Source organism: Saccostrea cucullata, unplaced genomic scaffold (assembly GCF_032062105.1).
Source record: "Saccostrea cucullata isolate Sc308-1 unplaced genomic scaffold, CSIRO_AGI_Scuc_v1 ctg2828, whole genome shotgun sequence".
Lineage (NCBI taxonomy): Eukaryota > Metazoa > Mollusca > Bivalvia > Ostreida > Ostreidae > Saccostrea > Saccostrea cuccullata.
The window spans coordinates 138-62,848 of record NW_026935391.1 but is presented as its reverse complement, the minus strand read 5'-3'; the positions used below and the strand labels follow the sequence as shown (position 1 = coordinate 62,848).

At 33.0% G+C, this 62,711-nt stretch overlaps 2 protein-coding genes and 2 long non-coding RNA genes across 5 annotated transcripts in view; 3 read left to right on the top strand and 1 right to left on the bottom strand.

Annotated features, from left to right (window-relative positions):
- Positions 1-2,912: 2,912 nt before the first annotated feature.
- LOC134242668 (uncharacterized) lies at positions 2,913-27,639 on the bottom strand (the record flags this gene model as incomplete). The annotated part of the gene is made up of 6 exons (XM_062724766.1): positions 27,552-27,639; positions 25,557-25,625; positions 16,726-16,942; positions 16,464-16,580; positions 10,837-10,933; positions 2,913-2,965 (listed from the first exon to the last, which is right to left on the bottom strand). Coding segments are annotated over exons 2-6 (544 nt in total), but the record flags the coding sequence as incomplete, so codon positions are not given.
- A 4,618-nt stretch (positions 27,640-32,257) lies between these two features.
- On the top strand, positions 32,258-34,420 carry LOC134242667 (uncharacterized). 2 transcript variants are annotated; one of them, XR_009986896.1, is made up of 3 exons: positions 32,258-32,354; positions 33,868-34,104; positions 34,325-34,420. It is a non-coding gene; the product is annotated as an uncharacterized LOC134242667 (long non-coding RNA). The 2 variants fall into 2 exon arrangements; XR_009986897.1 differs by lacking the exon at positions 32,258-32,354 and adding an exon at positions 32,763-32,954.
- Positions 34,421-40,027: 5,607 nt separating this feature from the next.
- LOC134242666 (uncharacterized) lies at positions 40,028-43,183 on the top strand. Its single transcript, XR_009986895.1, has 2 exons — positions 40,028-40,095; positions 42,516-43,183. It is a non-coding gene; the product is annotated as an uncharacterized LOC134242666 (long non-coding RNA).
- Positions 43,184-51,683: 8,500 nt separating this feature from the next.
- The window catches only part of LOC134242664 (solute carrier family 23 member 2-like), a gene marked incomplete at its 3' end in the record, with an annotated part of 11,159 nt that continues 131 nt past the window's right edge, over positions 51,684-62,711 (top strand). The window contains exons 1-8 of the mRNA XM_062724765.1: positions 51,684-51,972; positions 52,380-52,537; positions 52,957-53,060; positions 53,521-53,594; positions 59,484-59,665; positions 59,788-59,908; positions 60,035-60,179; positions 62,656-62,711. The exon at positions 62,656-62,711 is cut by the window's right edge and continues 131 nt beyond it. Coding sequence (XP_062580749.1) covers positions 51,766-51,972; positions 52,380-52,537; positions 52,957-53,060; positions 53,521-53,594; positions 59,484-59,665; positions 59,788-59,908; positions 60,035-60,179; positions 62,656-62,711 — 1,047 coding nt within the window. The remainder of the gene's footprint in view (positions 51,973-52,379; positions 52,538-52,956; positions 53,061-53,520; positions 53,595-59,483; positions 59,666-59,787; positions 59,909-60,034; positions 60,180-62,655) is intronic.

Here is a 62,711-nt window from a genome sequence, read left to right as displayed (position 1 = left end):
ATCTCCCTTTGGCAATCTATTTGAAGACTCATATGCTCTTTATGTTTCAATTTTGGTATGGATATGTAGAGTACTTCCGGTTTTATAAGTACCTTAAAATTGCCTATGGAGATTTCCATGTTAAATTTGAAATCATACAATGTCCATTATTTTCAAAGGGAAGCAAGGAAGTCTCATAATATTTCACATGAAAAACTACTTTAGCATTGTCTTTCAGTGCTTAGGTCATGAAAATAAAATTTCTTAAAATAAAAGGGATTTTAGGGGTCAGTGCAGAAAACAGTTTTTTGTTTATTACTTTTTTATTTGTCCATAGATCTTCAAACTGATTTCGGTTTTGAGTTAAGCGTAACAAGGGCAATTTAAAAATAATAGTCCGTGGGGTCATTTTTTGAACCCTTATGGGTGTTTTAGAGACCTGAATTTATGTATTTTAAAGTAATTTTAAACATAATGATGCAAGAGTTATCTCTCTTTGTCAACCTATTTGCTGTCTAATATGCTCTCTATGTTTTAATTTTGATATGCATATAAAGAGTACTTCCGGTTTTATGAGGCCCTTAAAATTCTCTATGGAGATTTCTATGTTGAATATGAAATCATAGAATGTCTCATATATCAAAAAGGAAGCAAGCGATTCTCGTGGTATTTAACATGAATAATGACTCAGTCATTGTCTCCAGTTGGTAATGTCAGGGAAAGAAAAATCCCTTAAATAGAAGGGACTTTAGGGTTCAATTCAGAAAACAGCCTCTTCTCCATACCTTTTTTTTAAGCATTCTTTATACTTATTTAAGTTTTGCATTAAGCATAAAGAGTGCAGTTTAAAAAATATTACCCGTGGGGTCACTTTTTGACCCCTTATATGAGTTTTAGTGAATTGAAAAAAAAAACATTTTCATAAGTTTTAAATATTGATGAAAGGGTTATTTCTCTTTGAGTAGAAAATGATGGACAAAAAAAATCGTTATGTTTTCAGTTCAATATTTGTGTTAAAAGAACTTTTGTGAAATTGAACCTTATGAGTTTTATATCATGTAAGTTTTTAAAGCTGTTGATTTTTAGGCGTCGAAAAGCCCTCTGTTTTTGTTGAACGACAAAAATAAGCTCTAGTTATTATTATTATTATTTTGCATATAAACTCCCATACGTAGCCTCAACTCACCGCAAAATGTTCCAACCGATTAACCGGTTAACTATATAAAATTACGCATCTTCTTGATACTGACGTATCACAGGCCGGGTTAATCATTTGAAATGTTCATCCTTCCATTTTTGTAAAAATACTACCAATTGAACACGTTTGTCCTTTGTACATGTAGGCAATTTCCAGCAGCATCGTGAAACATTGTAGTCAATTTTTAGACATTTTCCTGTATAAAACTTAGCTGCTCGGTACTCTATGAGTTCCTTACGTTCACAATCTTTGCATTGGTTTTATTTGTTGATCATAAATAAATTGCTATAAAACGGCCATTTACCCTACATTTCAATTCAAGATTTCGCCAAGTGACATTTCTCATGAATACAGTAGCGACAGGTATAATATCATATAATTATCTTTTTGCGCTACAACTGGGTAATTTCTAAATACGTTAAAAAATCTATGTAATGCAAACATGCAAAAAAGTACCTTGCTCCTTGAAGCATGTTTTATCAATATAACATAGCTGTGTATTTTTTAAGATCAGCGGAAAACACGAATTCAAAATTTTGTATATCTATTGGTCCGTATTTCAAAGTAGGTAAAGTATTTATGTGGAAAGTTTATCCGGTTTCATGGAATATTCTAAACTCACGTTGATTCATCTATGTGTTGTGACACAATTATTCCATAAAATATGAAATTTTTGCTTGATTGTGAACGTTCTGTGAAATTATATCGTAAATTTTACAAGGAGTGTCCGAAACAAATAAGGCTTTGAAAATGACATCAAAAAGGGGAGGGTTTCCTTTGCCAATATTCTATAATTTTTTGTCCCTCAAAAACCTTGTATAGACCTAAGAAATGTTTAAATTTGCTTCAGAGAAATACTATGCATCCAGAATACTTGTTTTTTAGGATTCGAGGGTGACATACCAAAATATTTGCCCCGAGGTGACAGGAGAACCCTGGAGTTTATGTCACCCGATGCTGGACATATTTGTCACCGAAGGGCAAATATTCTGGTATATTTGCCAGAGAAGCCATTTTGTGTATGTTATATGACAATTAAAAAAAAATAATAAAATCATTTAAAATCGTTAAAATGCACACAAATAATCCAAAAATGCTTTCTCGACGTTAAGAATTATGATCCATTGTTAACATTTGCTTAGCAACCGACGTCATAAAATGACAAACCCGAGTTAAAATGCGTAACGTAAAAAAACGTGTACGTGATCGAATGGGTGACATAACTTCTTCCGTCGGGTGACTTCACTGTTTCCGGTGTATGACATAACTGTTTCCGGTGTAATTCAGCAATTTTCAGGGTTTAAAGCTAAACTTATTTCATTTGTGACATAATAGGAAAACTTATGTAAAAATATTTTAAAATACATTGTCTCTGGTCAATTTTATTGATTGCATGTTTGTTTATTGTTTGTCATTTATTTTGCTTGTTCTGAATAAATGACCATTCCTATTCCTTTGCCTATGTGTTACTGTTATGTTTTCTAGGAGTTTGTCAAACAACATAAAATCACTATAAGGTCTTCCTTGAAAACACAAGACTATAATTTTAATAAGATAATAAAAAAGGAAGCATAAAATAATAGAAGGGTCTTCCACTGAAGACGGAATCTCTAATAAGACGTAACAGAGCTAAACATCATGTTAAAAAACTCCGGAGTAAAAATATGCAGTGAGACATGCTTATTTAGACCGTATACTCGTACTACATAAATTTCATAATTTAAATCTTACTTACCTTTATAGCAAACAACGCAAATAACTATCAAACATACGAAGAAGAGCGACAGTCTACAAAAATAAAGATAGTTGCGATAATTATATGTTAGATCTCTATAATGTTTTATGGTTTTATGTTTTCTAGAAATATATATGGCTACAATTCGATTGCATCTCCATAATGGTGCAAATTGTTAATTTACCAGAATTTTCGACTGCAGAAAAAAATAGTTCGTCTTTGTATTAAACTTAATTCTAATTAACTCTAATAATACGATTTTTTCATTCATTGTAAACACCATCGCTGTTTAGCTTTATATGTTAACGTACGGAAAAGTTATTCTGCATGTTTACCGGTTCTTCTCTACAGCAATCATAGCAGTTTTCGCGTTATATACTGAAAACTGCGCTGGAGTGATTTATCGATTGTATGTTGTTTTTCTTTATATCATTTTCTTTTCTTTAAGAACAAATGATACAAACAAATTTTATCTTTGGAGGAGACTTAATATCATGTCACAAGTTTAGAAAAGTGGATAATTCTTAGAAAGTTTTCTAATAAGAAGCGGAAAATGGAATGAACTTGTAAAATATAACTAATATTTCAATAAAAAACAAATATTGACAAATCACACTCAGTAAAGGTTTACAGGTGAAAACAAATTTCAGAACATGTTAGCTTGGTTATAAAAATGTAATATAAACTTTAGAAATAGATACCGAGCCTGGTTATTATGTTCCCCAAACGAAGTTGGTGAACATATTGTTTTTACTCTGTTTCTTATTATTAAGGTCTTCCGTCTTCAGCGGAAGACCTTCTTGTTATTCTTAGGTTTCTTTTTCACTTTTATTAAGGTCTTCCGTCTTCAGAGGAAGACCTTCTTGTTATTCTTAGGTTTCTTTTTCACTTTTATTATTATTGTTTTTTTTTCTTACCGATTTTGTGCACGCGATTTCTCGAAAACGGCTCGATGGATTTCCATGAAACTTTCAGGACTTATGTTACATCACTTGAACCTTATGCGTTTTTTTCCGTTTTGATGACGTCACTTCCGGTCCGGAGTTATCGTCACTAAAATGGCTTTTTGAGGGTCGTTTTGTCCGCACGATTTCTCCTAAACGGCTTTTGATAGACACATGATACTTTCAGGTCTGGTAGATCTATGTCTGTAAATTTGCGGAATTATTTCATTTTTATCGGAAGTGCCGCACGTCGGCGCTCGCTATGGCCCGAAAAAAGTCCTATCGCGAATTTCAAAATTTTTGACACCTTTTCTACGATATCTTTTTACCTGGAAATATTTTGTTAAAATATATTGAACAAAAGAATTGTAGAATCCCAAGATCTTTCAAATGATATCTCGAAAAAAGGGCTGGCCCCTAAAATTAAGGGCCCAGAGGGGCCGAAAGATTTTCTTTATATCTCAAAAAGTATTGAGAATTTGTAATACATCAAAGAAGCAAAAATGTTTAAAATGTCAAGCTTAATCTATTGGCGTCGTCAAAAAACGTCCGGCGTCGTCACTTCCGGTCATACCGGAAGTAGTCAAAAAATGCATATTTTTGCCGTTCTTGACAAGTTTTTGGGTAACATCTGTCACTGGGAGCATAAAAATTAATTTTCAAGTCCGTCGTCGTCACTTCCGGTTACACCGGAAGTAGCAAAAAATGGCTTAGTTTTGCAATAATTAACATAGATTAGGAGGGTTAAACCATTTTTGGACTTTATTACTCATTTTTTTTAAAATCAAAGTTACATCCGGTCAAATAGGACGGAAGACCTACTCGTTGCTTTGCAACGAGCTCGGCTCTAGTTATTATTATTTTTCTTCTTCCTGGGTACTTATTTGTCCGGGAGTGATCTTGTAAACTACACATCCGACTTAGGTAAAACCTTTTTAGGGTTAGTAGGCATGTTTTAAGGATTTGCGGAACGAAGGTCATTTTGCGCACACGTGCTTGCAAGAGCGTGCACGTGCAACATGTGAAATGACCGATTTAATCGATATCGGCGTAACATTTTACCTTTTTGATGAAATGCTTTGAAACTCATAATATAAGGATATATCAGTAGCATAGACAATATGACATGGTCAAAATCGCAAGATCCCCCGCGCATGCACGTGCACTTCGCTCTAATTGGCTGAAACTAAAGTCTCTATATCTTTCTTGTTTTTTGACGAAATCCCTTGAAATTTTTAATATAGCCATACATTAGGATATCCTACAACATACTATATAGCAGTTAAAATGAAAACACGTGCATGCACGTGCGCTGCAATCTGATTGGCTTAAACTTTAAATAGCTATAACTCCCTTGATTTTCAACCAAACAAGATGGAATTTGGAACATCGATAGATATAATGGACCTCTACAAGAAGGTATGGTCACCATGCATATGCATACACGTGCATGTACATGTGCTGCAATCTGATTGGCTGAAACTTTATACAGCTATAACTCCGTTGGTTTTCAACCAAACGGGGTGGGATTTTGAATATAGATAGATGTAATGGACTTCTACAAGAAGGTATAGTCACCATCCTCATATATGCACGTGCGTGCACGTGAAATGAGTAAAATAAAAAAAAAACACTTGAATGAGTGTATTTTCAATACTTTTGGATCATATACTTTAATATTTAGTATATTAAAATATATAGATTCTGTAGACAATATGATATGGTCATAACGCACCTTCATTCACATGCACACGCGTGCAATGCTAAAATTTGAATGAACTTGGTACACTTCTGGGTAAACGTTGTTAAAGTCTCAAATGCATAGAGTTTGTCATATTTAATGAAGTTTACAGGGGATATGGCACCAAAAGGGAGTTGGGGAGCGTTTGGGGAACATCTGTAACGGTCCCCGTTACAATTAGCACTAGTTTTTATTAAGAAAAGCAAATAGCATAAATCACCCAATATTATATGGACTGATTTTTACAGTTTTGCATGTCCTCATAAAATTCACCTGGCTTGGTATATTTTTCTAAGGTTTAAATTACACTTTTAACACCAAGTTATCATATTCAGAAATTTATTCTCATCTGTAAACCTTTACTGAGTGTGTTTTATCCATTTTTATAATTTTATTGAAATATTAGTAATATTTTCCAAATTTTTTTCATTTTCCAATTCTTAGGAGAAAAAATTCTATGAATTATCCACTTTTCTAAACTTGTGACATGATATTAAATCTCCTCCAGAGTTAAAATTTGTTTGTAACATCTGTCCCTAATTTAATAATTTCGTTTCTCTTTATTTAATAATTTCGTTTCTCTTTATTTAATAATTTGGTTTTTCTTTTTTTTTTTTAATTAATTCTGTTTTTCTTTATGTATTAATTAAGTTTTCCTTTTTTAAATACTTTAGTTTTTCTTTATAATTATATTAATTTCGTATTTCTTTATTTTATAATTTCGTTTCCATTTATTTTATAATTTTGTTTTTCTTTATATATTACATGTAATATCGTTTCTCTTTATATATAATTTTCGTTTTTCTTTATTTAATAATCTCGTTTTTCTTTGTTTATTAATTTCGTTTTCCTTTCTTCATTTTTGGTTTGCACTATTGGACTTCCGTACCAGGGGCCACATCGCTCACCTGAGAAACTGGCTAAGAAAAAGTAAAAATTCATGATTGAAAAAATTAATCAAATGTAAAAATTTGTTTTGGGGAGGTCGGGGAGGTAATGGATTTTGACAAACTCAAATCTGTACTTCATAATTCCTAAGGATGATTTTGAATCAATATGACAAATAATGGTTTGTTCTTTAATGGCCTGATCCCACCTCTAATGTTTCAGGAGCCCGTGTTTGCTCTGCTTTTATTTTGTATAGTTTTATAGACTTTGAGATTGAATACTGTTCGTTATCTCCATATTCTTCTTCTTTATTAGATTAATTTTTATTGATATAGCCCCTATATTCCTTTGTATAACTATGAACCACTTTGATGACTTATCAATTCTCCTGGCCAAAAAACAATCGCATTACCTTTGCAGTACTTGGGAAGAAGAATTTTAAAGATTTTGTCTATACGAGGGTTGTCCCATAAAATCGTGGACAAAGCGTTTTTCTCGAAAAGTAATGGGCGCACTTAGCTGAAATTTTCAGTAAATGTTTATTCATCATATTTAAGTGAATCATAATGTTTTTGATAATATATATGCAAAAATAAAGATTTTATTCTGCTTGAATGTGCACAAGGTATGGTCCTACGGCGCACGGTAAAAATAGCATGTTTATATTAGAGAAGACATAAGAATTAATTCGTAATAAATGTTTTCAATACATAAGATTAGGATGAAAATTATCCTAATTCCATTCCTTAATCAATTCTGTCGTATTTTTAAAAATTTCAAGGCATTCGGTTAATTTTTGGCAGTTTCTCGAGCAATTGAAATGGGAAAGTAATAAACACAATACACGAAAAATGGCGACTTTTTATGACGTTACGGCGCACCGGAGAGCAGTTCAGATAGATTAGGATGTTGTAATGACGCCTTAAGAGACTTTAAAGGAATACGGAAGAAAGAAAATATGAAAAATATCACCAGATTTTTAGTATATAAAGGAAATGAAAGTTTTCTTAGTGAAGTCTTCGTGGTCGAGTCCCCAGATAGTACAAAACATATGGACAGACTGCCATTTGTAATAGCAAAGGATGCTGGTCACTGTCGACCGTCGATGTGAGATTCTCTTTTAGTTGAATGATGGTGAGAATACTGACTGTAACTTGCTAATAAATATTCAGAAGATTGCATGAGTGTGCCACATTGGTTTCTTAACTGGTTATAGATACTCATATATGTAAATCAATAAAATTTCTAAATTTAAGTGGGGCTTATCCAACTTTTAGTTTAGCAAAGATGAAACGTGACGCTGTTTTAGACACTTTGACGTTATCATCCGTGCGCCGTAGGGCGATACAGTACATAACATAAAATATCACAATTTGTTTACCTATGCATATATCTATTTGAAATTTGCTATGTATATTTATTATTTATCTATTAAAAAGTGGTGAAAATTTCAGAACACAGTGATGATTATTTTTCAAACTAGACAACTTGTCCACGATTTTACGGGACAACCCTCGTATAATCCTACTTCATTACTTAAAACAACACCCAATATTGCCCAACCCTTGTCCTGCGGGTCATGATTTGAAGAAACATGAATCTCCACTTCCAACGTTTGTTCCTTTATAACTAATTGCTGTTCTAGGGAAGATTATTTATATGTATTCCTTTGGTAAATTTTAAAACTCCATTATGGCCCCGTCATACACAAAGGGGTCATGAATTGAGAAACTTTGATACCTCACTGTACCCCTATTATACCCCTGGGGTCATGATTTGAACTTTAACAGATGTCAATAAGTTTTCTCAAAATTATAATTATCTTCCCTTGAAAGATGTCGTGGCCCTTCATATGAATAAACTTGAATCCAAAGGATACTTTTTTGCAAGTTTATGTGATATTGTCCCGGGGTTTTTTTAGAAGAAGATGAAAGAAGTCGGTGCACTTTATGCATAAAATGGTCCTGTAAATATACCAATTAATTGATCAACACTTGATTTTTCTTTTTTTTTTTTTTGATTTTCTATTTGAAGCATTAAAATAAAATAGAGACTTGGTGCTCTCATATCCTATTAAAAAATTCTCCTCAAAGACCAGGTCTTGGAGAACTAGCTTTATGAAATTGCAATGTTCTTGAATTTTTAGGTAAACAGGTATAATTGAGCACTTTCAGTGAAGAAAGATAATATGAGCGCACCCTCTGATGTAAAAAATAAAATATATGCATGAATTCTCAGAAACAGTTCTATCATTTACTAGTTGCATATTTTAGATCAGAGTTTGCGCTCTATATAGAATATCGAAAAATAACTTTAAAAATTGGCCGTTTTGTAGACTTCTTCGGAATATATGAAAATTGACGCATTTCTTGACGTCATAATGCATTGACTAGCCAGAAATTGACGTCATTTTTTCTAAGATCGTAGTCACTAAATATCTAAGTGGTATTTTAAAGCATTGTTAACTAAAACTATGCAGTTTCAGTTTTTCAGAAGTTCACAGGGCCAAATAAGGCAAAAGTGAACCTTATTTTTTAAAAAGTTTTCGACGACGATGGCAACGAAGACGACGACGACGAACAACGGACATATTCTGATCATAAAAGCTCACTTTAGCCTTCGGCTCATGTGAGCTTAAAATTAGAGTGAAATAAATAAATTATGGTCATAGTGTCCGGCAATAAATATTTAAAAAAAACGAAAGGAAAAAAAAAAACACAAGTTGTAAAACTTAGCACTTTCAACTTGATTCTTTAGACGTTTTACTCTGTATGAACAGTAAACTGTTGACGTTGAAATATTATGGTTATGAGGATGCAAACAATGCAGTGACGTCACAATAAATTTGGGAAACAGTTATTAATATTTTTATATTGAATTCAAACTGTATTTCACCAACAAAACATAATCATCCTTACCTACCATTTGTTGCAAAGTTCGGACTTTATAAAACTAGTTGATTAATATGTCTATACGGTGATCTTCATGATTTTTTCTGTCCATTAAGACAAAATAATAATCTAGTAAGACGTCAAATGCAGATGGAAATATTTATACATGTACATATCTTTAGACCTTGCCTTGAATCAAAAGGTGAAATAATTCGAGCTACATTTATTCTTCATTCCATGGGGAAATTAAGGGAAGAAACGATTTTATCAGCATTGATCAGCTATTGTCAACATTTCTATGCGTGTTTTTTTATATACGAGGGTCATTCAAAAAGTTTGTAGACTTTTGTCCTAGCTTTATTATTTAACGTCATATTGTATCTAAATTTGGTACAAATATTTTAACAACAGATTCAAATAATCTGAGTAAAAAAAATGGAATGTATCTTCATATTTATTAAAATTTCTAAGGATTTAGAACAGCAAAAACGGGGTCACGGAGCACAGTCAAAATTGAGTTATATACTCATTTTCACTTTACAGTATCTATAGCCATACGTCTAATAAATGAAGCTGAAACGAAATAAAATTTACAAGTTTAAATAAAGCATTGCTGTATTAATTAAAATGGAATCAGGTTATGTAATATGTTGCTCCATTTAAAAGATTTCAGTTTCTAAATACATTTGAACTTGTTAAAAAAGGCAAAAAAGCATGACGTTGGAGGACGTCACGGAGCAACAAGTATCAATAAAATTTAACATTACATTCGGGAAACCTCTTCTAGAAGCTTAAAAAATCCGTATAAACCAGGATCTGTATGAAAAATAATCCGTGTATTTGTATTAAATGGAAAATACAGTTTTTGAGTTGTAGCAAGTTTGAATCGGAAGATGGATTGTCTGCAAAGAAACAGGTTAAGGTTAAAATATTGTCGAAAGAGTTAGGAACGTCATAGAACGTGATGTGTGCTTCACTGTTGCAGAATTAATCAAGTTACATGGTAAATTAAAGAATTTGAAAACAATGACATTCTTATTCAAGCTATATTTGTACAATTGTTCGCTAACTAGGTGTTAAGTGTTATGGATATGTTTTTTAGAATGGAGAAGACGCTACAAACCTTGTCTGAAATTGAGAAAATTAGTATAATTTTGACAAACTTTCTCAACGTTGTCTTTGACGTTACAATGTTGATTAACCGTGCTCCGTGGTAACAAAACTTGTTGGTTTAAATTTTGGCTAACATGAGTCTTATTTAATCAAATGGAATTAAATTTCACACTTCGACAAAATAAATGTTTATGTTTACGAAAATGTGTTGATCTTTAATCTTGTAATAATAAAATAACGATGAGAAGCATTGTCTACGTATTTTTTGAATGACCCTCGTATAAAGGGTCCAAATTGAAATTATTTCGTCTTAATGCAAACAAGATATTGATTAAAAATAAACCTACCCAATTACTACTCCTGTGATGGCATTAAACGAACTCTCTTTAGGAATTGGCATATAATCAGTGTTGTTGGACTTTATCAGTCTGAAGCACTGTTGATCTTAAAAACCAGGTAAAAAAGTAAGACATTAAAATATATTTTAAAGTAAAGTTAAAAGTAAGAAGGCAGGGTCTATTTTGTACGGGAAATGTTTACTATGACGTCACACATAATATAAGGTCTTCAAATGAAAATTAAATATTTTGCAATTTCAAACAGTTAGATAGCTGTATAGTTCATACAAACTTACTACTGCGTGCAGTTTTGTCGTTTGTTAAACATATACATGTACCACACAACAGTATATAAACGATACAACGATCGCAATACACATGTCAATGTGAGTGTCATCTCACAAAAATGACGCAGTTTGTAGACAGTGAGAGGTTGATCAAGTCACATTTTGTACAATGAAAAATGTCTTTTGTTCTCAAATAAAATATTATTTGCAATTGAATAAAAGGCTGTTAACTTGTATGCGATGTCTACTATAGTATTTTATTCATAAATTGTCCGTACATTCTCCAGACAAGTGATATTGTCGTATGCTTTTGTTTGCAGATTCACTGAAAAGGTAATAGAAGGGCCTTAATAAATCGGTTTATTGCAAGGGCATACCCTCAATGTACATGTATCTTTTCAAGTTTTTACACATCAATTCAATAATCATTAAGATGTATGAAAAGTTCTGCGAACCTCATGAAATTTTGCAAATGAATTAATTATAGTTATATTTCACGTAGTTGACCACCAAAATAGTCAACCTGCCGTCCGACAAATTAAATTTTAGCCATTAAAAAAGGAAATCTATATAGATTCGCAGCACTTTTCATAAACTTCATATAGTGTTTAAAAGGATTATGAATTAAACTAAGATTTTTTAAATTTGGTTTTGCCATTGCAATTTTGGAATTTATCGATGACCTCTAACCTTTAAGTATAATTTCTTAAATCATTTGACGTCAACATCACGTGACAAGTCTAAATAAAACATCAAGATGTCCCCAACATGTAGATTTTAACCATGTTAGATATGTTTGGATATCAGTGAAGTCCTAAAAAGAATCGCCCATCCTAATAAAGCATGCATTTTTTATCTTAAAAAATCGCCGATATTTCTACTTGTAAACTTAACTGTGCTGCTTTAGAGTAACTATAAAATATTCAATATAAATTAAGTTAAAAGGCTTGTCATTTATATGTAGGGGAAATACTATTCTATAGTTTTTTTTTAATTCTGTACTTATTCAAACAACGGTCAAACAACAATAGGAAGTGTTTGAATTGATATACTAATAATACTTTTCAATATTATTCTATATAATTTATAAATATTTCTTACGTAGGAACCTACAGACTTTTGGTTTAGAAAAAAAAACATCATTGATATTTTAACATTCGGTGTTATATTTCCAAGATTTAATGTCTTTACATGTGTGCATGTGCATTGCATATTGTTTCCCCTAACTTAAACCAACTATTATCCTGGCACTAGTGTTAGGATTTTCACTTTTAAAATAGATAAAGACAACTTCATTTGACAAACCGATCTAATAAAGACTATTTATTATATTTCTGTTAAAATGTTTCCTATATGAAGTTTAAAAGGTAAAATAACTATCTTTTATAGTTCATGGATAACAAAGCTATACACCGGGGTATAGTTTTTGCTATCCATGGTTTAATCTACAAAAATTGAATATATTTTTATTCAAAAAAGTTTAAATTTACCAGTTATTGCCAAAAATGTATTGGTTGCAATATCATTTATATCATTGCATTTATTATATACCTAATGTGTATCACCCAATTTTATTGTTGAATTTACGCTATCACGTGACGTCGTGATCCGATTTTCCGGATCACCAACATGTTGTTTTCTGAATCCATATCACCACTCTCTGAAACTGATGACGTAGTACGCAGAAATATGACGTTATTTTTCTTGCGCGTTAAAAAGTCCCTTGTTATTATGCTTTGTTTTCTGGATAAATGTTATGCAATTGATCTCTTAAGTTTTCTTTTGCTATATTTTGCTAGTATGAGGGCCTATATGATAAATAAATTCATCATTATAACAGTAACTTGATCCGAAGGGTCGTATCACGTCTCGTTGACAGGCGCGGATCATCAGACCAAGCTCGACGCTTCGCGTCTCGTTAGATCTGATGATCCGCGCCTGTCAACTCGACGTGATACGACCCTTCGGATCAAGTTACTGTCATAATAATATATATATATATCAGAGGTAAATAAACTGATGAAGCATATGTTGACATAAACATCGTACATTTTTTGTAAACAGTATCAAAATATTATGTAAAAACTTATTCAAATGCATACTTTTGATGCTGAAAATTCCTAAATACTTGCTACTTATAAGATAATTTTGATTTGTGAAGGTAAACTATTTTACACTAGAAGTAATGCCAGAATGAAGCTACCAGAGCAGGAATTATTGCCCCTGACAACATTTTTAAAGATTGAATAATTGATTAAATTGATCAAATTAAGGAAAAATGCATTTTATTTCTTTTTACTTAACAATATTTATCATTAAACCCATGGAAATGATTCTTCCAAATATGTTGTTCTATTGGGTATGAATAAAATTCAATAACAGTTTTTGCAAAAACCTATGACATCATAAGAGGGTGGGATTACCTTAAATAATGTATTATTGAAGGGGTTATAAGAAAGCATACAGAATATTCTACCTTGAATAAATCAGTGATACATTATGACGTCATAGTACAATGTAGGCGTGATGACGTCAATTTTAGAGACAATTTTTCGTAGTATTGGTATTTAGAGATGTAATTAAAGTATAGAAAATGAGTAGAAACATTTAAAAAAAATAAAATGTATTTATTATAATCTATCTGTCATTTTGATTAAAATTAACCTGAGTGACGTCATATGTGTACATCAAGTAACTTCGGATTGATCATGTCGTGTAAAGAGAATTTGGCTTAGACAGCATGTACAAAAATGCGTAAAATAAAGTTTAAAGGTAAATATCTTGAATATTATGTGAAATTCAGCTATGTGACAGTCAGCTATATACGTATCCCGGTCAGTCTTTCCTCTGTTATTCGTTACAAAAATAATACAACAGAACAACAATAAGCTGGATATTTCAAAACCTAAGATTTGAAGAGATAGAAAGTTTGCCTTCTAAAATACTTGGAGAGTCCTGCTAGAATCCAGAGTTAAATTAGTTTTACGAAAAATCTTGGTTTATATGTATAAAAAAACAAAACATCGGGTAAGGTTTCGTGCAACAGTGTAAAATAAATCTATTTCACTGACAGAAAGTGGGATCCTAGCAGCACTTTTTAGGCGAAATAGATGTTTTTCAACTACATTATTATTTCAAAGAAATTATTAAACTCCGGGGTAGTGTTGTTTTGTAACATTTTTTTTTTACTAAGGAATATTTCGCTATTTATAGAAGTCATGTGCTGCCGTTGTGATAGTGCACGTCTTTGCGTTAAAAAATCTCTTATCTTTATGCAATATTTATTAATAGTTTACGGTTATCAGCGGTTTTGGTAAATTATCAAACTTAATTTTCTTTAAAAAGTCTAATTTACTAAAAAAAGATTTATATGCTTAACATACCCGCACGCTTTATATATAGTTCACGCCCTCTAATATGCAAGCAATCTTTGATCCATTTTACTTGTTGCAAGTAAACCTAAAAGTGTTTTCAGTACTTGGCAACCAAAAACGTAATATCTAAAACAATCAATATCTCTAAGTAAAAAATTTAATGCTATAGCTGCTTCAATACATGTTTGACACATGAAATAAGAACAATTTAAAAAAAATCAGCTGATGGCCCTTCGTCCCATTTAATGCGATGTCTTTTTGATAATCAAATTCAAAATTATGCCAAACGTTCAGGTAGCCTAGCTAATAGTAGAGCGTTCGCTTTGTGATCGGGAGGCCCGTTTTCGATTCTCGTTCGCGGCGTCGCGTCAAACCTAAAACGTAAAAACAGATAGTTAAAGTACCGTCGCCAAGCGCTAGGTATCAGAAGTGAAAGTCACGGGTCTTTCGGATATGACCTTGAAAACGTAGGTCCCGTGTCACGGTAGGCGCTGGCTCGATAAAGAACCCTCACTGCTCAATGACCTGAGTACCAAGTATAGGTCTGAATTTGAATACCTTTACCGGCATACGGTGACTTCTCCATATGAGTAAAAAAATCTTGAGAGGGACGTGAAAACAATATACAATCAATCAATTAAAATTATGTAAGAGTGAGCATCTAGTTAGGTAATACATCCATAAACGGGTTTGCATTAAAACGCATGAGCTAGGCAAAGTAAATCGATCGATTGCAAGGGTATATCCTTAATGTTTCATGGCTAGAATTAAAATATTAAATACAGTAAAACATGCTTATAACAACCTTTTCATTATGATGGGTATTCTCAATTGAAAAACAATTGTGAAAGTTAAAAGTAGGCCAATGTTTATTTTTTTGATACATTGTAAGTACGGAAATCTTCAAGTTCAAGTTCAAAGGTCAAAGAAATTGGTATTCAATGAAAGGTCTTGCCACAAAGAATATATAAGTGAAGTATTGAAGACCTTGCCCTAACACTTCAAAAATTATGGTCAGGGTTAAAAATTTTTTAAGGTAGGTCAAACTCCAAGTCCAATGTCAAAATTAATGATATCAAATGAAAGGTCTTGCCAAAAGGATTTAATATGACTAAATTGAAAGCAATAGCCTTACTCCACAAAATTTATGGTCAAGATTTGTTTTTATGTAGGTCAAACTCCAAGGTCAGTCTGAAAAGGTCAAAGTTTTCGATATCCAATGAAAGTTCTTTATAAAGGATTTCACATGTGGAGGATGAAAGAACTAGCCTTTGCTGATCAAAAATTTAGGTTATGGGTAATATTTTTTTAATAAGTACGGAAATCTATATTGTACCGGTAAAACGGTGAAGGGTATAAATATCCTGGTTTCTAATGTTCAAAAGATATGGCCAAAGTAAAAGTTTGGAATTCATGTGTAAAATTTGATCAAATTTCAAGGTCAAGACGAAAAGGTCAGATTTGGTGGTATCAAAAGAAAGTTCTTGTCACAAGAAATACACATGTGAAACATGAAAGTCATAGCTCCACTATATCAAAATTTATGGGCAAGGTTAACGTTTTTGCGGATAGACAGACAGACAGAATGACAGACGGACAAAAACTATATACCCCCGAAACTTTGTTTACGGGCGCATAAAAGATACATAACATCTCAGATTAATCTCTTGAAGTAAAGTTACATTTCCTGTAGTGCAATAATTGTTCAGGGAAAAAAAGTTTTGTCTTGATTTTTTTATTTCATCCTTTAAAGTAACATTTAAAAATAAAATAAAATAAAATAAACTTTTTGCAAGAATCAATTCAATTAAGTAGAAAAACTTTAAAAACACATGATTTACGGGTTCTCAAATAAATATAAGGACAGCCTACAGACATCAATTGACGTCATCTACCGGGGATAGTCTAAAAGCCTAAACAACGATATTTGACATTATAGCCTGTAGGTACTGAAATAGAGTGAAACAATTCTTACATTTATAAATATCAGTTGAGATGTATGGAACCGGACATGGTGTAGAAAAATTGGTACAAGGTGCATAATAATTGTCCTGAATGACTTCTCCATCCTCATTGTATTCAACACAGTAGCCTGTGAAAACAAGTTGCAATTTTAATTATATCTTTTTACTATCATTTATATATATATATATATATATATATATATGTATGTATATTCATGAAAACTACTTTATTTTTATCGATTTCTGGCGATATAACTTGAATTCACTGTTAACCTGTGCTCCTCCAAATCGGGGCGCAAACTTCAACTGTAGCATTGGAAAATGCATTTCGAACACAGTGGTACTTAAACTCACTGCTTGGAACGCATGTCTGTGAAATCAAGGAACAATTCTTTGACATGGCTGCATTTGTCCACTCTTCTAAAGATGCTGGGCATTTTTCAACTTTTATCTTTGTCATTCGTGAAAAACTGCAATTCCTACAGAAGGTCTTCAATGAAATTACTATTAATGTACAATCGAATTTTCTGAAAAATTAAATTGCTTCTTTTATCATTTGTGTGATACCAATAAATTATTAGTGTAATTATTAAGCACATTATATGATCACCCGGCATTGTCGCCATTTAGTTTCATGCCTTCAACAACGTATCTGTTTCTCAGTTCCTGCAAACTTATGTCACACACTTATGAGGATATTTCCTGGCATTATATATATATATATATTAATCTGATTTGCTTATATGAATTTAGAATTTTAATGCATATTTTTATAAATGGATCTATATAAAGTGAATGAATCGCACTTGTTTATAACAGTATTATTTACTTTTCAGAGTTTATTATCCATAATACGCATAATTTTCATCATTTTTCTAAACTGTTTTTACACTTATTCAAATCAATATTTACTTGGCATCTTTATTTTCTTTGTAATATTAGTCTGAATTTTAAACAATTACTCTGTATGAGTGCTTAACTCTGTTTGAACATTTCCTTGATGAATCACATTTTTTTCAGGATTCAAACTTAGAATGTTTGGAAAGGAAACTCCCCTCCCCGGTTTTGAGACCATTTCAGTATCTTTATTGCTTGCATATTTTATGTTCACGATAAAAATCCTTAGAACTCTGAAAATAAGATAGGGAACAATTGTGTACAATTTCACATTGGTGAAATAAAGGGATTTTTTGGATGACAAATGCTTCTATCAAAAATGAGTTTTTCTTTGTTACACACACCATCTTCAAGGTTGGACATACCATTGCTTACAAAAACATCAACAATTTATTTTAAATATATATATATATTATTTATAGTTTATCATACACATTGTAAGTTTAGATAGAAAGAATTATGCTATCTTTTTTGAAAAATCATAGATATACTTAAATTGTTATGTTTCATGGAGCTAGTCCAGAAAATCGTTTATAATAACGGGGCAACGATAATTTTGTATTGCTCTTTTGCATGCTTCAAAAAACCCTAAATTCTTTTTAAAAAAAGAAAAATAGTAGTTAAACATTTCAGAAACTCTGCTAGCACTTCTTTTAAAGAAAAAAACATTCAAGTGTACGTTGTTTGAAGGGCGACGTCGATGAAAAAAAACAAAAAAAAAACCATCGCCATTACAGTAAAAGCAGGTTTTTTAATTGCCTAAATATTGGGCGGTTAGTGCGCTGATCAAGAACTGCTGTGACGTTTTTGCAGGTCGTGAGAGCGGAAGTGATTGTCCCTGTACTACTTTATCTGTCTTAATTAACATTTTTTTATTGTTTTAGGGCCATTGTAAGTTCTTTGTGCTAAAATAATTTTGTATGGATTATTAATCGATAACGATACTTTCAGTTTAGTGATGGTGAGTGCATACAGTGAATTCGTCAAGTGTAGTCTTCGGGTAGCTTTTCAAACGCAATAGTGATGAGTAAATTCTATTTATAACTATTACATGAATTGAAAATATTTGGAGATGCGTACCACAGCACTAACACGAAAATCCTTGACGTTACCCGAGGTCAAAAAGTAAGTACATGTAACTTTCTAAATATAGTCACCGTTTACCTCAAAACAGCTCCTATGTCGCTTAACCAGTCATATAAAATGTACACAAACACTTCAGGCTTCATACGTGAAAACCATATAAAATCTAACACTTCCTTTCTCATATCTTGAAAATCATCATACCTCTTTCCGCGTAAAAACGACTTTATGTACGGAAATACGGCAAAGTCAGGTTACAATTATTCATTTTACAGCACTGCAATCTCGAAATGATGGTCTTTCTTCATGCACATCAACCCGTAAACAGTCCAAAAAATTTATATGTCCCTGTTTTACTAAAGAATGGCGTCCTAATATGATTTTTCCAACTGTTTACTAAATTTGTTACTCTGTTTGGTGTTTCTCCGATGCTTAATTTCATTATTGCTCTCTGATCCATCTTTTTCAAAAACGTTTTTTTTAACAATGCCGAACCATATTTGAACGTATATTTGGAATTGAATATTATTTTACAATTTGTTGTTCACATTTAGTAAAGGATTATAAATATGCTGATAATAAATATCAATAACACAACTTTTATTAAAATTTTAGATTATCCATGAACATTACGGACAACCCTGGTATTTTTTTTTGGTTCGATCAATTTTCAAATTTTTAATTTTTTGAAATCTTCATATAAAATTTAATAAAACTTGCAGAATAAATTCAAAATATAAGGAACAATTTTGCTACACCACACATTTGATTTTGATGATAAGTACTCATATCAAGCGATTTGCTTTAGTTACAGTGAGGTAGAAAAAAGTCAATGGTAGAGTATGGAACTCCATCACTGCCTTATAGCATAAAAATATGCATTCATTATGTCAATCTTTGATAACGTGATGTGAACATATCTACGTTATGTCAATTTTTTATGGGGTGATGTAAAGATATCTTGTCAATGCTGCAGTACATGAAGTAAACCATTCTTCCATTATGTCATTACTTTATATCTTGAAGTCCAAAGTTCTTTATGTGAAGTGAAAATATGTTTACATTGTGTTTAAACTTTATTACGTGAAATGAATGTTTCTTTATATTATTTCATTTCTTATTTATGTGATGTCAAATTGCATTTCGTCAAGTTAATTTCGTTTTACATGTGTTCTATGATTAAATTAATCACTATGTTAAGTCAAAGTCCATTCCCTTTTGTTATTTAGATTATAACAAAGCATTATTACGTGATGTTAATGTATCTTTATTTTACGCCAAGTTCATCACAATGTGAGGTGAAAACATCTTACCTTTATCATGTTTATGTCAGTGCTTTATAACGTGATTTAAAAATGGTTTATAACATAATGTGAACATATATTAGGGTGACAGTCCCGGCGTTCCATATTGTATCAACACTTTATTGCATTATGTCAAAACTCCATGCCTTTATGTGGATACTTAATAAGAATATGTCAACTCTTTCCTATGTTACTTTAAACTACCTTTACATTGTGTTAATTCTTTATGTTGATTTCAAATGTTCATTACGAGCTGTAAAAACATTTTCATTATGTCAAAGTTGATAACCGTGTTTTCACGACTGGGAAAAGAGGGGGTGTTGTCCTGATTAATTGGGACAAATTACATTATATGAGGGAGCGGGGGGTTCTGGCTTCCTCTTTTTTTCCGACATAACTTTATAGAAATTTTCATTGAAATTTCCCCCCACTTTTTGCTGAAGTATATGGGTAATGTAGTATATTTTAGTAGTAGTTAGATCAGCAGTGTTGGACTTTTCTAAATAATTCAAAATTAAAAGAAAAATATTGCTGCATGACACATACTATTTGATTTGCAATAATTATGAGATTAAACGGCCATTTAATTTCGACGTTAAAAAAATCCTCAATAAAGATTCCACGGGAACATGATATTTTTTTATAAATGTTAGCCTGATATTTATTTAAGGATTAATTAAGTCTTGTGTATAATTTAAAATTTGATATGTTTAATTTGAAATATTTGCATGATTAACATATGTTCATGTAATATTGAAAACACAAAACGAACTTTTAGGTATAACCTAAACCTTTCGTCACACAATAAAGAGTTGAAATATTCTAAGATATACTGACAAGAATCTAAGCATTTTAGACACAATGTAAAGATAAAATGGCATAACATAATAATGATTTGTCAAAAAGTTAGGGCAAACTGACATCATGTAATAGGTTCCCAGCGTCATGTAGCATATTGATGACACAATATAGTAAAGAATTGGCCATATGTGACAATTTTTTCACATCATGTAATGAAATTCTGACATCGTGTTATAGCGACTTGATATTGAATTAAAGATAAATTCACATCATGCAGTGAATTACTTAGACCAAATAGTAGAGAGTGCTCATAATGTAATAATTAGTTAAAATAATATAAAAACATCTTTACACCACGTAAAATTGTTTTGACTTAATGTTATAAAGAGCTGATATAATGCAATGGAAGATTGACGCAATGTAATTGAAGTGCGACTTAATGCCATAAAGACTTAACAACATGTATTGGAAAGTTGGCATAACGCAATTGTAGTGTGTGTAAATGTCATAAAGAGTTGACATAATGTAATGGAAAGTTGACTCAATGCAATAATACTGTAAGTAAATGTCACAAAGTGTTGACATAATGTTATGGAAAGTTGACACAATGCAATTGTAGTGTTCTGTTATAAGGCAGTGACGGCGTTCCATAGTAGAGTTTTGAACCGCCTGCACCTACCATTGCTTAAAAAACATCAACAGTCTAAACTTACATAATCTAATAGTTTAACCTATGGATAGAAAGGGTTATGCTTACTTTAATGTGTTACATGTAATAGTCATTGATACTTATGATATTCACGAACATTTTGAAAATTACTCGTATTTATGATTACTTAAATTTCAAAAATACTGCACAAAAAGTAAAATCAATTGTGTTGATCAGAGCATGAACTATACTAACATGTCACCTGTACAGATTTCGTGATCAGTGGCTGTTCCATCATTAAAACGTACTAAGACGTTCTCATCATAAATACAATAATTGATCTTTTTAACCCTACTTTAAACGATTATTTAAACAGATTTAAATATAAACAATAAAGTGCCTTTCTTTGGTTGTTAATACGCTTACTCAGATATGCATTTTTTCTGCAAATGTGGCGACATTCACTACCGCAACAACAACCAAAGAAAGCATTTTATCTTTTAAAACGACGTCAAAATGTAAACAATTGATACGGAAGGATTTGTTATATGTAACTCAGAAAAAAATAAGAACTTTATAAAAATATCTTCGACAGGATAAATACTTTATATAGACCTTTAGAGTGGTAATATTGAAATATATGGGGTCCTTGAGAAAATTAATATTGACCTCTGTTTACGCCTTGCCCATTATGCAACTTTTTAAAGCTCACGCCTCGCCAAATATGCACTTTTTAAAGGACCATCATATTTCCGTATAACCCCTATCTAAGTGTCTACAGTACCGACCGCACACGACCTATCAGAAAGGAAACCCGGAGCGCACCCCGGGTTCGCTCTCTTGGTCCGCTTCGGGTTCGCTCGGGGTCCGCTAGGGCTGACCCCGAGCGAACCTGGAGCGCACCCACAGCGAACCCGAAGCAGACCCCGAGCGAACCCGAAGCGGACCCAGAGAGCGAACCCCAAATTCAGTAGCGATCCCAGAGAGCGAACACGCGTTCGGTATTTCTTTACAAAGCTGTCAATCAGCATTAACGATTAACCAATCAGCGTGTCGACCAATCAAAATGACATATAGATTTTTCGATTGGGATAAAAGATTGAACGTCCTGATTTAATTCGATATATATCGAAACATTGTACATACGTGTAGAAGAAAAAGTGTGAATAAATCTATTATGGTAATTAAAATATTATTTCATATTTATATATTTTTATTCTCCGAGTAGTACATGTATGTTATATTTATAAAAAGCAAGATCCATCTTATGTATAAAATGGCCCTGTACTTATATCAATTAATTAACTGTCACCCTCTTTCCGATTTCAGATATCAAAATAAAGTAGTCACAAGGTGCTTTCATTTTCTGTAATAAAATTTTGTTTTGAGAATCAACATACTGGAAAACAGGCTTTGAGAAATTGCAATGTTCTTGAAATTTGCAGAAAACAGACGTATTTGACTACCTTCAGGAAAGAATTAAATTATGAGCACAGCCCACGATCCAAAAAATAAAACATGTTTTCTGATCTTCGGGAAGAAAGCTTTCATTATGTATTAATTTTGCATATTTTTGATCAGAGGTTGTGCTCTATATGAAATATTGAAAAAAAATGTCTCAACTTTGTCATTTTCAAAGGAATTTACGGGATCTGAGGAAAATGACGCATTTTAAGACGTCATAATGCATTGACCAGATGTGAAATTAAGTGATAAATACTGCATTTGCAACCTAAACTGAGCGGTTTTGATTTTTCAGAAATTATCAGGGCTAAATAAGTCCCAAAGTGGCTCATGCTCTTTATTTCTTTAAGCAATTAATAAATTGTCTTTTATAATTTTCCACGTAGAATGCTACATAAATATTTCCTTATTTATTATCTTTAGTTTTAATTTAATACCAGTATTTTAAGTCATTGGTAAATCAATTGCATCCGTCAATGTGTAAAAAGGGAAATCAATAATTGTTACATATCTATTACAATTTTACTGAAAAAAGAGCAGATAAGAAATATAACTGGTCTTTGACAATTTTTGTAAATTTTCAACATCCTAAGATACTAACAGTACAATAATATGCTCATTATTCAATTATTTTATTTCCGTTATCTCAATTTAAGTGTTCCTTAAATTTCCTCAAAATCACCATCAAAATTGTTAATCTTCTCATTTGGATCTGAAATAATTGAATGTACATCTACATCTTCCTGTATATTATTTGAAAAAAAATAGCTGCAGCAGGCTAATAGAAAACACTTCGAGTACAAGATTGGGAGGACGACTCATAGAAAATTAAGGAAAAGTATCCGCCCTTTATTATAAAAATCAAGTCTACTGATGAAGGTTCACAGTTATTCTCTCTTTCTCTCTCTCTCTCTCTCTCTCTCTCTCTCTCTCTCTCTCTCTCTCTCTCTCTCTCTCTCTCTCTCAGTTTTGATGTTTTCAATATATTTATTTAAGTTTATACAATCATATCATGTTCAATAAGTTTATTTAAAAAAAATCAAATTTTATTATTGGCTTACGCGTTTATATATAAGCATGGAAGAAAAAGTTTTTTTATGCATTTAAAATACAAAATATCCTTTGCCATATACACGTAAATATATGTAGGTAATCGACACGAGATGAACGTCTTCGATGGTGACGTAATACGGAAAATTTCAGGGCGTCATGTGATTAGCCTTTATCCAATAAGCAATCTACAGATTTGTCTGAAGTGGGACAATATTAGTTATCCAGGTTCAATCAATGGTCTACGGGGATTTACCCCGGGTTTTATTCCATACACCCTGAGGCCGTAGGCCGAAGGGTGTATGTAATACAACCCGGGGTAAATCCCTGTACACCTTTGATTGGACCTGGATAACGAATTTATTTCCTTTGTATCCATAAAAATGCTTTGTTAACATCAAAGTGTGTCTCAATCTATCGATTAGATTACTACGTACTAAAATGCATCGTGACGTCATGTTATTTGGTTTTTATCATAGAGAATGTATTCATTGTGACGTCACGTTTTATTTACACCCGTCTCAAGTCGGGTGCACGGATATTTACATCCGACTTTGTTACCAATCAAAACTCGTGTTACAAGCTAGATAGGAAATAATATTAGTTATCCAAGTTCAATCAAGGGTGCACGGTGATTTACCCCGGGTTTTATTTCATTCACCCTGAGGCCGAAGGGTGTATGGAATACATGTACAACCCAGGGTAAATCCCCGTACACCCTTGATTGGACCTGGGTTATGAGTTTTTTACCTATATATGTATCCGTTAAAAATCGTTTGTTAAAACATAAATTCAATTATCTGTGTCTCAAACTTTCGATAAGATTTACTACGTACGACGTTGCATTGTGATGTCATGTCATTTGCTTCGTGTTATAGAAAAACTATGCATTGTGACGTCATGTTTTATTTACCCCCGGCTCAAGTCGGGTGTTCGGAAATTTACAACTGACTTTGTAACCAATCAAAGTTCGTGTTACAAGCTACACAGGAAATTAATGTAAATACAGATAATTCAGATAATCGACACGAGATGAACGTTCTAGTACACTGATGTCCTTAATGCAGGATTTCGCTTTCGTTCGCAATGTCCGTGTATTGAAGGGAGGAGTCGCAAAACGCCATCAAAAATCTGTTTTGTAACTTTTCTTTATGTTCAAATATGCTTTTTTTGTATTTTTTGTTGACAGGTTCTGTTAGTCAAGAGTTAAACCCTTTTTAAGGTTGAAAGCAAGCAACCTCGTACATGTTTATTGAATGTCTTTACACATTCTACATTAAGGGGAACTAAGCAACTAGGGTAGGGCAACGGAAACTAAAACAAGTTATTAATGATTAAGGTCATACGCTACGTAGTTTGTACATTATTGGGTTCTTCTCTGGGGTTGAAAAGTTCCAATATAAGAAGGACCTGTGGGCAATACTTTAAATGTTTCATATAGATTTATTTACCTCTTCTAACACAATTTTGATGAGAAAAAAAATCTGAAATTTTTGTTTTGTAATTTTTGTGTATTTACTTTTGAATAATGCAAAAAATTTCATAATTTGATATCTTCCAAAAAAAAACCTGGTAATGCATGCTGAATTTTTGTCTATGAACATCTGATCGCACTATAATCCTAAATTAAGAATATCTTGAAAAGTTATCAGTAGGTAAGGTACGTTGCGTATGTCCTTAAACAGCAAGTCGTAGTAGACTTTGCAAATATTTTGTGCAAAAGTAAAATAATTATGTAAAAATATAAATTAATGACATATATGTCGCCAATTAATCAAAAACTAATATCTATAGCATCTTTTTATTGTCGCATAAATGGCGTGATATGAAGAAAAAAAAAACAATTCTTAATTTACCTGTAATATTTCAGAATTGACGACGAAAAGCAATATGTGCAAGTTAATTTTCGCCATCATCGCAGGAACCTGAAACATGTTAAATGTTTTCTTAAATCTTTCCAATTATTGAAACAGTAGAAAAATACAAGCTAGTGAAAATGTAATTGAAAGAACGAAACAATTTCGTAAATCACCCTTTGATTAAATGATATACAATTTGAATTGTTTACAATACACTAAAGGGTATTTACAGTGCATGAGGTAAAATATTTGGTTTTATGGTACAGTGTAAATATAGGTGACTAAATGTGTTTATTTTATCTCATGTCATGTACAGTGTACGAGGAACAAATACTATATATCAAAGTAAAGAACAGGGTTCTCCATGAGATGTTTTACTGTGTTTCTTCCCAACACAGTAAAATTTTTCTCCGACACAGTAACGATTCAAATTTTATGCATGCGACAAAGTAAAAAAAAAAATTCCGACACAGTAAGATCTGTGATAATCAGAAAATTCTCTCTAACGGAAACTCTAATCAAACAATTCTATCGTATTTCAATTTTAAAAGTTAGAGCACTTAATTACTAGGGCTTCACCTTGCATGATCAATTATCTCCTAGCTCCTCGCTGGATTTTACGCATGACGGAACAAAGACAAATAATTTGTTTTAACTCTTCCATGTAACAGTTAATTAGTAGTTTTGATAAAATACATTGTATTTTAAAAAAAAAACATTTAAATATGTCTTTCCTATAAAGCCACGGCTTTAGAATTATGCTAGCACTGTAAATAAAACATAACATCGCACCGAAGTCATTTAATTGATGTAAATAAATTGCATAAAATTTTCAGCATGTTTAAGGAATTCTTAAAAATATTTTACTGTTATAAAGTTTCTTTCTTTTTGTAATGCGATAACTCGATCAAGAAAACTGATAAATAATCAACGCAAATGTGCTATCAAAAATGTTAATTAAGGAGTTCGACTCTTTCGATCAGAATTTCCTCTGCTTTTCAGAACGTAGTTTTACTTTTATAAATATGTACGCCCATACCATTTGTTTAACAAATTAGCGATTCTTAAATAAGTGTGTGCATGTATTTTTTTGTAATTATAATGAATAATGATTTAGTTGCGAATTTGTTCCCAAAAATACTGCGAAATTTTAGTGCTTCGCGTTAACTCTGCAACACAGTAAAATTTCAAATGATGGAGAACCCTGAAAGAATATTTAAGTTTTAAGAAGTTATCCTATAAAATAATAGAGATTGAACACTTATATTGTCAAAATGACTTCCTAGTACGTCTGTCTTTTTTCCCTAATAATTCCTATCTTGCAATTCAAATAAAATGTTCGATTGATCCTTCAATTTACTAATATAAAGACACTAGTACATGTACGTGTATTTATTGAGAACATACCAATGCTTATTATATAAAAATATTTTTAAAAATGATGATTATATAAACTTTCCTGACCATAATAAAAAAAAACAATGCTAGACAAAAGATTTCATTATATTTCTTTTGTCTTTCAGACTTCTTTTAAGATAAAAGTCAAGAACGGGAAGACTTAAATTCCAGTACACCCCATAGAAGCTTATTTATTTTTTTTTTTATCTCGAATGGAATTTAAAAGGTTTAACAATACATAATTGTGATAGTGACTGGTAACCTGCCAAGATACCTGTGGCAAACATTCCTCACTTAATGCATAGGTAAATAAGGTTTAAAACGAAAGTAGAATCCTGAACCAAATATTTCTTAAATGATATTTTTTATTGTAAACAATTAATAAAACATCTTATGATTATATTTCGTTATTAAATGATTGAATGTACACTCAATTTTAAATGTAAATAAAATACATAACATGGCTTTCACGGGAATATATGATATCAGAATATGTAAGGCAGACTTTATAAGTTCAATAAATAAAAAAAAAGAAAAAAAAAAGAATATGACATGAAAGCAAAGAAAATAAACAAATAATTGTTTTATACTTACATTTTACAATGTCAGCTTTTTATGAGTGAACACAAACCATTAGTCAGGTCTGCATTAATGCTATACAAATATGTGTCAGTACAATTTACTTCCTGGTTTATATTTATGACCACATTCGAAGAAGGGAGTGCATTGTTGCAACCACTATTGAAATAACGACCACTATTAAAATAATTATATCAATAGTGATTGAGAGTGCATTTCAATAGCAAACATAATTAGAATCCACTATTGAAATACGACCACTAGTGAAATAATTATATCAATAGTGGTTGAGAGTGCATTTCACTAAAAAAACATAGATAGTAACCACTTTTGAAATATGACCACTATATTATTTTAATCGTGGGTGAGAGTGCATTTCAATATAATAATAACCATAGGTTTTAACCACTATTGAAATACGAGCACGATTGAAATAATTTTTTGATAGTGGAAAGAGTGTATTTCAATATGATACATGTAACAATAGGTTTCAACCACTATTGAAGTACGTCCAGTATTGAAAGAAGAGTTTCATCGCGTAATTTTTAATTTTTATCCAAAATTTCAAAAATATTTGATTTGGAGTGAAAATATATACCGGTAGATTAATAATCAAAGTGTATAAGGCCACAACAATAAAGGCTTCTGTTCGTCGGACCCTCGCGCTCGAATTCCAAAAAAAAAAATACAAATAATATTAATTTAAAATCCCCGCACCATTGGAATTCTATGCTGTTTTTGTCCCATTTCCGCTCTATCTATCGTACTTTTAATCTACTTACTCTGCAAATCAGAAAAAAATATAATTCTCCGCTCATTTTTTTTCACACCCCACCTTAAAATTTTGCTTAAAATAAAGTAATTATATTATTTTTTTTAACCGCTAGCCCGCTCGTACTTTTTCATCAAATGTCCGACGAACAAGAAATTAAATTGATGTGACCTAAATTAATAAGGATGGTTTTAGTGAGGCAGAATTTTGAACATCAAAGAAGGTTTACACCTTTTTTTATATTCTAGAAATTTATTATTTGCATAAATTTCATCAGTTTCAGTTCAAAAAAATACATACTCATCCAGGCATCCATATTTTGTTTGTATCATCTGTCTTCAAATGAAGATTTATATAGTTATTGGAATAATAATTTTAAAAGTGATTTAAATAAATATACTTTGATAGTTGCTGATAATACTATTTGCTAATAAAACTTAAACCATAATTTAATGCATATTAAAATCTTTATTTCAAAAGTGAACATTATTTCAATAGTGGTTGAAACCTATGTTGGTTATTGTAATACACTTTTAACCACTATTGATTTAATTATTTCAATAGTGGTCGTATTTCAATAGTGTTTACTAACTATGTTTGCTATTGAAATGCACTCTCAACCACTATTGATATAATTATTTCAATAGTGGCTGTATTTCAATGGTGGTTTCAATCTATGTTTGTTATTGTTGAAATCCACTCTCAACCACTATTGATATAATTATTTCAATAGTGGTCGTTATTTCAATAGTGGTTGCAACAGTGCATAATAACTTTGCTTCTGTTTGTAAGTCGGTCATTCGGTTTATCTGTCCACAACCAGTTTCCGTTCATTTTCTTTTATTTTGTATTATTATACTTTAATGAAATTTTGTGTACATCTTTATCAGAAAAATAATCGATTGCATGTTGTTTAGTGTCCCATTTAAAACTTTTTCACGCATAAAGGGTCACCATCTACCTGTTAAGGGCTTCTCATTTTAACATTAACTCGGCACTCAGGGCCTTGAGCAGTGAGGGGTCTTTATCGTGCGAATGCCTGCCGAGACACGGGACTTCGGTTTTTTCGGTCTCATCCGAAGGTTCCGCAAATTTCACTGCAAGTGCCGAGCATATGGTGGAGGAACAATTGCTACCCATTTTTATGGTTTTAGGTCAGTCGGGGCCGAGATTTGAAATACGACCTCCCGATCACGTGGCAAACTCTCTATCGACTGAGCTACCATAAATGGTCGATTTATTTTAAAAATATTCAAGTCGCTTCTGTTTTAGGAACGATTCAGCACATTCTTAAGGTGGGCTTGTTTCTTTTTTTTAGGCAATTATTTACACACTGAATTGTCTACTGATTTTTCTACTTTTTTTCCGAGCGTGACAAAGGGCACAAGACGGGTTGGCAGGGGATGCTCGCTCCTCTACTTCCGGGCATTGATCCCACCTCTGATGTTTTTGAGGTTCGTGTTTGCTCCAATCCTAGTTTGCGATGTTTTATCGGACTTTTAAACTCGAATACGTTAGTTATCTCTTCATTTTCAGGAAACAGTTCGTGATTAAATTGTTCCATTCAAATAAAAGTTCAAAAATTATTGTACCACGAAACAAGAGGAATAAGCTCAGATTTAGGGATCGTACCCACCTCACCGTTTCTAGGGTATTCAGACCTATTAAAAGTCTGTAATAACGCAAAGTATTTTGACTTGAACTTTATCATATCCACAAAAAAAATAAAGAACAATTTCCGTCTCGCATTTAATTTTTTTTCAGAGAAAGTCTCCGAATTACGCCCAGTAAATAAATAAAAATATCCTCGTGTACGTGTCAAAACATTTTGACATGATTGATATCATATAGTCACTTAACTCATGTGACATTCCACTGTTTAATACGCTTTCACAATTCATCGTGTCTGGTAGTTGAACAATCTTTGGTATCTATCGAATTCAACTTAAAAATATTGAAGATTTTTGCGAATTTATTAATATTATTAAAGATTATACATTCTTCTTGTATTGTAATTTTTTTTGTTTGGGAAATATTATGTGAGGAATTCTGGTATTTCAGTGCAATTCAAGTGCACGACAAGAACATGTAGGTATAGTTTTCTCATACAGTGAAGTCGCCAATTCCGGGTCACGTCAGGGTGTTTCGTTGATATTTTGCAAATGTGTTCAATTTATATTTTAAACCAAATATGTATTGAAAGAACAAATAGTAAGTCATCCAAACGCCTTTTCGTTTTTAAAGAAGCTTCGGTAAACAAAACCTACCTGAATGACAATGGTAGGCCTATTCTGCATCCCTGACACATCTGACTAACATTAAAGGTTTTTACATGTAGCGTCAACCACATCGTCTCAAGCCACGGTCCGGAGTCCGCATATAGCTCTCTCCTGCCCGTGGATGCTTGGTCACAAAAAGTGTCGTAATCTTGAATATTTATGCCTCTCTATTGTGACGTCATATTCAGTCAGTGGCAAGTTTTGTTTCCATCGCAATCGAAATCAACAACTGACGTCAACAGTATACAAGAAATATTTCCTTTACTGTGATTGGACATTGAAAGTTCGCGGTAAAGTTCATCATCCGACTATGCTTTACTCGCATTGGTCAAATGGTTGTGTATATCGAGTAAAATGGTCATAGTGAGTATCACAGTTCTCCTCTCCTCCATTATATTTTTCCAGGCTGATGAAAATTATACATATGATTTGTAAGGAAAAACATGTTTCAATATTTATCATTGTCATTGTGCAAATTGTCATATTATGAGGCCATGAATAAGATCCATCTTAATATCATATGATGATAATAATTTAAGAGGATTGATATTTAGGTGACTGTCTAAACCCTGAATGAATTCTTCCTGGTTTAAGTTGATCAGGTTCTTCAAAATATCCTTGTATTCACAGTCTGATAGTCTCGTGGAAGTTTGCTTGCTTAGTAAAACGTTGGTACATAGTTATGAAATGAAAGATACTATTGTGTTTGTATACTTGAGCAAGCCAAAGTATTTATAAGATTATGAGAGAAGCGTAATAGATGGTCTTTGAAGTTCATACCTATACAAACATGCGCTGAATTGACAAAGGAACCCGTACGAAACTCTTAACCGTTTTCCGGCCGGAGTCCGGGCGGACTGAGACGGATTCCGGTTAAGTGCTGGGAGGACTTAGCCGTACTGTAGGCGGACCTGGAAAACGTCTAAGCTTTAACCGTTTTCCGTCTCATTTCTTAGGTAGATTCCATCTTAAATCCAGGCGTATTTTTTGTTAGACGTTTTCAGGCTTAGCTCTTAGACGGAATCTGCATTAATCTTTAATTGTGAACAGTTGAAACGAAAACGTCTATGCTTTAACCGTTTTCTGTCTCATATCTTAGGTGGATTCCACCTTAAATCCTAGGCGTATTTTTGTTAGACGTTTTCCGGCTTGACTCTTAGACGGAATCTGCATTAATCTTAGGATTGTGAACAGTTTAAATTATGACCACATATTTAATTCCTCTAGATGACCTTGTTTTCTTAAGGCACTTATGGGGGAGATACTCGTAAAAAATAGTCAAACATAACTTTTAATTAATTTATTTGACTTCGAATATTATGCCTTTATAAGATTTAATATAGCTTTTCCTAGATGAAGAAGTCTTTGCTGCCATATTGTATATATCAGATATACTTTTCCAATGCCCACCTGCCTGATCCCCCTCTACAGGGGCGGAAGTTTTCAGGCAGAGCCTCTCTTTGGATGCATTGGTCAGTTTGAATGCAGATTTTGAAAGTGATGACTGCATGTTGTCGATTTGGTTGATGAATCTTTATAATTATTTCATTCAGTTTAAAAAGGAACTTAGGCAAGTTGTATGCCTGTAAGTTATTATTATTTAGAAGATGATTGTTCATTCGTTATGTGTTTTTGGAAGAAAAGAGTGACAACTTTTAGTGTTATCTAATGAGCTTTGAAGTGAAGTAAATTATGCTCGGCAGTGAACATCATCTGCTAAATGGACGGAGAAGGACCTCGGTACAGGAATAACTGTGGAAAATAAGGGTAAGTTAAATTATAAGCGGTATTTTTCTTTTTTTTTTCTCTCTTTTTTTTATTTCGTACAGCCAAAATTTGGACTCCACCGTGCATTACTCTGTTAATTAATTCCAATAGCATTGAGGCCCCATATATTCACAATACACTCTACACTAACCCAGATATTTAAAAAAAAGATTGCGCTTACAGTAAATTTCAGGCGCCATTTCTTTTTGCCAAATGTATGGTAGCCTCAAACAACTCCCCCCCCCCCCCCCCCCCCCCCCCAATCCTCTAAAGTTTCTCAATATTATGAGTGTTTCCCTTTTGGAATAAAATGTTAAAAAGTACAGAGATAAAAGATGAAAAAAACTAAATTAATTCATTTTTGTAATTATTAAGTAACATGTACTTCTGTACTAACCCAAGTGTTTTCCGTAAATACGATTTCCCTTTAAAATTAGCGACCGTCACTTACTTCCAGTTTTAAAATCACGATTGGAAAATTTGTTATGATTTGTGTCTAAGCACTGTTTTAACCAGTGGTTGGTGGAATTGTGACACAAACACCCTTTTAAAAGTGTATTTCGCTGATTAGTTGGAATCAGGAGTCAGGTTTTGAGATCTGTAAGTCACCATTTACATTCCAAAACATGCATAAGTTAGATCTACATATTCCATGAGCAGCTATTTACCAGGTCCAGTACAATCACTAGATTTAGCTACGTAGGTAGAATTACCTACGTAGCTTTATTTACCTACCTCAGGAAGCTTTATTTAGCTATTTCAAGGTAAAAGTTTTCTTTTTATTAAAAAGAGACAAAAAGTCGTAATTAAATGACTATTGATATTTATAATAGGGAGGCTTTAAAAAACAATTCAAAGCAGAGATATTTTATACATTGCTGCGTTTGGACAATTTAGAGCAAAACGTGTAATTCCATTGTTTGGTTATCTGACCATACGGTAAGGTGCGGTGAGGCATGACTTAGTATGATTATTTCACATTGTGCTGAATAATTACCGACCTATTATCGTGTTAACCGGAACTAGAGTTCTTTGTCATTTTATTCAAGGAGTAACTGTTCTAACTGTCATACATATCCCCAAAACTTTCAGAACTTTGATTGCAATTGCACAGAAAAAGACATTTTTCCAAGAGGGATTTTTTCATGAGTTGTTTTCAGATGAGTTCAAAGTTGAAAATGATCACTGCATCAAAATGATATTGTCTGCAATTTGGTAGCTAAATAAAGCTACCTCAGGTATGTAAATAAAGCTATGTAGGTAAATCAAGCTATGTAGCTAAATCTAGTGATTGTACCAGACCTGTTTACTATCATTTAATTATTACACATGTATATTAAAGAAATATATTTGTAGAAAGGAGTCTTATGTTATTACCTTTTTCAAACATGTCAAATATATGAAAATTATGAAAAGTAATTGAATAAGTCAAGAGATTAAAACCTATTTAATATTGAATTTGTAAATATTAGAATTTTCTGCAGTGCACTGAGTGCAGTGTTATATATTTCAGCACTTCAAGCTGTTCAAGGCCTCAGCAATTATGGCTGATAAAGGTAAAATGAGGACAGCGGCAACTGCAGCGACAGCGGCAACAGCAGGATGAAGACCAAAAGCCACTGTCTATCCACTCTTACCAGTAAACAGGCAATTCTGCTTTCTTCATTTGAGAGCATGCTGAAGATTCATGGGAGAAAGGAATGCAATTTAAAACATGTGCTTCATTCAAATGTAGTGGAGGTTATGAAAGGTAAGAATACATGAAGACAACAGACAACTGATAAGATATATATGAAAAATTATTCTTATATTATGCAACTTTTAGGTTTGAGAAAAATGCACAAGAATGTTTGCATCCTAGCTGATCTATAATACAGAATAGACTTCACAAAAGAATCATTTTATTGAAAAAATGTTAAAGAGTTGTTTTAAAATGACAAATTCATCTCAGTTGTGTATTTTCTTTACAGACTTCATCATGCAGGGTGTGAAGAATGGCACAGGAAAGCTGGAATCATGGAAAAGATAGCTAGGTTATACCAGATAACTTAGGAAGGAAAACAAAAATATGACACACTATTTCCTTACAGACAGAAAGAATTTTGTGAAAATATTCAACCAGTTGTAAATTAACGGCTAATTAATAAATCAAGTTTTGATATAATATTTTTTATCTTTTAATTTCAAGTGAAGGCAAGGTATGACATTTTTAAATGTTAACATTTTTGTAGTGACTGTCATTGAATTTTATAGGACTTTAAAATAAATGATATATAATTTGTATAAATTCATTTATTTTAATTGTTTGTAAAAGTCTGTATAGCTGAATTACATTGTGATGAGAACATGTAGATTATGTAAATATTAATGTGAATTTCCTCTAACCATTAGGCGGAATACCCCTTGTTAATAAGAGGGAATACGCCTATCTGATGTTAGGCGGAATATGCCTTACAGGTTAGGCGGAATACGCCTATTGCATGTAAGGCGGAATACGCCTTGCAGGTAAGGCAGAATATGCCTTGCAGGTTAGGCGGAATACGCCTTGCAGGTTAGGCGGAATACGCCTTGCAGGTAATCCATATTAGGAAAGGTGGAATACGCCTTAACTCATTTAAATATTTCGAGCCCTATTACGCCCTGACTCCACCCGGACGCCGTCTAATTGTCTTATTAAGTTCCTTATAGATGATAGGCGGATTCCGTCTTCTGAATTCCACCTGGAGTCAGGGCGTAAATTTTTGTACAGGAAGTGATGGTAATAAACTGTCTTAGAAGACAAAAGAAGCAAAGAGTGTGGCCGGATTGTTGGATGACCAAATAAACATCACAAGTCGATCGCAATCGCTGTCCAAGGGAGGGATGTGCATGGGATGATGTCGGCGGGGCATTGTCCCTAGCCAAATTGCGAAAATTAGCGACATTAATCAACCAAACTCATAAGAAATTTATTAGGACCGAAAGGAATTAGACATTTCATATTCTAACCCTGATGATCTGACCTTCCTACTTAAATGCGTCTTGGAAAACAATTACTTAATTTAGTTTGACGGGAAATATTAACAAAAGTGCAGAGAAATGCGTCATCAGAATGTATCAAATCAGAGAGCATATTATGACACAATTCCAAAATTGAAGCAAAATTATCTTCAACGGCAGATTCCATGATAATGGTTTTATAATGTTCAATGGAACGCACTTACAGATTGAAGAATTCTTCAACATAGGCAACAACTGTCACAAGCATCTAAGATTCACATTTGAAATTTCTCCATCTACTGTAAACTTCCTTGATACTACAGTTTACAAAGGACTCAAAAATTTAACAAACTGGATATCAATTCGTTTATCAAACCAACAAATAACTTTTAGTATACACTGTTCACAGACAGAGCGCTCATAGCCCAGCTTGTTTAAAGGATTCATCAAGGAGAATGCATTAGACATGAAAGAAATACTACTGACCCTTAAATATTACATGCAACATTTAATGACTTCAAGATGCACTTATCTAAGCGAGGTTACTCTCCTTCAGAAATTGATCCTATTATCAAAGAAACGATCAACACAAACCGATCAAAACTTATCCTCAAAAACACTTAAGAACAACCGTTACGTAATGTATACCCTACAGTACTGGTTACTACCAGGTAAATTTAACCTTTACATTAAAGGAATGAAAAAACAGATTTTAAAATATTGGAATATAATTCTTAGAAATCCAGAATGCACAACTTTATTCAATTCTCAACCAATCATAGCTAAATTACAGCAAACACAAGAACATAGGTAACGAGATAATGAACAGCATGATTTATATCTGTCATCCCTGATGAGGTTTCTTAATAGCCGAAACACTCTACAACTACTTGCATAATTCAAATCAAATTCATCTACTCTATGCAAAAAAACGTATCTACTATAAGTGTTATTTAGAGTGTTGGGTCCTAATAAATCTCTTAGAAGTTTGGTTGATTGACGTTATGGATTTTCACACATTGTGCAAATGAAATAAGAATAGAAATATCATTGCTCACATATTTATTCAATATACATGTATCACTAATATTTGCAGTATGTTTGAAAAAAAATGCAATCTGTATAAACCATATCAAAATCCGACAAAACGTTGAAAAAATTCAGTAAATGTAAATGTCTATTATAACTTTAAATTCGCCAGTTTTTTTCCCAATAAAACACTTTTCACTTTCCAATCTACATTTTTATGACGAGTCGTGTGAGGAAAATCATACTTTTTGATTTTCAACAGTGAAGTTCAAATTTTAATTTATTGCAATAATTTTCCTGAGAGGAAAATTTCCGGCCAACCCACTTAAAAATGAAAAAAAATGTTAAGACCCTCTTAAACATTATGTAATTGATTTGCGTAAGACATCCGGAAGATGAAATTGGGCTTCCTTTTTTTGATGCTGACAAATTTTTCACATTTTGATAAATTGTTTATAAATATGGTGAAATCAACATGCATCGGACCCTTTCGTACTTTATCAAGATCTAGCGATATAGGTACCGCCAAAATGACATCAGAATGGATCTTAACAGTATTTACATGTAGTATGTGAATATAATTTTTGAAATAATTATATGCTGTTTATTGAGAAAGTATCACTGAAATTCGATTTAAAAAATGAGTCCTAATTCACAATGAAACGGACAATATTCAGCATGCAAAGTGATTTGGAATTTTTTATGTAGAAATTTACTTTTTAATTCAATTTAATTGATTACTTCGGTCTACAAATGTAGAACAATTTCTTTTGCATCACATAGCATTAGAAAGGTTTGAGAATGCTAGTTGTATGTCAGCTTGAGTTCGCGCCTTTGTTTCGTCGGTTGTAAAATTTTAGACGTTATATATCATGAACATGTATTTTCACTGGATATCTATTTCCACTAAAAAGAAAGTCAAAAATGTTCTGTACGATTATCAGATTTTGATTCTAATGAACGGTTTTGCCGTGGTTACTAAAAATAGAAATTTCTGTATAATGATTTCAAAATGCTACTCATCATACAGTTTTAGTTTGGTTTTGATATAACTTGGGACACAAATAGACTACTCTAAGATACATAATACCGTATTTGATTTAAATGAAAGTTGTTGCCTTGGTTACTAGAAATAGATATTTCTGTGAAATACAAGTTTTCAAAATAATACCCCGAATACAGTTTTAGTCTGATTATAATATAATGTGGCATGCGAATAGAATGCACTTAGGTACATAATTGTCTCTCTTTTTATTTTGATGAATGATTTTCCATGTGATTTTAAATTGAAAATTCTAAGAAAAAAATTATTAAAGACTACTTCTTTCAGATAATGTCAGAATTTTAAAAATTGAATAATTTGCCTGAGAGAAAAATTTCAGGTACAGACCATACACACTTTAGTATGGATATAACATGTGATATAGCCCTCTTAAACATTATGTAATTGATTTACGTCAGACATCCGTAAAATGAAATTGGGCTTCCTTCTTTTGTTCATTTGATATTTTGTTTATACTTGCTTTAATAATCTACCAGTTTTAGAGTGTAATGAATAAATCTGCAATTATACAAGTTAGGTTTAGCGGTAGTAAAAAAATATGTATTTGACATCATACACTACTTTCGACTTCTACATTTTTTTGTTTAGTTTTTTTTTTCAATCATGCTATTGTTTTCATTATTACTAGTGGAGATTTAGGAATTTATGCATGCAATTCTATAGTTCTTTGATTCGTTTTCTACTTAATTTTAAATTAAATGTTAGACACATTTTTAACATTCTGATAAACTCTTACAGAATTCTTCAACGTTTAATGGCAAACATTATACAGTTTACTTATTTCCAGTGAGAATACCCTACTTTTGGTACCAATTAATTAAATTTGCATTTAAGAAAACTTTATCTTTGCTATGTTTCACAAACACACCTTTTTTTTAATTTCAGATCAGATACATGTACAAGCAATATCAACGTCTTATATATACCTTGTTCCTTTTCCATTATTCTGGTGAGTAGCATGCTGTTTTGTGCAACGTCTTCATTACGCATGTGAAATAATTTATCCCCTTCCCCCCAACGTATACGTTTATTACTTATGCTTATAAATTCTTTAGATATTGATGGCGTTATTCAGGCAAGCTTTTTGAAAAGCTATTATATGTGTTTGTGTACTTTTTTCTATATTTAAATACAAATCCCTTTACATTTAAATTTCACAGCAATGATATAAGAAAATAAACAACTTTGATGATTGTCAATTTTAATACATTTTAATTTACGACATAAACTGAAGATTTTTAATTATTAAATACACCTACGCATTTATGATTCGATTAAGAAGAAAAACCACATTAATCCATGTGTTCTGCATCACATGTAAACTCTCATCGCAAAAACACAAACTGTATCAATTTCTTTTTAGCTCACTTGATCCTAGAGCTTATATAAACTTTAAGAATCAAAAGTGCCCGGCGTTCGTCCGGCGACTGTTTTCCTGTTTTGTGTTGTTTGTACAATAGTCTATTTACATTTATGACTTCAACTCCTGACAATTTCTTCAATTCAGCCACACTTGCCCGAAACTATCCTGAGGAGAATGGAATTGAAGTTTGCTCAGAGCAAGTTCAATTTTCCTTTTCAAGGGAAAATGATTTCAGAATTCATCAAAATTTGGTGGCGTTTTCTACAAAAATTCATTTTTCAAGATCCATCAGGCTACAAAAAATAAGATTTAAAAATAAAACTTCATGGCATTCTGTAGATTAAAAAAAATTGTTCATACTAAGACCCTGAGTAGGACGGATAGGGTGGCGGGTTAAATTTTTACAAAAGGAATAGCTAGGAAATAAAGAAATATACTTTAAAATCTTCTTTCAAGAATACTACAGCCATGATCAGTCATTTTATGTGATATTATCCTAAAAAAGTGTATATTAAGGTTTGGTTTAAATCAAGACCGTTTCGTGTATAGAGGGCAGAAATAAGGGTCAATGTGAACTAAGAAATACGTGTATATAGGAGTTAATTTAATTTTTTCCCAGGAAAAGCAAAGCCATGATTAGTCATATTGAGATGAAAGCATACGCAGGTAGTTTAGATTTGTCCAAATCGTAGCTTACAGGGGCAGGGTGGGACAACAATACAATCAAAGTTTTACAAAGGAAAACAAAGGAAACAGGGAATGCTTACTTTTCCTAGGCATCTGATCCCACCTATCGAATTTCCCGATACTTTTATTCCCTATTCACTGATTTGTATTATTTGAGATCAGTCAACATTCGTTTTCTTCAAGTTTATTATTTAGAGTCTTTCAATAGTATCAAATTTATGCTGATTTTGATCTGTATGGAACATCATTAGGTTATTTAGAATGACGTTTGCTCAGATCACACCACCCGGGGGGAGGGGGATGGATAGGGGGTCATTAATATCTGATTAAATTTATTGACATGAATGTTCACGAATAAGAGAATCATGAAGAGCAAAAGGACCATAGATACTCAGGTGAACATTGTGGTCTATAACCCTTTTTGGTTTAGTGGTTTAGAGTTTCTGAGAAACAGTACTTGAGAGCTAGGGATAATTGCTTACAATGCACAAATATCACGTGGCGCACATCACGTGGTGTATCTTTACTTATACTTAAGTCCGAACAAAATTGATTTATCACAAAAGACGTCTTATTCTCAAATTCTCAACATAGTTGCTTGCAGTATAAGCTTTGGAAAGGTAAGATTATATATATAATTTTTTTTCCAACAAACAGCAACGATTTCAAGAGGATAAATTGTATCTGCATTTAAAAAAATAGATTTTGCAAAATTTTTATCAAATTCTTAACATTCTGAGATGGACAAATAATATTTAAGTAGGTTTTTCTTATATAGACCTATATTAGACATTTACCAACTGTTTAAACACAATTTCATGCATGTGTGCTTAAACCCTATTGGATAAACTTGAAATGACCAAAACTTTCTTAAGGATTTCCATCCCTAAAGGGACCTTATTCCCTACCCTTAAATGTCAGTCAAGTGCATAATACTCTGATATCATATTAAAACAATTAATAGTCGAATAGGATTATCCGCGAGAAAATTTTAAAAAATTCATTAATCAAGCAGTAGTTAATTAACAAAGATTGCTTTGAAGTCTATGGGGAAAAACGTTTTTTTCAAAATAGAAATTCAAATAATTTGAATATCAATTATTCCTGCGGTGGAAAGATGCATTGAATAATTGAAAATAAAATGACAATTGAAAACAATTTTTTACCGGCTAATTCTTTTAAATTGTTTTATTATTATTTTTTTTTTATTTTTTATTAATTTTATTAATTAACTCTTACCAAAAATCAAGGTCATGAATTAGTACACATCATACTATACATATACTACTCAAAATTTGATAAGGATCATTAAAATTTTCTATATATTGAGATAATCAATAACTGTATAACTGGCAATATTTTGTCCAAATGCAAAAAAAAATGTCTTCAACAAACTTGCACGTGCATTTCATGTCATGGAAATGGTTTCTCGTCACAGTTTATACTTTTACTACAATTGCACGATTTTCACTCAGGCAGCGGTGTGATTCTTTCTTAGATTTAAAAGAACTCACCTGAGTGTTTACACTACGTTTATCAACACAATGGCCCCTCAACGTGTAAGGCGTCGTCTGACGACAGAACAACTAGGTAGATGTATTGGAATGCTTGACGCTGGTTATTCACAACGTGATGTTGCAAATGCGCTTAACGTCAGCCAAAGCGTTGTAAACAGAGCCTGGAACTGACGACAAACTTTTGGTACAGCAGCACACCGACATGGGGGTGGTCGTCAGAGATCAACAACTCAACGCCAAGACCATTTTGTGGCTCTTCAGGCACGACGCCACCCCTTCTGGACAGCAACCAGCCTGCGTAACTACCTCCTGAACGCCTCGGGGGTAAATGTCTCAACTCAGACGATACGGAATCGGCTTCACAATGCAGGTCTCAACTCGAGAAGGGCATGTGTTCGAATCCCTCTGACTGTGCTACACCGGCGGAAGCGATTGGACTGGGCTGAAGACCATGTCACTTGGACACAGAACGATTGGGTTCCAGTTCTGTTCACCGATGAGTCCGGGTATTGTTTGGACTTTACAGACAGGAGGCACCGAGTGTAGCGACGATAGCGTGAACGTTTTCATGATACCCACATCAGTAAACATGACCGTTATGGTGGTGGTTCCATCATGGTCTGGGGTGGAATCAGCAGGGATGGAAGAACAGATCTTCATGTCCTGGAGAGAGGAACAATGACGGGGGTGCGGTACCGGGATGAGATCCTGGATGTTTATGTTAGACCCTACGCTGGTGCTGTTGGCCCTGAGTTCATCCTGATGGATGATAACGCCCGTCCACATCGCGCCAGGGTGGTGGAGCAGTACCTTCAACAGGAGACAATTGTCCGTATGGACTGGCCAGCACGCTCGCCGGACTTGAACCCGATTGAGCATGTTTGGAACATGCCGCAAGTTGCCCTTTCATGCCGTAGAGCACAACCCACGACTTTGGCAGAGCTGGGAAACGCCCTCGTTGAAGAGTGGAACAACCTTCCCATAAGAAACATCCGGGTGCTTATTGACAGCATGGCTCGACGTTGTCAAGCCGTCATTGATGCAAGGGGAGGCCATACTCGGTATTGACACTACATCGACTATTTGTGATGATGGACTTTCTCCAAAAACTTTGCAATATTTTCTCTGGTTTTCTGTTAACTTTTTTGTAATGAAATGCCTTTTGGTGTTGTAATAAGATTTCAAGCATTCCTTATTGGTAAAAGTTCATGTTGTTCATAGATACCCTTTCATAAACTGAGTAAACACGTTTTTGAGTTAAATTTTTGTCTGTTGTTATGTTATTGGTAAATTACACATATATAACCTAGTGATCCTTATCAAATTTTGAGTAGTATACTAATAGTAATAAATGGCAAGTATGTCTAAATAAAATTAGTACTCAAGCCTACATATCTGCTATGTTTTCAATTTCATTGAATCTGTGAATGTATCATCGATTTAAAAAAAACAACAATTGGTAAATAAGGAACACAATGCCAATTATGTACAGATATACATTTTCATCCATTAATTTCTTTCAGTATGGGCCAGACATCGAGCACAAATGATGAGTCAATCAATACTGGAAACATCAATATATCAAGCGGTTCTACCAATACCGGAAACCGGAGACATAACTGTCGGTAACATCACTGGAAATGACAGACATAAAACTTTTATCCCACGAACGAAATGAGGTAAGCGTCATCCCTTCTGGAGAATATGCCACTATCCCAAAAGCCAGTGGTTTTATTTCCGTCTTTCTTAAGAATGGAGAGGGAGAATCGGAAAAATTTGATGTTGCCAAGTATGCAAGTGAATCGGGAAGAAATTTCATAGTGAAGGATGACAGCGGCGGTAAAGTCAACGTTTGTAGAGCAAAGCACGGGACGAAATTGGAAGTGGATTGTCCCCTGGAGAAAATGTAAAATCAGACAATCAGTATTCCTTTTCAAATTGTAATGTACGTTGCTTTTCTTTGCTTCTGTCCATTTTAAGAATGGAATTCTTTATATATACCAAGAATCAGTTTTGAATCTTCTTCATTTCAATTACTATTATAATAGCGTAATAAAAAACCTATCTGTCTTGCATGTATATTTGGAGCATCTGCTATTTAATTTGTAATGAAATTAAACAGGAAAACTTAACTGTTACCGACTTATCAATCAACGTTTTAAGAACACCATGGCGTTAGAGTATTGCGTTTTTAATACACAATCAAAAGAAAAGACAGAAATATAACATCAAATGGAAGAGAAAATACATTTACAGAATGCCAAATAATATGCAACCAAAGTTGTTAATTCATTGGTGAAAGGAAACCAGAAAAAAACATCCACCACACACCAGTACTGTGCAGGTTGAACAAATAAAACAACACCCCCACCCCCCACACTCCTAAGTATTTTGGTCACTGCCCGTAAAGTACATGTCTGTACTACAAAATTATTACACCTGGTGAATTCTTTTCATCTGAAAGAAAGGGGGAAAATTTAGTCTTCAAAACAAATCGATACAGTGGGATTTGAATTTGAAGTGTTTAATTATTTGTTATTGTCTATTATATTATTTATGTATTACATGTAAAGTGCTATTGCTTGTTTCCTCTACGTCACAAAAATAAAGCCTAACATTTACATCTTAAGTATCCTTTTTATATGTGTTGCTGGTTTTGATTATGGATATATGGCTTCCCTCTGAATATTTAATGTTTTTCCTTTTGCAAATCAGATGTTACCATACACCAAGGTTCGTTTAACACTTACATGTAACAATTCTTTCTAAAATGATTTTTGGAATGTTAATATAATATTAGTTCGAATATATAAATGTCAAAAACACCAACTAATTTGGTATATTGGAATTTAATATTTTAGTTAAAAAATCTAAATTTTCAAATTTCAGAAAAGGTTAAAAATTTTAATATTTTTAATTTTTTATTTGTTAAGTGTTACATGTACCCACCACCTATCAGATTCCAAATTGATTTAAACAAGGAAATCAAAATAATTGTTGTCCCCTGCTTTCGGTGTCTTAGTAAAATTGAGATGTCGTTAGCAACACTTGAAAATATTTTAAAATTAAGTCAAACATGAATAACACGGAGACAAATATAGCACATTAGAAAACAAGAGGCCCACGGACCTTATAGGTCACCTGAGTATCGTATTCCACTCCACATGAACCTTTGACCCTAGGGTCACATGTTTAACAATTTTGGAAAAGGCACCCGTGCTCATCATAAATGTTTGATTTAAATACCAACAAAAACAGATTCCAAACCATTTATTTATCTTCAGTATTGAATCATTAGACCCCCCTTCCACATCAGCCCAAAGGCCTTGAAAATTTCAATTCAGTAACAAAGAGATTTTCAAAGAATGAACGCATTTTCAGTATGTCCTCAATACAGTCCCGAAGTAATACATGTACACCGGAACCCCTGACCCAGGGGCCATTAAATTCACAATATTGGAAGAGGCACTCTTCTTTATTATACCTATGTACATACATGTAGTTTATTGGCTTGATACTGAGTACCCAGGAGAAGAAAATAGTTGATGTATTTTCACCATACAATCAATGGAGCCCCCTAACACCGGAACCCCTGACCCATGGGCCATAAAATCACACAATATTGGAAGAGGCATCTTCCTTTACATAGCTATATAAATAGTTCATTGGCTTAATACCCAGGAGCAGAGGAGAATATTTTCAAAGAATTAATGCTTTTTCACTCAATAATTAATGGACCCCGGCCCTAACACCTGAACCCCTGACCCAGGGGTCATGAAAATCACAGTTTTGGAAGAAGCAACCTTCCTCACCTTAATACCCAGGAGCAAAGGAGATTTTCAAAGTATTAATGCACATTTACTTTGTAATCAACAGAGCCACACCCTACATGTAACACCAGAATCCGTGTCCCAAGGGCCATGGATTTCAAACTTTTGGTAAAGGCAACCTTATTCATCATAACTATGCATTTAATTTGTTTTCATAAAACTCAGGAGCAGAGGAGAATGTTCTCAAAGAATTAATGCATTTTCACTATATATCATTATACGCAGTAACCCCGCCCTAACACCAATTTTCGCAATTGTAGTAGGGAGCTCAATGCTTTTTAGAATTTTGCCAACAATTTGACTCCTTGATTCCCAGAAGTAAAGAAGGAGATTTCTAAAGATTGCATAAATTTTAGAGGTTTTGGTCCAATCCCTCAGACCCCATGAAATTCAAATTTTTTGTTCCCCTTCAGCCATAGACGCTTTATGCCAAAATGGGTTGAAATTGGTTGAGCGGCTGCAGAAAAAAGCTGAAAATGTTCAAATGTTAACACACGACGAACGATTCACGAAACAACGCTTACGTCCGAAACGATGGACGAAGACAGATAGCTATTGGTAACCTGAGTTTACGCAGGTGACCTAAAAATTTGACACGGGTAATGCACTTGTCAAATATTCAACGCCCTATCATATGTGATTTAAAAGTAATGACCACAGTTAAAAACTTTGAAAAATAGGTCAAGGTCACGGGATCAAGGCCATAATAAATTTGGAGAGATCTTTTCACAGGTGTTATACATATTTAATATGAAAGCCCTAGTTCTTATCATTCAAATTTCATAAACAATACCAATTTAAACTAGTGCTAATTGTAACGGGGACCGTTACAGATGTTCCCCAAACGCTCCCCAAATCCCTTTTTTGTGCCATTTTCCTGTAAGACATTTTTAAAATATGCTCAGTATCAAAGGATTTCATATAAGATTAAAGCTACAATGATACAGACTATATGTCATTTAACTTATTGCACGCGCACGCACGTGCATGCACATGCAAGATGATCATGGCATGTTGTCTAAACCATTAACATTTCTTAATGTCGTTAGAATCAAAAAGAAAAATCATAAAAATATAAATTTTACCGTTTTTCAAATATATTGGTCATTTTGCGTATTGTGCACGTGCAAGCATGCGTGTCCTTGCATTCAATTCTGATAGCAGCATAATGTAGTAATTCATCATACCTATCCATATTCTAAATTTCATCCCGTTCTGTTGAGAACCAAGAAAGTTATAGGTATTTAAAGTTTCAGCCAATCAGATTGCAGCACATGTGCATGCGCATGCTTTTATGATAATTGTTATAGATCATGCTGTAGATCTTCATAATGTATGACTATGTTCAAAATTTCAAAGGTTTTTGTCAAAAAACAAGAAAGATATTGATACTTTAGTTTCAGCCAATCAGAGCGAAGCGCACGTGCATGCGCGTGAGATCTTGCTATTTTGACCATGTCATCATGTCTATACTACTAATATATCCTCACATTATGAGTTTTAAAGCATTTTATCAAAAAAAAGAAATGTTGCGGCTATATCTATTATATTGGTCATTTCACGTGTTGCACGTGCGCACTCTTGCAAGCACGTGCGCGCAAAATGACCTTGATTCCGCAAATCTACATAACATGTCTACTGACCCTAAAAAGGTTTTACCTACATCGGACGAACAGTTTACAAGATCATTCCCGGACAAAAAAGTACCCAGGAAGAAGAAGAAGAAGAAAAATAATAATAATAAGAAACAGAGTAAAAACAATATGTTCCCCAACTTCGTTTGGGGAACATAAATATTTTTTTTAAATTGGTCCATCTTTAGGGTCGAGGGTCAAAACAGTGTGGTGTATTTGGAAAGGTACTGTTACAGTTAATGCACATGTTAATTAAGAAAGCCCATTTTTTCTCAATCAAAACTTATAATATAAATATTGCATGTAGTTGAGTGTTACATTGAAAATTTCTACTCCAAGAAAACCATTGTCAACCGAGACGCAGACGAGGTCGACAATGGTTTTGTAGGGGTGGAAATTTTCAATGTTACACTCAACTAAATGCAATATGTATTACATATTATGCTGAATGCTTTATACAAATACATATAACAGAGAACCCTGCCCGCCTAAATTCTGCGCAGTCGCTTTTTTGGAATATCACCAGTCCTCAAGCAATGGTGACTGTTGCTACGCAGGAGGCGTGGCTTCATTATTCTGCGGGTAAAAATGTTTTTTAACAAATGTTTCTCGACGAACCAGATTCAAGAAATTTACATGAAAGTAAAATATAAGCAAATATATAAGTTTGAAAAGCAGATCAAACAGGAGGGTCGTTATCAAGGTCATGGGATGGGTAAGATACATGTATAATAAGAGAAAAAAGATACCACAGAGTCTGACACACTTTTTCGTATTGGGATATTTCACTTGAAAAGGTGTTAATGGTAGTCTTACAACCAAGCTTTATGATAAACGTGATGGCTTTAACTTTTCAATCGTCAACTTCCCTTACCTATGAAGCAATAGACCTTCATCAACTCCATACGGGGTTTATATCTCTATAGCCTGTGCTAAATCGGGGTCAAAGAAAAAAAAAACAGAATTATATTCACAATTCATTGTTTATTTCAAAAGTACCTTACAATATAAATGTGTCGATGTATTTATTTTGTAAATGTATGATATGCACATAGATGCATTCATAACAATGTCAACACATGCACGCAAGTCTAGTATATCTTTATATGAACAAACACTAAATTAATGTAGCATTTTAAATATTGGTCCTTTTTTACATGGACTATAAGCTACATTTAGCAGCAATTTTACAACCTGGTGCTAAATGGAACAGTACGTGTTCTCGCAGCGTGGTGACCTAATTCGTTTCTCTATAGAGAAACGATCGGTCATATGTTCGAGCTGCTTAAAACAATAGAAATAAAGTCCTTGTTGTCGTGAATGATGCAGAATAACGCCTCGACTTTCATCTTTTAAAGAACATGTCTCAGCCTGGAAGGTTATTCTGCAACATTCACGAAAACGCGGACTTTATTTCTTAATTAATGCAACATTGTTTTTTAACAAGGAGTTGCACGTTTTCTTTAACTCTAGGAAGCTGTATACATGTAATATGTTAAGCTCGACTGAGCCGAAGTGCCAAGTGATATCCTCTGTGATCAACAAGTGTCCAGTGTCCTTCTGTCCTGTGTCGTATGTAAACACTTCACATTATTTTATTTCTTCTACAGAACCACTGGTAAAATTTCAACCGAATTGGCCACAAAGACTTGTGTTTATCATCTTATTTCTTACAGCGTAAATACAATTTTCCGATACATTATCCTTCTACGACTTATTCTACTCCTGACTACGCCATTTCCACCATCTTTCTTTTAAATTTGCCATGTTTAATTCTTTTGGGGCACTCTGCCTTCGTTGTACAGTACCCCCAACGTTACTCTTTACAATTCTATCGTGTCCTATCGTGGATTTATCCTATAGTCTCGTGCGTGTATCCAATCGTATCGTTTGTGTATCCTGTCGTATCGTGCATGTATTCTATAGTATCGTGTTTTCAGTTTATTAGGTATCCGTTTTCTATCGTGTTTTGCGTGTATCGTGTTCATTCGGAAACACTCGTTCTTCCTCTTTACTATGGAAAGAACCTATCGAGATATTCCGAGTTTATTTTTCGTTTTGTGAACTTACATACGATTAATTCATTTGAGAAATGGAAAATAATGTTTTATGCATAAGGTTTTCATCATTAAATATACATGTACGTGTAGAAAAAGAAGAGTAAAATAAATGAATGAAATTATGAATAAATAAATAAATAAATAAATTAATTAAATAATTAATTAATTAATAATATCTTTATCCATGTTATCATGGGCAAGCAGAGAGCGTTAATCGAAATTAAAATCCTAGCTATTTTCCAAAAAAACAGACAATCGATCCCTTTGTCTATTTTATTTCTTAATCGTATTGTAGGATTTTATTTTATTCAAATTAGAAATTTTATAATATCTTAAATTTAACAGAGTCACTGGAAGATTTTCGTAAAGGCCGAATGTATATAGTACATGAATTTACTGCGTTGGCCTTAGGGTCCATGGTCCACGCAATGAAATTTTTAAATATATAAACATAGAACAAGAAACATATATTGACGCAAGCGTCAAAAATCGGCCGCAATCCAATTGGTCCTTTCAGTGAAGTAATAAGTAACTGGAATATTCGTTCTGTTATTAATATATCTATTGTTGTGAGGTGTGTTGTATTTGTATTATTTCATCATGTATATTATTAGTAACATTAAGTTTCTTGAACATTCCAGAGTGGTCAATATGTTTAGTCATTTTTTCTAGAACATTCTTGAACTTTATTCATGTCCAGAACTTTCCAGGAATATCATGTACTTACAACTTCTAGAATATTCTAGATTTATATTACTGTATAAATACCCTGTCAATTCGATGCATAGATACACTCTTGTCGTATGAGCACCATTGAGTTACAACTGGGATATAATTTCACTGGGACATTGTGTGCAGCAACGGACACTCTGATGTATGTATTTTTAGATTTTTGCTAAGTTTGTACTTAATGATTTGTATATTACTGTAAATAAATTATTGTTAAGTTTAAACTGTGTGATTGATCTTTGCTGGCATTTAGGGTTATTCTGACCCATAACACTATCTGTTAATTAATTTATTACTGTGACATTGAAAATTTGCATGCGACATTACAGGATTTTCTCCAAAACATATTACGTGTATAATACTACGTCATGTACAAGCAAACTACTTCCACAGGCACCTGAAGTATGGATAATACCCCCCCCCCTTTTCTTATCCCCGTTTCGCCTTATCTGATTGGTTAAATTAATTTTAATACAGTTTAAATATCTAACCAATCAGATAAGGCGAAACAGAAAAGCAACTCCAAAACCTCCTCCAAAGCAGTCAATGGAGAAAATTTTATGTATCCAATTAATAAATCGTCCGATTACGGCATACCAAACGATAATAGCGGGGTTTAGGTTTAAGAGACTAGTAGAAGAACATCTCCCTGTCAGGGTGCTTGCAAAATTATGATAGGTAACACTAATTATTACCTTGGTAATTTGTCTCGAAGCAGCCCCACCCCCACCCCCCCCCCCCCGTTTGTTTACAACTTTTGTTTCTTATATACCTTGTGTATTTTTATTATACCGAATAGGGCCATTCTTTAAACGTAAGAAAAAGTACAATCTGTTTGCATATAACGACATATCCATTCTTCAGGTGCCTGTGCTACTTCTAGTCCTCTGAGTCTCCGACAAACGAACTCGGGTGAAAGTTTGATGTTTTTAAAGACTAGTAGTATTTCCATTTAAAGATTAAAACTTAAGTTTAAATTTATCTTAACCATAGAGATATATAGTTTTACCTAATTAAAAACGCAACAAATATGTGGGGCTTTCTTCGCCCGCTATCAGAGGATGTAACCCCCCCCCCCACCCACACCCCTTATATATAATAACTCCCTCTAGATCAGTCACTACATTTCTCCTCTTGTAAGATGTGGCGGGAAAAAGCTTGGCATACTGTAAAACGCGCATTATCCTTGTCTGTTGCAGCAAAATCTCGTAATGTTCTGTCTGATAATACGTTGTCATTTAATCATTTGGATATTGTCTTTCGGAAATGTATATATACATGTGTATATACAGAGCATTTAGAAATATATTCAACAAATCATGTTTAGATAGAGAAAGTAATTTTTTTTTTTCGTGTTTTTATGGGACTATTAATTTTTTTATAGTAAAATTTGTCGTCATGGGGCCTCGTGCATTTCAGATCTACTAAATTAGACGATATTTGATTTATTTTAAGATTGTTATTTCAAGTAAAAATGGAAATATAAGAAATTACTGTGTAGTAATGAGAGTATGCCAGGGACATCAAAAATAGTGGAAAACATGGGATAATTTTAGCATAACGGGCTTTTCGTAATTTTCGATCATGCGGTTAAAAAATATCGAATATCATTCTACCCTGCGTTTCTTATTCCTTTCAGTATACATGTATATTCTTTTACCTATTTTGCAATTGATTAAAAATCATTAGAATATATATAAGTGATTTCTTTAATTTATATCCTCCTTTAATTTTGTGAATAAGTGCCGTGTTAGCTGCAATTATTTACCCCTCTCCTGTTATACTTTTCGACACAAATATATACATGTAGCTTTAGAAAGGTAGGAATCGTAATAAAACGAATTCAAAGTTGTTGACATGACAACCAATTGCCTGGTACATTCTGTATGTCCATATATGTATATGCATATACCCCGTTTCCAACAGAGGCGTGGGAACCCGGGGGGGGGGGGGGGTAGCGGGGCTTACCCCCTAACTTTTTTGCAAATATATACATAGTATAGGCACTGTAAATCGGGGTTTACCTATTTTTGTTGGTTTAGCCCCCTCCAACTTTCAATTTGCTTCAAACATCTATGTTCAATATATACGGTTGAGAAAGTTGTGTTGTATAAAACCTCGTATAACTTCAGGTCATAAGTCATTATCTATGTCAAATGTATAACGCTACCTGGATATTTCTGTCCAGGATAAGGGCGTATATCGATGAGCTGAAAATGTGCATTCTAGATGATTAATGTGCAATCAGTTTTCTGCAGAACCTCTTTCCATTATACTGACATAAGTAAATCGGTGTGTTAGGGACTGAAAACATAATTTAATAAAATTTTCATTTAATTCAAATTGTTAATCACGCTTTTGAAATGGGAGCAAACATTCGTGCAGCTGCATGTCATTAGAAATATCCAACTCCAACTGACCGCTTTCTGTTATCTATCTACGCATCTATCCGGTCACTTTGCGTGACGTTACTTACTTGCAAATATCAAAAGTGCCATCTTTCTTTCCAAATTGAAAAAAATGTCATTAAAAGATGACGCCAAATTTAGAAACAATGGAATGGACTCTAGTTATGAACATTCGTTAGATTCGGAAAAATTAATGGATGAATCAAGACAGCAGAAAGGCGAGGCCGTAGTGGAGATCAAAGATGAACGACAAAACCAACTCCTATACAAAGTCTCCGATCATCCCCCGATATACCTAACTATCTTCTGTGGTCTACAGGTATTGTATATGTATTTCATACTGTAAGCAAAATAAAAAAAAAATATAAATTTTACGAAGATTCTTGCGTTTAATTGAAATTTAATAAGGGGACTGATAATTATGTTCCATTAAATTATTAAAAACAACATTTAAAACTACCTTTGCCACGTAAGCAAAGTTCAATATATTGAAAATTTAAAATATTTAAGGGAAAATAGTGAAATTTATTTAATTCGGAACCCATTTTGAATTAATTATTTTATTTTCTTGTTTTAAAGAACCGCGTAAACATACTGTTTACCTTGTTGAAACCAACGCCTTTCCTTTTCCGACAAAACATTCCTCAGTGCATTACAAATTAGACAGATTTCAACGTTCGATTAATCTTTTTTTCATTTAAGAAAATTTCTTCTTTCTTTTGCAAGCACACTTTAATTTCTCTTTCCGCGAACATGGCGATCTCCCTTTTGGTAGCTGATGTGACATGTGCAACTCACATGGAAGATATTAAAACCACACTTCTGAGTTCTACTCTTCTGATGTCGGGTGTCTGTACCTTATTGATGAGTCTCGTCGGTTCCAGGTAAAAACCATGTTTAGTTTGTAAAGCTTTAGCTCCGTAAACGAGAGGTCGTGAATTCGAGTTACGACCGACACTAACATAAGTTGATTAAAAATAGGTAGCAACTGCTCCTTTGCTATATGCGCTTGGCACATGACCTGAAAGTTGCGACTCCTTCAAAATAAGAAATTAAACTTCGAGGTCCTGTGTCTTAGCATGTGTTGGCACGTTAAAGATTCCTCACTGCCCAATGACCCCGGATGCAAAGTAAAGGTCAAAATTGGAAGCTTTTCCGGTATATGATGGCGTTTCTAAATAATTGCAAAATTCTCGAAAGCGATATACATGTAAAACAACATAAAATCAATCATGTGTAATTTTTAAGAGTGTTAATTTTTCATGAATTAATATTTTCATGGATATTTATTTTGTTTCCATAGACTTCCTCTATTTCAAGGAGCTGCAGGAGATTTTCTTATCCCTCTGTTGGCTATGCAAGTTCTGGACAAGACGAGGTGCAGTTTTAATGACGACTTCGATTCTGGTAAAGATTTAAGATCAGTTTTAGTTCTTAGTTTAAAGTATTTCTTATGCTACATTGTAAGTATTCAAAGTATGTATCTTTTAATATATATCAATTATAGTTAAATCGTTTTAATGATTTGGAAAACTGTTAAGATATGGAAATGATTATATTTGCCCCCTTTAAAATAGCTGATGATTACAATTATTATTTAAAGTAAATATTAAGCTTTCTCATCATGGGTATGAAAAGTTTCCCGACTGGTAATTTTCTTTTAAAAATTGAAAACCTTTCTGTAACTTACCAAGAAAGACATCATAAATATTTATGAGCATATATTGTACAGACCTGAACATGTTCCATAATTAAAATCTAATATTCAAAATGTTTTGTTTCAATTTTCTTTATATAAGGTTTTAAGTGGCACAATTCCTTATTGAAATGGTAAAATTTTTAAGAAAGACATTTGGGATTATTTCAGAATTAAACTCCACAATTGTAAACACTACAATTACAGCAAACCATAGAGAATACATTCTAAGCAACATCCAAGATGTAAGTATCAAAGTTTAAAATGGTCAGAAAATTATTAAATCGCGTTATAATACATAATAGACAACCCAGAAAAAGACAATTTTTTAAAAAAAAAAGAGGGGGATTTGTGTTTCAATTGACATGAAAAATATCATTGATACCCTTTTTACTGCAGCATACACTGTCAAAAATAGAAGTCTAAACTACTTAATGTTCCTCTATTTTACCCTCGATATCTCGAATCTTTGTATATTGCAACGTGTTTCTCCGTCCCATTGGGTTCGAGAAAGCGGTTTGACTGTATATATGATTTTGATATATCCTGGCCTCAGGATCATATATCAGACACAAACTTACATGTACGTCGAATTTCAACAAATAAATGTTAAATATTAATGTTGATAAATGTTATTATGAGAAAATGATTGAATTAATCCCTTAATTCGCAGGAAACAATGCACTTTTTTGAAGCAATTTTGAAAAATATTTCAATTTTGATCTACTTGATTTTTACAACGTTATTATAAAATAAAGATTTTGACTGATAAGCTTAAGGTCAAGATCTAGTAAATAACTTTAGACTAATTTTTTGGTGCTAGATCCATTATGACGTCATAATCAATTTCAACTTTCTTTTTCCCGTACTTTACGGCTTTAGCAGAATTATGTAGAAAATATGGTATCTTCATGACATTCAATATGAAATCATATGAAAAGTAAACCGGATACCTATATTAAATTTGATATTGATTTAAAGAAGAGGCCATGAACATACTAATTACCGTTTTCTGAGAGACTGTAGGCAATCTGGATACATTTCCTTTGTCGAATATGAAAAAAAAAATCCCATATTCATGACAGGTTTTCTTTATTTTTTATTGAAAATGACCGTTTAAGGTAAAGATCCATACCACGTAAAATAACGTTATGTGACGTTATTCTCGTTTGTGACGTTATTACGTCAAACGCGCCCGACGCTTATTCTATCAAAAATGCCTGACGTCGATTTCACTTACCGTAAAAAAAAAAGGTACATTAATTTCCAAATAAAAGGCATAAATATACGATGTTCAGTTATTTTCCGGGATGCATGATCGAAGGAGAGTTTAAATTTAGATGATTCGTCAAACCGAAAGTACAACAAAGATGACATGGAAGATTCATTGTCTCGAGTACAAGATAACTAAAAGACTTCGACAATCGGGTCGTTTTTTGTCTCTGTAAGTTGAAGAAATACAGAGTAACAAATAAATGGTTCTCTTGTCGAAAGTCATTATCGTTTGCTTACATGTTTGTACATAGGCTTAGAATAACCATTTTCGAACCACGTACTGCTCTGGAAGTATTCAGGTACCTAACTACTTTGCTTCAATATTCCGATTTTTATATGTCGTTTTTCTCTTCTCGATTGTTTGAATTAAAATATCGTCCCCTGGGGATTGACTCAGGATTTTGAAAAAAAAAATATGGAAAACTTTTTTTTGTTTACAATGTATATATCATACATAAAACAGTTACTGCACACATATTAATGCTCTGTTATTTGGTATATCCTTGCACTGAAACATAAAATAATTATTGATAAAAAAAAAACTCAGAATATTTCATTTAAGTAGGAAAGGACATTGATACATTGACAAAAAAATTCCTTAATACACATAATATGTGACATATATGCTGAAAATTTGGAAAAATTTGTTTTAAAGCTAGTGCACAATAATCTTTAGCTATCATTTGTAGTGGTTTGGGTATACAATGTAGTGTATTGCTGCACATGTCATTACACTGACAGGTGTCCTGGGTTCGATTCTCTGGAAGTTGCAAATACAGAGTAACAAATAAATGGTTCTCTTTTGTCGAAAGTCATTATCGTTTGCTTATATACTTGTACATAGTACATAACCATTTTCGAACCTTTTGGGCCTCTTGTTATATGTTTGCTAGAGCCAATTTCCAAATTGATGATAAAATTACATATTTCTCATCTACGGTATATACAATATGTATAATAAATGAGAAAAACATACGTCGAACAGACCAAGGGGTCTATATCGGATGGGGAAGGGGATATTTATGTCTTCAAGCACCTGTGAATAGTATAGCAATAGATATCAGTCACTAATAAGATAATGTGCAATTTTATGCATTACCATGATTACTGTAATGATAGTTAGACTTAAACCCACAAATAAAAATATGACAGTAACAAAGAAGGGGGGAATACATGTATAAGATGATAAATAGGAATGCCTATGAGATCATAGAGGGTGATATAAAAAGGAATAAGGAAAAGGATAAAATTTCAATCCAACATTTCACAAAATCAACTCTGTTAGTTAAGCCGAGTGCTTACAATGTTATAATTATACAATTAGGTTGTTCGTGCATGGTTTAATCATGCATTAATCATTAAAAACAAAGATAACCAGTTTCAGTTTAGATTTTATGGATTTATGTCAAGATTGTAGCTTTTTATTTGAATGAAAAATTATTAATACTGTCTCATAAAAGTTATGACAGTATTTTTTTTTTCAAAAACAAATCAATTTTCCAACATACAGAATTTATTACATAATTACCTTGACCCTTTGATCACAAAATCAATAAGGGTCTCCCTCGAGCCACAGAGAGTTGCTGTGTAAAATTTCAATGCAAAGGCTTCTTGAAAGTGTTACAGACAGACAGAAAGACACACGGACAGATGCACAGACCTAAATTTAGTATCCCCACTTTCAGTGAAAGGGGAGACAATTATGTAATTTTTTTTTGTTGATGTTAAACTTGGTTTATCAAGATACTTGTTTAAAAAAAAAAATTGCATAACTTTCCCAGTGATTATTCAGTTCTTTCTTTTCCTACATAAATAGTTTTTGATATCATATTGAGCTTAATAATATTATACACCTACACATTTATCTATTTTAACATCAATATGCACTAAGCAACACAGTTCCAAAAAGCCAGATAATGTATTGGACCAGCATGCAAAACTTGTATCAAACCATTTTCCCCCAAATGAATGAAGAGTCCTTCCCAAACTTATGAGTTAGGACTTTGTGCTGTGTCATGTAGCATGATAAAAAGCTGGAGAAGAAAAAAATCTTTTTTTTTAATTTCATTATTAGAATACAATTTTAAAGAAGTATAACTGAACTGCCTAAACTCCAGTACAAGTCAAATTGAACCATCTTGGATGTCTTGATTAAATGTTTTTATTTTAGGCACAGAGCAACAGAAAAGAGTTTTTTTTTTTAAACTAGACCAAGTTCATAATGCATGTATTATTCCTCAGGTACTTTTAATATACAAGTATACATACAAATTAAATATTCAATACCTATAATGATGTTCATCAGCTCAGACAATTTCAGGTTCGAGAATCTGTGTCAAAACTCATGGAACAAATGCTCACTGGATCCATATCAAAATATCACTTTAACATAGAACATTCTATTTACCCAGGGAGTTTTTGACTTTTAAAGCATCATACCAATGACTTTTCATACCAATTTTGCATAGATCAATTTTTCCATGGAGGGGTCCTGCCATCCAAGGTCACTTTTAGTAAAATTCACTGTTATCTTAGGACTTTCAGTAAGGCGGGATATTCTTGATGTTATGTATTTAGCCTCTAAAATTTACACAGCTTTCATTCATCGTTGAAATATATGTGGCCGGGATATAAATTCAGGACATATAAGAAAGTAAGATTAGCGGTAAGTTGTCTAATGATTGTCAACAATGATTAAAAGTACCTGATGTTATTAATTTTTTAACCAATGAAAATTTATTTGCCATTTGAAAGACACTAGTCAGTAGTGCCGAGAATACTACGTCTTACTAAAAGTCCAAGGATGGCAGAGAATAATTGTACTGCTAGGTAGAAGTAATTTCTAACAGTTATAAATAAAACCCAAAGAAGTTGAATAAATTTAGTATTTATCAAAAAAATTAAAGAAGAAAAGTAATACTTCTCTTCACTTTTATTTTTTATAGATTAAGCATTAATCGTGTAAGATTAATTCATAACAATTGTATATAAATGTTGTGTACGAGTTGACTTCTAGTTTGTGTACGAGTTGACCTTTTTTTGTGTACGAGTTGACTTTTTGTGTACAACTTGGTTTGTGTACGACTCAGTTTGTGTACGACTTGACTGGACACCACCACTAGATCCGCCATGAAAATTTCAATCAAAAAGCATCCTATAGAAATTATACTATGGAAACGAGAAAAAAAATATAAGTGCTGACAAAAATTATTGTGTAAGGGTCATTTTGACAGCTCGGTCAGAGTACATAAAACAACTATTTTTTTATTGTTTGACTTACTTAACCCTTTTAATTATGAACCTTATTGATTTTAAAAATACATAAATTACTTCACATTTTACCAATTAAATGACATAGCTTAAGTAATGATGCTCTCAATGCAATTCTAGTCATCAAATATGGAGCTTGAATTTATTAAACGAATTTGAGTTATGTACGGAAAACCTCCATCATTCAGTGCTAGAGTGTCCCTAGCTTAAGAAGGGGATCTCTGCCTTCCAAGGATATGATCGCCTGTAAGCACGGTGTTTTAAACAAACAAACATTACAAAGTGGAAACACTGAACATATTCATCTCCGCGTACATTAATTTGATCTATTTTGTATGGTATATGAATAAAAACATGATAAACAACGTTGAACCTTACTTGGACAGGTCCGAGCATTTCCTGAGATCAGAAACCAGACGTTAAAAAGATGTGGCAAACAAACCACTTATTTGTATCTATGAATAGCGAGAAATGTATTACATAGACACAAAAAGTAGTAAAACGTGCCACTTCTCTAAATTTTTAATCAACTAAATCGCATCCAAACTACCCATGTTGAAACTGAAAGTATTTTCTTCTTTCACTTCCGTCACAAAGTCACACATGCGCATAAACGGTTTATAGAATATTCCGAAGATTGAACCCGATTACTATTATGCTTGTGAATCGTGAAAACGAATTTTTGGCCGTCTATGCATTAAATATTCAACTTATGATTTAAACCATACTTATTACTGTTCTATTATCGATAGTTTCAAATATTTAAAGCGATTTTTACACCCAAATCCTAAAAGTATAGATGTTAAAAAGATTTTTCAAATTATCATTTTTCAGCAAATTTGGTTTTAAAATGTGAAATTTTCTTGTTTGATGCCCGCTGCCCCACTTAATTTTTATGCTATATAAGGGAGAGAACATTGGAAAATAACGTGTTAATTTTAAAAAGAAATCTGTAGTCAGAATATCAAGCAGCAATTTATTTTTACTAGTAATGAACTTTATAACTTTGAGCTAAATATGTTTAATTCGCCCTAGAAAGTAATATTAGGTGGATCAGCAGATTAAAAAAATAATTAAACATTTAAACAAGCATTTTTTCTCTATGATTCATATGTTAAAAAAATTCTTTTGCTTTTAATTTTAGAAAGCTAGAATAAATATCTTAATTTCCACATTTCCGTCATTTCACGAGACAATGTCTATTTTTAGTAACAATCCTTTCAAAAGGAGGCCCGGTTGACCCCAAAATTTACACTGATCTGGAAAGGACAAATACTCAGTTAAGATTCTGAAAAGTTTCAACAAAATCTGTAGTTCCGTTATTTCTATAGGATGGTATGGATCTTTACCTTAAAATACAGTTTTTCATCTTGTTTACCTACAAATTATGCCCCGAAACGCCTTATTTGACCAAGCTAAAGTTGTAAAGCATCAATAAAGGAATTTATTTCTCAAATTTGATAAATCTGTAGGCACCTTTCATTTACTAGATCTTGACCTTAAGATGATTCTTGATCAAAGGGGCTTGGTTGTGCAAATAATACACAATGTTTTAAAGAAATTATATTTAATTTTTTGCCGATTTTCAGTTACAAGGAAGCCTCGTTGCCGCTGGAACTTGTCAATTTTTGATTGGAGCAACAGGTTTGGTCAGCTTCCTTCTGAAATTCATAGGACCAATTACTATCGTTCCTACTCTATTTTTAAGCTGCGTCTTTATCGTCAGAGCATGCGTCAAATTTGCGTCAGTACACTGGGGCGTTGCACTGTTGTAAGTTATCAAGTAATTGACAGTATAGTACTATGCATTTTATCGAAAAACGAAACTTACTTTTTTTTTTTACAAATACAAGTTTTTTTTCTGTATAAATGACACTTTTCTCTTTGACTTAGGGTAACTGCTGTTTCCCTGATTTTATCCTTGTATCTCAGCCATCGCAAAACACCAATACCAATGTGGACGAGAAAGAAGGGGTTTCACATTCTCTGGTTTCCACTACATCAAGTTTATTCAGTAAGATCTTTTATCATTTATCTATTCCTCTAAAAATATTAAATCTAAAATAAACTTTATTTGTGATGCACCTGCATATACTGTACCTTCTTATGTAACAAAACTATACAAAAAGTTTCCCCACAGATTCTGATTGGAATTTTGGTTGGTTGGTTTGTTTGTGGCGTTATGACAGCGGTAGGAGCTTTTGACCCAGATGATAAGTTGGCCAGAACGGATACTGGATTGGAGGCTGTCAGAAAATCTGCGTGGTTCCGCGTTCCCTATCCGGGTAAACACCCGATATTTTCTTACAGTAATAAGGGACCTATACACTAACTTTCACATATACATGTAGGTTCCTGCATTAACGTATGAGATTTCATTTGTCATAAAATGTAGATAAACGATTCAAGATTCATATTTGCTTATAACATCATACTCTTCACTAAAAAGACGTCGCCTTTTCTCCTGCTTTTCGTCTGAAAATTTCTTAACAATCCAGTCGCCCTCATTTTTGCTAGTGCTCTCGAGCGCTAGCAACTACGTTAGTCCAAATTCCTTGAATACGCATGCTCGGCCACCATGGTGGTGCATTCTGGGAAAATTGTGAAAACTACTACAGATAGACCGTACGATAACAATTTCGTTGTATCATGTTGTAGCATGAAATAACTGTTCATTTATTGTGTAGCTTACACTTTAAAGATAACTTCATATAATTTATAATATTTTAAATTCTGGGGTTTCTGACGGAAAAGCCCGAGTCACTATCTTATTGTTCTAAAGAATGACAAGGGAGTTTTATTTTTTAATCTAAGCACAACCAAAGATAGATTCTAATTTCTGATTGGTCAATTCAGCCAATCTTACAAATTCCAGAAACAGAAGTAAGAATTTACACTAAAAATAACGAATAGTTCCACTATTTGTGTTTAAAAAATGTGTATGGCTTTTAACCTAACATATCTTGACAAAGATGACCCAAAGGACCAAGCTACTTCAAATGCGTTCCAAATTCTCTGGAGTCTTTACACAACATACACTTTGAGTTATTTTCTATATTCCATTCAACTCCCATGTATTTTCTTTGCTAAATTGCCAAGAAATTTTCTTCTTTAAATCAGCTCATATATACATGTAGTGTCTCAATCGGCATCTTCTTCACATTATATAGAGCCCCACCCCCTCTCTCCAGTAAAGGTCACATATGTTCCGTTGCACCAAAACTCCAATAGGTCACCCCCCCCCCACCTCACACCCCTTGTTTCTTTACCTATGTGTCTATAAAATACGCTTCACAAAACAATAATAACTTTATCACTCTCCAGCCACGGATCTTCCTTTCTGTGTTCAAAAATTGCTACGGCGCTAGCTCACCTATTTTTTTAAAAGATAAACTTGTACCATTCTACGGTAATATAGATTTGTAATTCTATATACCCGTACCGGTGATATGGAAATGTGATATAATCAAGCTCGCCATTATACAGTTCAAACTTTTTTAATCAGTACCTGTGCAACCTATTTTACTCTGAAATCAGACCTTTTCTTTTCACAATGTGTAATCTGATTACTAGTACTAGTTTCTTCCTACTCAAAGTACTTTTCCCTGATGAACATGTACATGTATGTTCAACCATATCACTTTCTTAGGAGGAGTTTCAATGCGTATCTCATAACATTTGAGAAGTAAAAAGTTGATCCTTATGTCGCGCGTTCGAATTCCTCTATGAGACATTCAGATGAGACCGTATAAACGGAGGTCCCGTGTCGCAGTAGGTGCTGGCACGAAAAAAGATCCCTCCCTGCTCAATATCCTGAGTGCCGGGTATAGGACAAAATTTGCAGCACGTTAATATACAATCAATTAATCAATAGACTTGAAGTTGTTGAGGGTTACATGTATCACCTTAATATAAAGTGGGTGACTATGTACCATATATGTTTGATTTACCGAGGTCTTCACCAACTAGATGGAACGATATATTGTTAATGATATTGTCCTACGGACCAGCCCCGTGGGAATCCGGGTTAGAATAGGTCCTCAGTACCCCCTTGCTTGTCGTAAAAGGCGACTAAATGGGGCGGTTCTTCGAATGAGACCGTATAAACCGAGGCCCCGTGTCACAGCAGGTGTGGCACGATAAAGATCCCTCCCTGCTCAAAGGCCGTAAGTGTCGAGCATAGGCCTAAATTTGCAGCCCTTCACCGGCAATGGTGACGTCTCCATATCAGTGAAATATTCTGGAGAGGGACGTTAAACAGTATACAATCAATCAATCAATCCTACGGACTTGGTTTAATGATAGAATTTGTTCCATGTACTTGTAATGTAGCAAAAGAAACAGGCGATAACTCGTACTCATTGCATTGCATTTACTGCAAACAAGCCAGAGACTTCCGACTGTAAAAAAGGTAAGTGAACTTTGAAAGAGAGAAATTTTGTTGAGAAAATAAATTGAATGTTTGTCTTCATGGAGAATATTTTTGGGAATAAAAGGCTGATACATCCTCAAATGGGTTTGTTTTGGGTAATTTGGTAGTTATTTTCAGGCCTTTTTGTATTCTTCAAATCATTTCGGAGTGGATCCACTCCGATTTGCTACATTGCAAGTATATGGGACTTGTTCTAACTGTGGTGAGGGCTTGTCCCGAGTCATAGTTAATTATTCTAATAATCCACCAACCAGTTTCCTTCCATTCGTTTTTTCTCTACCATTGTTTTAAAAACATGTTATTGTTATTCATCTCTTCTTTTCATGTAGGACAGTTTGGTCCTCTGTCATTCAGCACAAGTGTTTTTGCGGGATTTATGATAGGG